General features: G+C 44.0%; 1 protein-coding gene and 1 long non-coding RNA gene across 3 annotated transcripts; both read left to right on the top strand.

Annotated features, from left to right (window-relative positions):
- The first annotated feature begins 51,786 nt into the window (after positions 1-51,786).
- Positions 51,787-58,813, top strand: LOC124649433 (serine carboxypeptidase 2-like). The gene is made up of 9 exons (XM_047189074.1): positions 51,787-52,157; positions 52,247-52,342; positions 52,437-52,529; positions 52,604-52,689; positions 52,756-53,028; positions 53,127-53,257; positions 53,519-53,614; positions 54,491-54,596; positions 58,566-58,813. Exons 1-9 carry the CDS (start codon positions 51,791-51,793, stop codon positions 58,728-58,730), a joined length of 1,413 nt encoding a protein of 470 aa, XP_047045030.1. The 5' UTR covers positions 51,787-51,790; the 3' UTR covers positions 58,731-58,813.
- A 3,284-nt stretch (positions 58,814-62,097) lies between these two features.
- Positions 62,098-63,660, top strand: LOC124708296. 2 transcript variants are annotated; one of them, XR_007005080.1, is made up of 3 exons: positions 62,098-62,618; positions 63,144-63,239; positions 63,326-63,660. It is a non-coding gene; the product is annotated as an uncharacterized LOC124708296 (long non-coding RNA). The 2 variants fall into 2 exon arrangements; XR_007005081.1 differs by lacking the exon at positions 62,098-62,618 and having other exon boundaries at positions 63,050-63,239.
- The last annotated feature ends 8,429 nt before the right edge of the window (positions 63,661-72,089 follow it).

Below are 72,089 nucleotides of genomic sequence, written 5' to 3'. Positions count from 1 at the left end.
TCCAGGAAGGATGTATCCGCCTCACTCCTCCGATGAATCCGTCCCGTATTGGAACGCCGGATGGTTCTACGTGAAGAACGTTCCAGTTCCGGGTGTCCACGATGGGCCCCAAGTTTGTGAATGCGCCTCCGGAGAATTGGACAGCTAGATGATATGGATATCCAGGCCTGGTACACTAGGACAGCCATTGATATGATAATTAGGTCTAAGGCTGTACCAGTATTTTATCATATAGTCTTGTTATTAGGAAATAATAATGTAGCCAGGTCATGTGGTGGGCCAAATTAGGGTCTTAAGTTGTGTCTATTTGACTTGGGCCTGTCCAAGTCGAATTAGGTTAGGCCCAATAAGGGCTGGCCGGCCACCCCACCCCTCATATAAGGTGGAGGGACAACTAGGGTTTAGGGGAACAAGTGTAGTCTAAAAGTTAGGTTATACCTAGTTGCGTGTGTTCACGTGTATCATCCCTCCGGGGGTACGGCGCTGCCGTTTATCTATATTATCCGCTGCGAAGGTTCTTGTGTTCATCAAGGATTATCTAGCTCAAGGTTTGAGGCGTATCGTTCGTTGATCCGTTTCTTGCTGGATCCGTTCTCTTTTCTCCAGGCTGCGTTCATCGCGTTGTTGGGAGATTCTATCTACCCGGGTTCTCGCTGTGAAAGATCGGGATCAACTTAGGTGGATCTGTTGGGATCCCCCTTATCATGTGGTATCAGATTTCTGGGTTGCTCACGGCGAGGTTTTGTTGATTGATCTCTTCAGATCGGTTTGCATCGAAGAAGATTGGCTCTAGATCGGAGGAGTTTTGGGTCTCGGTCGAAGGAGGTTGGTTGGAGGAAGTTTGGAGCTGTTTTGGTACAGTTTGCAGGTCATCCATGGCTGTTTTGGAGGTCAAAATCGCGAAAATTCGTGTCTGGAATCGGGAAGAAGACGGAGATTCGCGACCAGATCCGGTTTCCGGACCAGTCAACCGGACCCAGGACCGGCCGGGCCGGTCCCAGAACCGGCCAAACAAGGTCCCAGGCTGGGCACCCCAGCCCAGACCGGACCTCAGGCTGGTGCCAGCCGGGCCAGGTCCAGGGGAGTCGGCCGCTCCAGCGCGTCCAGGCCGGTCAGACCGGGCCCTTGACCGAACCAACCGGCGCCCAGGCCGGTCCAACTGGGCTCTGGACCGGTTCAGCCGGGTCCCAGGCCGGTCCAACCGGGATCTGGACTGGGCGAGCTACTGCTGCTTCTGTTGTTTCTCCCGCGAAGTTGGCTGTTGCCGCTGATGATGCTACTTCGTTTCCGGGCGATGTTCTGGGCATGAGGTGTACTCTTCCGACGAAATCTAGTAAGGTTTTTAATGACTATCTGGATACCTTGAAGGGAGAAGCGCGCCCGCCATCCAGTCTTCGTTGGTATCTACACCGTCTTGCGACAGTTCAGGAGTATGAAGATTGGGAGAGGAACATGGAGTTGGGTTTTGCGCGATGTCGCATATACAATCGGAAGTTCAATGGATCTTATGCATATTATCTTGCTCTACGGCGTGTGGACGAGGCATTAGAACATTGCTGGCATGATGCGGTGGACAGAGGTAAATTTGCTAAAACTTGGGAGGATTACAAAACTTTTCTTCGTAATGGTTTCGTGTTACCGTATATGGAGGAGAGTGAGCAGAAGTCCAGAGTTGTACATGCAATAGAGGAAGTGGACAAGTGCATAGTTCCTATTCAGGAGATTGTTCCACTACCAACAGTCACTAAGGACGAGGTTATGTCTTCAGAAGAGAGGAAACCTGGTTCTGATACCAAGAGCACTACTGTGATTGTTGAGGAAGATGTACCATTGAGCAGGCTGAATATGCAACTCAAGAAGGTACAAGATGATGCTTGCAAGACAGTTGACAAGGGTCAGCGATGGAGTTTGTTTCAGACTCAGTGCTTTATCAAGGGCAAGGCTTGCAAGTTGATGATTGATGGTGGTAGATGTACAAATGGCATTAGCAAGGCAATGGTGGCAGCATTGGGGTTGTCTACATGGCGTCTTCCTGAACCTAAGCATCTTGAGTGGTTGAATAGATGTGGTATGCTGAAGATTACTCATAAGGTGCGTGTGCCATTTACAGTTGATGATTATGTTGATGAGATAGAGTGCGATGTGTTGCCATTGGAGGTGTGTGGATTGCTACTTGGGCGTCCTTGGCAGCATGATCGTAATGTGACACATGCTAGGAGAGCAAATACATATTCTTTTCTGCATGGTGGAAAACAGCGGACTTTGAAGCCTATGGGTGATGATCATATCAAGTCCGATGTGGAGTTAGTGGTGCGTAAAGAGAAGTTGCACAAGCCTAAAGTGCAGCAAGAGGTGCATGATGTTCCGAGCATTGATGTTGGTGATGTTTCAACAATGCATGTAGATGACAAGCCAGTTCTTGTTGGTGACAAGCCGGATGAAGCTACACTTGTTGTTGTTGTGGATGTTGCAGCATGTGCTACAGTTCCAGTTTGTGTTGATTCTAGTATGCAGACTGATGATGTTTGTGCTGATGGTGTTTCAGTAGATAAGGCGCAGATGCGCCTGGGAGGAGTGGGAGGCGAGCGCGTCAGTGGAGACAGTGGGCAGCGGCACTACCGTGCTAGGAGTACTGCAGTCCAGTTTTCCACGACACCGCGGATGCATCGAGGCAAGGATGGACGTGTGAGACATCTATGTGGCCCAGGAATTACACATCTTGTGCAGGGTCATGTGCAGCGACACAAGGGTCCATCAAAACCTCGCAAGAAGAAGAATTGGCGCCGAAGTCCAAGCTCATGTGGAGAAGAAAGGAGGCGCCAAGTGCTGTATCAAGCCAAGAAGGCCGCGAGGGAGGATGTGGTGTGGAAGGAAAGCAAGACTTGAGGACGGCGAGGACGTGTCATGTTCATATCACGTCACCTTTTTCCAGAAGACGCGTTGGGGACAACGCTTCTTGAAGAAGGGGAGAGATGATATGGATATTCAGGCCTGGTACACTAGGACAACCATTCATATGATAATTAGGTCTAAGGCTGTACCAGTATTTTATCATAGTATTGTTATTAGGAAATAATAATGTAGTCAGGTCATGTGGTGGGCCAAATTAGTGTTTTAAGTTGTGTCTATTTGACTTGGGCCTGTCCATGTCGAATTAGGTTAGGCCCAATAAGGGCTGGCCGGCCACCCCACCCCTCATATAAGGTGGAGGGACGGCTAGGGTTTAGGGGAACAAGTTTAGACTAAATATTAGGGTTTACCCCATTGCGTGTGTTCACGTGTATCATCCCTCCGGGGGTACAGCGCTGCCGTTTATCTATTATATCCGCTGCGAAGGTTCTTGTGTTCATCAAGGATTGTCTAGCTCAAGGTTTGAGGCGTATTGTTCATCGATCCGTTACTTGCTGGATTCGTTCCCTCTTCTCCAGGCTGCGTTCATCGCGTTGTTGGGAGATTCTATCTACCCGGGTTCTCGCTGTGAAAGATCGGGCAAAACCTAGGAGGATCTGCTGGGATTCCCCCTTATCAAGCTTCGTCCCCACGCTTGCTCACTTCCCAATCTTGGAGAAGGCCGCGCAGAGGATTTCCTGGTTAGTCCACGATGGGCTAACCGGAACTGATCTTACACACAGCTGGTTCTCTCGCCGCATCCAGCCGCTCAGGTATAGCTCACGCCTGATCTGCGAGTACACCGGAGTGGAGGATCAACTCTGAGTCACCCGCGACAACTTGCCGGCGGATTCTCTCAAAAGGAGGATCAAGACGCTCGTGAAGATTGGCCGGGGCCAACTAGTCCCGAAGATAGGAAGAGACATCAACATCAACAACCAGTGCCCTCCGGTACGTATTCGTACCTTAGCATTTTAACTTCTCATATTTGAAGCGTTTGTTAACTTCTCAATTTTTACCTCTCAAGCTTAATAATTTTGCGGAGGAGGATTTCCAGAGCATACTCAGAGTCCCTGTCAGCGGCGACGCGGTGGAGGAGGATCCGGAGGACGACGATGAGGAGGAGGAGCAGGCACCCCAAGAAGGCTGCTCCCCGACCCACCAAGCGTCCCCGCGCCTAGGTTACCGGCTCCGAAGCCGGAGCCAGCGGCGAGGCCTCTGCCAAAAAAGCCAACGTCAAGCCACCTCCGCTCGATTCAAGGAAAGCAGAACGTGAACGTCTTAAACTGCTGGCAACAGCAGGAAAAGGATCGCGCCCGCTCATCCCCGGCGCCACGTAAGTTTCCGGGTCCGTACTTCTTTTTTAACTTGTGCAATTTGTTACTTACACATTTTCTTCACTTGTTTGTAGGAAGCCAACGACCACCACCACATGGACCAACATCCAAAATCCTATCACGAAATACATGAAGAAATCTCCGGCTGTTGGTCCTCTTACTCCAGCTCCGCCAAGTACTTCACATGCTGCTCCCCAACCGCCTCCGCCCAGAGCTCATCCTTCTCCCCCTCCCGCTACCGAGGCTCAAGTGGAAATAATTCCAGTGAGTAGCGAGAGGGCAGGCGGAGAAAGCTCCGGAACCAAGCGACCCGCTCCCGAAGAAGCTCAGGTACAGGGCCAGGAGGAAGCGGAAGTTAATTCTTCCGAAAGGCTGAAGCTGTGGCTAGTGATGCCGATGGATTTGCGAAGAACTTCGGCGACCCGACAGATCTTACCTCCACCCCCAAGGCATATGCTATCAATTTCTTCAACAAACTGACTGAGGCGGAGAAGTGGGATCTGGAACAAGATCTACTCAACGCCATGCTAAACAACGCCTGGGGGAAAGATGATGCTGAATCGTCGAAGATTCAGAACTTCAAGAAGGAGATCGGCCAGTTCTGCGACCAGCTCCTCTGCAAGCGCAAGGTACCTCCCAGTAGCCCCCAAGTATCTAGGTGGAAACTAATAGTTAGCACCTGGATACTTAGAAAGAACTTGAACTGAAGATTTTTTTATTTAAAGTAATGTAGTAGCCCCCAAGCGTTATGGCGGAAAAATTTCCGGCAATAATGCTCCGAAAGGATCCACTTTTTTATAGTGTAACCGGAATTTATTCCTGCTCTGTTTCTGTTATAGGAACAACAAGTGCTGCACTATGAGCTGCACAAGTACATTGTCTTGCAGCGCTGCGTGACCCTGAACAAGGCGGAAAAAATCCGAGCTGCCAAAGAAAAGAATGCGGAGCTGGAACAGCAACTGGTGGAAGCCCAAGGTTTGTTTCCGGCCAAGCTTGTTGTTAATCCAAATTCCGAAAATTGTTCTAATTTTGAACTTATCTTGAAAAGGTGCATCTTCTTCCCTCGCCACAGCCTCCTCGAGCTCGAGAACCTGCGCTCCTCTTACAAAGATCTAGAGACGAAGCTCGTGGAGGCGGAACAAAAACGGGAACGGGCGGAGAAGCAGCTGCCGGAAAAGAACTTCGATCTCGTCAAGAAGGAAGGCGAATTTGCCATGAAACGAAAGGTTGACAGCGACACTCTTCAAAAGCTGCAAAAGGAAAATAACGGGCTCCGGAAGTACATGGACACTGCGGAGAAGCACTGGGACTTACTCAACGCGGATGTCATGGGTACGTATCCGGAACTTCACCAAATAGAATTTATCCGTTGAACTCAATCTTATGCTTGCCTCCGATCATCTCATGCAGAGCCTCTTGGATATGATGAAGAGCGTCGGAACCAGTTTCCTCGTGATGACCTCCTTCAGCTTGCCGGAGACGAGTGCAAAGACCTCATCTCAACCTCCCGGAAGATTTGTCATAATCTGGCAATCAAGGACAGCCGCACTTGCGACGTCCACGAGCTTATTCAAAGAATGGACATGCTTCCGGAGCTAGTTGTGGATCTTCAAGCTTCATCCGCTCGAGGCACTGCTACAATGTCTTTGGCCATGTGCTTGGCTAAAAACACGGAGCTCGATATAGACAGAGTCACCTCCGATGTTCCTCCCTCTTCGGATGTCAATGCCCTTCTGAATGCAGTTAGCGGCTATGACACTCGGATCGCCCGGCGGATCCACCACGAAGAATTTTATGATAAGGTAGTGCTTCCCGCCGACGAGCCTCTAGAAGCAGAGCTTGACAAGGAACGCGAGGCAGAAGCTCGACCTGCCGAATCCGGGGACGGGAGCAGATACACCTGGACCAGCTCTAAGGAAGCCAAGAAGGGCAAGTCCAAGGCTAGCGCGGCGTCTCCGACGGAAGATGATGAAGAAAGTGATGATGATGACGCATCCTCTCCGCTTTAAGATGAGCCGGAAACAAGCAAGTGAAAAAACTTATTCCTACGAAAAGAAAACAATGCATCATTTTGACCCCATCGAGGGTTTGTAATAAAATTAAGTATTTTTAAGTAGCTAGGGACGAAACAACTGCATGTGGGCGGAAAACTTATCCTGCAATCCTTTATATTTTATGCATGTTTCGTTTGTTTGAAAAAGCAAGTGCTGTTTTCTAAGTTTTCCGGCTTGCTCACTTGACCATCCACGAGCTGGAAGACCTTTAGCCCGAAACGCTCGCCTGCGACGACGAAGCCCAATGGTGATCTGTCAATAACCGCGGAAACAAGCCCCCAGCCAAGGTGCCGGAAGTCGCTACCAGGAATCCATGAGTTCGCAACGAAAAAATTGTCCACCAGAAAACTTAAGCTTACGTCCTAAAGGACGATTTTGAAAATCACAACTTTCATACACGCCTAGGCGGAAATATCTAGCTCTGCGGTTTTAGTCGGAAAACATACACGATCCAAAAATGAACAACTAAAGGAGGTAAAAGACTCAAGGAGTGAACCATATGCTTTATTTCATTGATCATGTATAACTATTACAAATTATGTAATGCGAAAATTTCTAAGTGTGGAAAGGACGTAGCTGTGCTATATTCCAGGGACGGTCTGTCTCATCATAGATATCATCCAGATCCTCTCGCTTTCGTTTCCGGTACCAATTATCAGGTCTATCCTTTTTCTCGTAGAAATCAACGAGGTAGTAAGATCCGTTGTGTAGCACTTTGCTGATGACAAAAGGTCCTTCCCATGGAGATTGCAACTTATGTTCTTTCACCTGTCGAAGGCGGAGGACCAGGTCACCTACCCTAAACGAGCGGTTCTGAACTCGACGGCTGTGGTAGCGTCGGAGTTTCTGCTGGTAAATGGTGGAGAGTTGGTCAGCTAAATTCCGAGCTTCTTCGATCAGGTCCACAGGTAGCTGTCTAGCCTCGTCAGCTGTATCTTTATTGTAGGCGGAAACTCGCGGGGAGTCATGGATGATGTCGGTGGGAAGCACTGCTTCAGATCCGTATACTAGGAAAAAAGGGGTAAACCCTGTTGATCTGTTAGGGGTAGTTCGTAAACTCCACAGAACAGAGTCTAACTCTTCAGCCCAAGCTCCGGCTGCACGGCGCAGCGGTTCTTCAAGGCGAGGTTTGACTCCGGCTAGTATGAGGCCATTAGCTCGCTCGACCTGCCCATTGGATTGTGGATGTGCCATAGATGGTAGGTCAAGCCGGATTCCTACGTCATTGCAATAATCCTTCAATTCTCCCTGAGCAAAGTTCGTGCCATTATCTGTGATTATGCTGTGTGGGATGCCGTATCTCACTACGAGGCTTCAAACGAATTTTAGTGCCGTAGCACCATCGGCTTTTCTCACTGGCTTTGCCTCGATCCACTTACTGAATTTATCGATAGCGACCAAAAGGTACTCAAAACCGTCAGGAGATGATTTTTTCAGCTTCCCAACCATATCAAGCCCCCATACCATGAACGGCCATGTGATAGGTATGGTCTTGAGCACCTGAGCTGGAGCATTTGGTTGAGTAGCATAATACTGACAGCCTCGGCAGGTTTTCACTAATTTCTCAGCATCTTCTTTAGCTGTGAGCCAGTAAAATCCTTGCCGAAAAGCCTTTGCAACGAGGGACCTGGGAGCGGCGTGATGCCCGCAATCGCCAGCATGAATCTCTCTGAGGATTTCAATGCTGATGCGTGCAGTTAACACACGTCCGTTGGGAACCCCAAGAGGAAGGTGTGATGCGTACAGTAGCAAGTTTTCCCTCAGAAAGAAACCAAGGTTTATCTAACCAGTAGGAGCCAAGAAGCACGTTGAAGGTTGATGGCGGCGGAGTGTAGTGCGGCGCAACACCAGGGATTCCGGCGCCAACGTGGAACCTCCACAACACAATCAAAGTACTTTGCCCAACGTAACAGTGAGGTTGTCAATCTCACCGGCTTGCTGTAACAAAGGATTAAACGTATTGTGTGGAAGATGATGATTGTTTGCAAAGAACAGTAAAGAACAATTGCAGTAGATTGTATTTCAGATGTAAAGAATTGGACCGGGGTCCACAGTTCACTAGTGGTGTCTCTCCCATAAGATAAACAGATGTTGGGTGAACAAATTACAGTTGGGCAATTGACAAATAAAGAAGGCATAACAATGCACATGCATATATCATGATGAGTACTATGAGATTTAATCAGGGCATTACGACAAAGTACATAGACCGCTATCCAGCATGCATCTATGCCTAAAAAGTCCACCTTCAGGTTATCATCCGAACCCCTTCCAGTATTAAGTTGCAAACAACAGACAATTGCATTAATTACGGTGCGTCCTTAGACAAAGCATCGATGTTTTATCCCTAGTGGCAACAGCACATCCACAACCTTAGAACTTTCTGTCACTGTCCCAGATTTAATGGAGGCATGAACCCACTATCGAGCATAAATACTCCCTCTTGGAGTCACAAGTATCAACTTGGCCAGAGCCTCTACTAGCAACGGAGATCATGCAAGAACATAAACAACATATATGATAGATTGATAATCAACTTGACATAGTATTCAATATTCATCGGATCCCAACAAACACAACATGTAGGATTACAAATAGATGATCTTGATCATGATAGGCAGCTCACAAGATCTAACATGATAGCACAATGAGGAGAAGACAACCATCTAGCTACTGCTATGGACCCATAGTCCAGGGGTGGACTACTCACACATCGATCCGCAGGCGATCATGGCGATGAAGAGACCTCCAGGAGATGATTCCCCTCTCCAGCAGGGTGCCGGAGGCAATCTCCTGAATCCCCCGAGATGGGATTGGCGGTGGCGGCGTCTCTGGAAGGTTTTCCGTATCGTGGATCTCGGTACTGGGGGTTTCGCGACGAAGGCTTTAAGTAGGCGGAAGGGCAGGTCAGGAGGCATCACGGGAGCCCCACACGCTAGGGCCGCGCGGGCCCCCTCTAGGCCGCGCCGCCCTACTGTGTCGGCGCCCCGTGGCCCCACTTCGTGACTCCTTCGGTCTTCTGGAAGCTTCGTGTAAAAATAGGCCCCTGGGCGTTGATTTCGTCCAATTCCGAGAATATTTCCTTACTAGGATTTCTGAAACCAAAAACAGCAGAAAACAGGCAACTTGCTCTTCGGCATCTCGTCAATAGGTTAGTGCCGGAAAATGCATAATAATGACATATAATGTGTATAAAACATGTGAGTATCATCATAAAAGTAGCATGGAACATAAGAAATTATAGATACGTTTGGGACGTATCAAGCATCCCCAAGCTTAGTTCCTACTCGCCCTCGAGTAGGTAAACGATAACAAATATAATTTCTGACGTGACATGCTATCATAATCTTGATCATACTATTGTAAAGCATATGAGATGAATGCAGCGATTCGAAGCAATGATGAAGATAATGAGTAAACAAATGAATCATATAGCAAAGACTTTTCATGAATAATACTTTCAAGACAAGCATCAATAAGACTTGTATAAGAGTTACTCATAAAGCAATAGATTCTTAGTAAAAAGCTTTGAAGCAACACAAAGGAAGATATAAGTTTCAGCGGTTGCTTTCAACTTCAACATGTATATCTCATGGATAATTGTCAACACAAAGTAATATAACAAGTGCAATAGGTAAACATGTAAGAATCAATGCACACAGTTGACACAAGTGTTTGCTTCTGAGATAGAATGAATGGGTAAACTGACTCAACAATAAAGTAGAAGATAGGCCCTTCGCAGAGGGAAGCATGGATTACTATATTTGTGCTAGAGCTTTTCATTTTGAAAACAAGAAACAATTTTGTCAACGGTACTAATAAAGCATATGTGTTATGTATAAGATATCCTATAAGTTGCAAGCCTCATGCATAGTATACCAATAGTGCTCGCACCTTGTCCTAATTAGCTTGGATTAACATGGATTATCATTGCATAGCATATGTTTCAACCAAGTGTCACAAGGGGTACCTCTATGCCGCCTGTACAAAGGTCTAAGGAGAAAGCTCGCATTGGATTTCTCGCATTTGGTTATTCTCAACTTAGACATCCATACCGGGACAACATAGACAACAGATAATGGACTCCTCTTTTAATGCATAAGCATTCAACAACAGTTAAAATTCTCATAAGAGATTGAGGATTGATTGTCCACACTGAAACTTCCACCATGAATCATGGTTTTAGTTAGCGGCCCAATGTTCTTCTCTAACAATATGCATACTCAAACCATATGATCATGAAAATCTCCCTTACTTCAGACAAGACGAACATGCATAGCAACTCACATGATATTCAACAAAAGTAAAAGTTGATGGCGTCCCCAGAAACATGGTTACCGCTCAACAAGCAACTTATTAAGAAATAAGACACATAAGTACATATTCTTCACCACAATAGTTTTTAAGGCTATTTTTTCCATGAGCTATATATTGCAAAGACAAAGGATAGAATTTTAAAGGAAGCACTCAAGTAATTTACTTTGGAATGGCGGAGAAATACCATGTGGTAGGTAGGTATGGTGGACACAAATGGCATGGTTATTGGCTCAAGGATTGGGATGCATGAGAAGAATTCCTCTCAATACAAGGCTAGGCTAGCAAGGTTGTTTGAAGCAAACTCAAGTATAAAAGGTGCAGCAAAGCTCACATATGAACATATTGTAAGTATTATAAGACTTTACATCGTCTCCTTGTTGTTCAAACACCTTAACCGAGAAAATATCTAGACTCTAGAGACCAATCATGCAAACCAAATTTTAACAAGCTCTATGTAGTTTTTCATTAATGGGTGCAAAGTACATGATGCAAGAGCTTAAACATGATCTATATGAGCACAACAATTGCCAAGTATCAAATTATTCAAGACATTATACCATTTACCACATGCGGCATTTTCCGTTTCCAACCATATAACAATGAATGAAATAGTTCAACCTTCGCAATGAACATTAAGATAAAGCTAAGAACATATGTGTTCATACGAAACAACGGAGCGTGTCTCTCTCCCAAACAAAGAATGCTAGGATCCGATTTTATTCAAACAAAAACAAAAACAAAAACAAACAGACGCTCCCAGTAAAACCACATAAGATGTGATGGAATAAAAATATAGTTTCACTAGAGGAACCTGATAAGTTGTCGATGAAGAAGGGATGCCTTGGGCATCCCCAAGCTTAGATGCTTGAGTCTTCTTAAAATATGCAGGGATGAACCACGGGGGCATCCCCAAGCTTAGACTTTTCACTCTTCTTGATCATATTGTATCATCCTCCTCTCTTGACCCTTGAAAACTTCCTCCACACCAAACTCAAAACAAACTCATTAGATGGTCAGTGCATAATTCATATATTCAGAGGTGACATAATCATTCTTAACACTTCTGGAAATTGCACAAAGCTACTGAAAGTTAATGGAACAAAGAAATCCATCAAACATAGCAAAACAGGCAATGCGAAATAAAAGGCAGAATCAGTCAAAACAGAACAGTCCGTAAAGACGAATTTTTTAGAGGCACCAGACTTGCTCAGATGAAAATGCCCAAATTGAATGAAATTTGCGTACATATCTGAGGATCACGCACGTAAATTGGCAGATTTTTTTTAAATTTTCTACAGAGACTACTGCTCAAATTCGTGACAGCAAGAAATCTGTTCCTGCGCAGTAATCCAAATCTAGTATTGACTTTACTATAAAAGACTTTACTTGGCACAACAATGCAATAAAATAAAGATAAGGAGAGGTTGCTACAGTAATAACAACTTCCAAGACTCAAATATAAAATAAAGTGCAGAAGTAAAATAATGGGTTGTCTCCCATAAGCGCTTTTCTTTAACGCCTTTCAGCTAGGCGCAGAAAGTATGTATCAAGTATTATCAAGAGATGAAGCATCAACATCATAGTTTGTTAATAATAGAATCATAAGGTAACTTCATTCTCTTTCTAGGGAAGTGTTCCATACCTTTCTTGAGAGGAAATTGATATTTAATATTACCTTCCTTCATATCAATGGTAGCACCAACAGTTCGAAGAAAAGGTCTTCCCAATATAATGGGACAAGATGCATTGCATTCAATATCCAAGACAACAAAATCAACGGGGGCAAGGTTATTGTTAACCATAATACGAACATTATCAATCCTCCCCAAGGGTTTCTTTATAGCATTATCAGCAAGATTAACATCCAGATAACAATTTTTCAATGGTGGCAAGTCAAGCATATCATAAATTTTCTTAGGCATAATAGAAATACTTGCACCAAGATCACATAAAGCATTACAATCAAAATCATTGACCCTCATCTTAATTATGGGCTCCCAACCATCTTCTAACTTCCTAGGAATAGAAGTTTCAAGTTTTAGTTTCTCTTCTCTAGCTTTTATGAGAGCATTTGTAATATGTTTTGTAAAGGCCAAATTTATAGCACTAGCATTGGGACTTTTAGCAAGCTTTTGTAAGAACTTTATAACTTCAGAGATATGACAATCATCAAAATCTAAACCATTATGATCTACAGCAATGGGATCATTGTCCCCAATATTTTGAAAAATTTCAGCAGTTTTATCAGTTTCAGCAGTTTTAGCAGTTTCAGGCAATTTTGCACGCTTTGCACTAGGAGTAGAAACATTGCCAACACCAGGTTATTTTACCATTGATAGTAATAGGTGTAGCAACATGTGAAGCATTATCATTACTAGTGGTGGTAATAGTCCAAACTTTAGCTACATTATTCTCTTTAGCAAGTTTTTCGTTTTCTTCTCTTTCCCACCTAGCATGCAATTCAGCCATCAATCTAATATTCTCATTAATTCGAACTTGGATGGAATTTGCTATAGTAAAAATTTTATTATCAATATCCTTATTAGGAATAACTTTCAATTTTAAAAGATCAACATCAGAGGCAAGACTATCAACCTTAGAAGCAAGAATATCAATTTTATCAAGCTTTTCTTCAACAGATTTGTTAAAAGCAGTTTGTGTACTAATAAATTCTTTAAGCATGGCTTCAAGACCAGGTGGTACACTCCTATTATTGTTGTAAGAATTCCCATAAGAATTACCATAACCATTACCATTACCATTAGCAGAAGGATATGGTCTATAGTTGTTACCAGAATTATTCCTATAAGCATTGTTGTTGAAATTATTACTTCTAATGAAATTCACATCAACATGTTCTTCTTGGGCAACCAATGAAGCTAAAGGAACATTATTAGGATCAACATTGGATCTACCATTCACAAGCATAGACATAATAGCATCAATCTTATCACTCAAGGAGGAGGTTTCTTCAACAGAATTTACCTTCTTACCTTGTGGAGCTCTTTCCGTGTGCCATTTAGAGTAATTTGTCATCATATCATCAAGAAGCTTTGTTGCCGCCCCCAAACTAATGGACATAAAGGTACCTCCAGTAGCTGAATCCAATAGGTTCCGCGAAGAAAAATTCAATCCTGCATAAAAGGTTTGGATGATCATCCAAGTAGTTAGTCCATGGGTAGGGCAATTCTTAACCAAAGATTTCATTCTCTCCCATGCTTGAGCAACATGTTCATTATCTAATTGCTTAAAATTCATTATGCTACTTCTCAAAGATATAATTTTAGCGGGAGGATAATATCTACCAATAAAAGCATCCTTACATTTAGTCCATGAATCAATACTATTTCTAGGCAGTAGATAGCAACCAATCTTTAGCTCTTCCTCTTAAGGAGAAAGGAAACAATTTTAATTTTATAATGTCACCATCTACATCCTTATACTTTTGCATTTCACATAGTTCAACAAAATTATTAAGATAGGCAAGCAAGCATCATCGAACTAACACCAGAAAATTGCTCTCTCATAACAAGATTTAGTAAAGCAGGTTTAATTTCAAAGAATTCTGCTGTAGTAGCAGGTGGAGCAATAGGTGTGCATAAGAAATCATTATTATTTGTGCTAGTGAAGTCACACAACTTAGTATTCTCAACAGTACCCATATCGCGGCCTTGAATGAAGTTTTTTGTTCGGAGATCTGCTTCTTGCTGGTATGCATCTCTTTTGGATCCACTGCGGCTCTGTAGCCTTTCAGCTCCTCTCCGGATATCACGGATTCTGCGAAGGCGGCTTCGCCTAACTCGCACTCGTGAGCTTTCTTATAGTCTCCGGATTTGGTGATCATACCATTGGGACCCGAAATATTGAGCTTGTTGTAGATGTAACACGCTCTTGCGCGGAACTTGTGATAGGTGGGCCTGCCAAAGATGACGTGGTAGGAGCTTTTGAAGGGCACGACCTCAAATGTGATCATCTCTTCGCGGAAATTATTAACATCGCCGAAGGCCACGGGAAGTCTAATGCTGCCCAGAGAGTTTGTTTTTTTTTACCCGGAACCACTCCGTGGAACTCAGTGTTACTGTGTTTGAGCTGTTCCTTGGTAAGCTGCATTCTCTCCAGAGTCTCCAGGTACATGATGTTCAAGCTGGCTCCACCATCCATAAGGCACTTGGAGAAATCATACCCGTCGATGCGTGGACTTACAACCAAGGCATAGCACTCCTTCGGAATGATGGTGGGGTGATCCTCCCTATCATACGTACACGGAGTTTCCGACCACCTAACATACTGCGGCACAGCCGGAACTGTGGCGTTCAGGATCCGGAGAGCTGACTTGCTGGCGCGGACTATTGGAGTTCCAAGGTAGGTGTGATATGCACCAGCACTCTTTTTGATGAAGGGGTTAGATTTGTTAGCTGCGGAAGCCTCCTTGGGATCCGGCGAAGCGTCGTCCTCGTCCATCGCCTCAGAACTGTCTTCCTCCTTGTCCTTGTTCTTGCCCTTTCCACCTTTGCCGCGTGGGCGGTGCTTGCGGGCTCATTTGTATCCTACTTCCGGGTCAGTCTTAAGATCATTGACCCACTTGCAGTTGCGGTTGGTGTGAGAGGATTTGCCAGTAGCCGGATCTATGTGGGCTAAGCAAGGCATGTCTCTGTACTCTTCGTAAGTTTGGGGAGCGCGGGTTCCGGCAACGGTGACCTCGTCACCACGTTGCTGACCCCTGCCGGCTCCGCCTCCACGGCCGCGGCCTCTTTCGCCTCTTTGATATCCGCGTTGGAAAGCCATGGCGACCTTGTCGGATCTGCCGCTTCATTGGTCATCAGGGGGATTTTTCCGCTTGTTGCCGCTGATGCTGCCGCCGTTGTTGCGGTTTTTCTTCTACTGATGCAGGGGTATGGCTGTGGCTGCGAGGTCTCCGCCTGCGTCATCATCAGCTGGCAATGTTGATCATGTCATCCAAGGTCAGCTTATTTTCATTGACCAAGCAGGTAAGCTTATGCCGGAGCAGTCCTCCCCTCTGCAATCCACCTATGAAGGTGTGTATAGCTGTGCGATTGTCGACGTTTTCGCACTCATTTATTTTTGCCAACCACCGGGTGAGGAGGTTCCTTGATGTTTCACCTTTCTTCTGGATACATGCCTGTAGGTCGCTTGTCGTGGCAGGCCTTTTGTAGGTGCCTCTGGAGTGCTTCTCGAAGGCGTTCTTCAGGTCGAACAAGCAAAAGATGGAATTTTTCTCAAGGTCAATGAGCCAGATACGGGCTGGACCCACAAGGTACAACTGGAGCATGCGGCAGGCTATGTTGGGGGTTCCTCCGGCGAAGGTCACTGCATTGTAGTAATCCTCGATCCAGGTATCCGGCCTTTCACTACCATCATAATGCTTCAGGTTTCCGGGTAGCTTGAGGTTCAGACTCTTTGGCTTTGGTTCCTCTTGAATCATCCTGCCAAAGCATTTTGGGCCAATGTAGTCAGATTTATACTCGTTGAGGCGTTCCCTTGCGTCGCGTGAGCCGCTGCGAGGGGACTTCGAGGGGGAGCGAGATCTCCGACCTCCGCCTCCGCCTCTGATGTCTACGGGTGCTTCTATTCTTGTAGACAGTGTTGGGCCTCCAAGAGCAGAGGTTTGTAGAACAGCAGCAAGTTTCCCTTAAGTGGATCACCCAAGGTTTATCGAACTCAGGGAGGAAGAGGTCAAACATATCCCTCTCAAGCAACCCTGCAATCACGATACAAGAAGTCTCTTGTGTCCCCAACACACCTAATACACTTGTCAGATGTATAGGTGCACTAGTTCGGCGAAGAGATAGTGAAATACAAGTAGTATGGATGTATATGAGTGGTAATAGCAATCTGAATAAAATATGGCAGCGAGTAAACATGCAATAGAACAGTAAATAAACGGAGATTCGATGCTTAGAAATAAGGCCTAGGGATCATACTTTCACTAGTGGACACTCTCAACATTGATCACATAATAAAACCACTCTACACTCTCTTGTTGGATGATGAACACCACTAATTGCGTAGGGCTACAAGAGCACCTCAATGCCGGAGTTAACAAGCTCCACAACATTCAATGTTCATATTTAAATAACCTTAGAGTGCATGATAGATCATTGCAATTACACCAAGTACTAACATAGCATGCACACTGTCACCATCACACTATCAAGGAGGAATAGATCACATTGATACGTCTCCGACGTATCGATAATTTCTTATGTTCCATGCCACATTATTGATGATATCTACATGTTTTATACACATTATATGTCGTATTTATGCATTTTCCGGCACTAACCTATTAACGAGATGCCGAAGAGCCGCTTGCTGTTTTCTGCTGTTTTTGGTTTCGGAAATCCTAGTAAGGAAATATTCTCGGAATTGGACGAAATCAACGCCCAGTGGTCCTATTTTTGCACGAAGCTTCCGTAAGACCGAAGGGGAAAGGAAGTGGGGCCACGAGGCGCCGACACCACAGGGCGGCGCGGCCTGGCCCTTGGCCGCGCGGCCCTGGTGTGTGGGGCCCTCGTGTGGCCCCCCGTGTTGCCCTTCCGCCTACTTAAAGCCTTCGTCGCGAAACCCCCAGTACCGAGAGAGACGAAACCAGAGAAAACCTTCCAGAGCCGCCGCCATCGCGAAGCCAAGATCTGGGGGACAGGAGTCTCTGTTCCGGCACGCCGCCGGGACGGGGAAGTGCCCTCGGAAGGCTCCTCCATCGACACCACCACCATCTTCATCAACGCTGCTGTCTCCCATGAGGAGGGAGTAGTTCTCCATCGAGGCTAAGGGCTGTACCGGTAGCTATGTGGTTCATCTCTCTCCTATGTACTTCAATACAATAATCTCATGAGCTGCCTTACATGATTGAGATTCATATGATGATGCTTGTAATCTAGATGTCATTATGCTAGTCAAGTGGGTTTTACTTATGTGATCTCCGGAGACTCCTTGTCCCACGTGTGTAAAGGTGACAAGTGTGTGCACCGTGTGGGTCTCTTAGGCTATATTTCACAGAATACTTATTCACCGTTATGAATGGCATAGTGAAGTGCTTATTTATATCCCTTTATGATTGCAATGTGTTTTGTATCACAATTTATCTGTGTGCTACTCTAGTGATGTTATTAAAGTAGTTTATTCCTCCTGCACGGTGTAATGGTGACAGTGTGTGCATCGTGCAGTACTTGGCGTAGGCTATGATTGTGATCTCTTGTACATTATGAAGTTAACTATTGCTATGATGGTATTGATGTGATCTATGCCTCCTTTTGTAGCGTGAAGGTGACAGTGTGCATGCTATGTTAGTACTTGGTTTGGTTATGTTGACCTGTCATGCACTCTAAGGTTATTTAAACATGAACATCGAATATTGTGGAGCTTGTTAACTCCGGCATTGAGGGTTCGTGTAATCCTACACAGTTAGTGGTGTTCATCATCCAACAAGAGAGTGTAGAGTCTAGCATCTATCTATTTATTCTGTTATGTGATCAATGTTGAGAGTGTCCACTAGTGAAAGTATGATCCCTAGGCTTTGTTCCTAAATACTGCTACCGCTGCTTGTTTACTGTTTTACTGCATCTGTACTTCCTGCAATATTACCACCATCAACCACACGCCAGCAAGCACTTTTCTGGTGCCGTTACTACTGCTTATATTTATTCATACCACCTGTATTTCACTATCTCTTTGCCGAACTAGTGCACCTATACATCTGACAAGTGTATTAGGTGTGTTGGGGACACAAGAGACTTCTTGCTTTGTGGTTGCAGGGTTGCTTGAGAGGGATATCTTTGACCTCTTCCTCCCTGAGATCGATAAACCTTGGGTGATCCACTTAAGGGAAACTTGCTGCTGTTCTACAAACCTCTGCTCTTGGAGGCCCAACACTGTCTAGAAGAATAGAAGCACCCGTAGACATCAAGTACTTTTCTGGCGCCGTTGCCGGGGAACGAAGAAAAGTTACACCACAAAGATTTTCAACTCCCACGTCAACAACATATTTTCTGGTGCCGTTGCCGGGGAGATCAAGTCACGCTGCAAGGGGAGTCTCCACAATCCAATCTCTTTAATTTGTTTTTGTCTTGCTTTACTTTATTTACTTATTTGTTTGCTGCATTATATCAAAACACAAAAAAATTAGTTGCTAGTTTTACTTTATTTACTGTCTCGCACTCCATATCAAAAACACAAAAAAATTAGTTACTTGCATTTATTTTATCTAGTTTGCTTTATTTACTACTGCTAAAATGGCCACTCCTGAAAATACTAAGTTGTGTGACTTCACAACCACAAATAATAATGATTTCTTATGCACACCTATTGCTCCACTCCGCTACTACAGCGAGAATTCTTTGAAATTAAACTCGCTTTATCGAATCTTGTTATGCGAGAGCAATTTTCTGTTGTTAGTTGATGATGCTGCTGCCCATCTCAATAATTTTGTTGAATTGTGTGAAATGCAAAAGTATAAAGATGTAGATGGTGACATTATAAAATTAAAATTGTTTCCTTTCTCATTAAGAGGAAGAGCTAAATCTGTCGAAGAAACCTCTTCCTTGAGTGATAAGATTGATGCTATTATGTCTATGCTTGTGAATGATAGGACTAATGTTGATCCTAATAATGTTCCGTTAGCTTCATTGGTTTCCCAAGAAGAACATGTTGATGTAAACTTCATTAAAAATAATAATTTCAACAACAATGCTTATCGGAACAATTCTAGTAATAACTATAGGCCATATCCTTATAATAATGGTAACGGTTATGGTAATTCTTATGGGAATTCTTACAACAATAATAGGAACACACCCCTGGACTTGAAGCTATGCTTAAAGAATTTATTAGTACACAAACCGTTTTTAACAAATCTGTTGAGGAAAAGCTCAATAAAATTGATATTCTCGCTTCTAAGGTTGATAGTCTTGCCTCTGATGTTGATCTTTTGAAATCGAAAGTTATGCCTAATAAGGATATTGAAAATAAAATTGTTACTACAGCAAATGCCATCCAAGTTAGAATTAATGAGAATATAAGATTGATGGCTGAATTGCATGCTAGGTGGGAAAGAGAAGAAAATGAAAAACTAGCTAAAGAGAATAATGTAGCTAAAGTTTGGACTATTACCACCACTAGCAATGCTAATGCTTCACATGTTGCTGCACCTCCTACTATCAATGGTAAAATAAATGGTGTTGGCAATGTTACTACTCCTAGTGCAAAGCCTGCAAAATTGCCGGAAACTGCTAAAACTGCTGAAACCGCCTGTGATAAAACTGCTGAAATTTTTTCCAACATTGGGGATGATGATCCCATTGCTTTAGATTATAATGGTTTGGATTTTGATGATTGCCACATCTCTGAAGTTATAAAGTTCTTACAAAAACTTGCTAAAAGTCCTATTGCTAGTGCTATAAACTTGGCTTTCACAAAACATATTACAAATGCTCTCATAAAAGCTAGAGAAGAGAAACTAGAACGTGAAGCTTCTATTCCTAGGAAGCTAGAGGATGGTTGTGTGGTGACCCGGCGTACCACTGCATGGTGTAGTATGCAAGTCTGATATAACACCAATGAAACACCGTTTCACTCGTATTATATCTCTCAGAGTGGTACAACAGAAACATATGCGGGTCCAAGGCATGTCTATAGAATTACAACACAGACTCTTTACAAAAGATCAGCACAGCCTCCTACTTTACAATGAGGTAAAACTGCAAATAAACTCCAGGAGAACGACTCGTAGTCTAATCCTAACACGAACTCTATTTGTAGAGTATTTAACTAGCTACAGAGGCGATGAATAGATTCTAGCTAAATAGGAGCTAAGTTTAGGAAACTAGCTCCTTTCTATTGCTAATCTAGGTTTTTCCTTGTTGGATGTGGTATCTGACTCCTCTGATAGGTCCTGTTTCTTGAAGTACTTGTTGACTCCTCGGCCTTTGAGTTGCACTGTAGATCCTCCATCGTGGCCTCCATATCTAAGCAGGGGATTTAAGAGTGGGATGAGTACGAGCGTACTCAACAAGTTCATTATAGGAAAGAGGTGTTTAATGCTCTAACTACAGCATTAGACCAGAAAGTCTAATACCAGTGCAAGTTTTCATAATCATTTCTTTAAAAGGTTGCTTTTATTCAGAAGAACTATGTCCGTCAGCCTTCACCGGTTTACTAGAACTTCATGGAGCTCCTTTCCGGCCGCGTTCGCAGTTCCATATCCTGGAACAGGGAGTGACAGGTCACGGTTCTTTACACTCTGCAGAGGTGTGTTGCTTTACCCATAAGAGATCTTAACCTTGGTGCCAACCGGGCAATTTCCCCGTCCACACTTCCTATGGTGTGAGGCCCGGTATAAGGTCTAGCCAATCATGTTCCTCCGCTACCTCGAACACCCACCCGTTGTTGCATGCCCCGACCCTGGGTCCTCGTCGGTCCCATTATTCCCATAGATTTCAGGGTGGAACCCGACCACGACGACAGTCTGGGATCGAACCAAACTCCTTCGCCAGTAGCTGCAACCCATCATAGACCGCAATACCGTGGGGACTTAAGGCTTCCCCAGCCAACCGCTTGTTCTTCGAGCGACAAGTGTCTACGGACTATGCTGTGGGGACTTAAGGCTTCCCAGCCAACCGCTTGCCCCGACGGATACAAGTGTCTACGGTAAAGCGCATCCGTTGATGAACGAGAGGTGGAAACACTTTTGACTACTCCGTCCCACTCGGGATCTTATGGTTAACACGGGTATTACGGCACAAGAATCACTGGACGACATTTGTTGTTTAATCCTAGATGGATATAAACCCTTGCAATGGAACCTCCACCATATCAACGCAATCCATGGTTCCATTGCCCACCACATAGTCATATTCATAGTTATGAAAATAGTGGTTTTGGTTTTTATGCAATAGTGATAATCATAGTACTTTGCAAGTAATTTGATAAAGATACTCAAATGACATGAGCAAGTGATGAACTTGCCTTTCTTGACTGCAAGATTATGCGGGCAAGGTCTTCGATACGCAATAACTCCAAATTCTGAAATAGCATCATCGTCCGGTAAGGACGATGTTTAAAAGATTGGCAAGGATACAATAATGCATAAGAATGAGATGCAATCGCTCTAAGCGTGACCTAACCCCGATGATTTAGAATTAGTGAGTAGTAATGATTTGTTCAGGGTGTGTTGCACTTTTAGAGTGATTCACAAACAAGGTTCTTATTCAGGTTTGTGTTGCTTTAGAATCATAAGCAAGTGGTATAATGTAAAGTAACAGTCATACACACCAAAGATTAGTAGTAGTATAGTAAGTAAAGAGCAGTTGTCAGTTTTAATACTATATGGCATGGTTAATGATTACTTATTATATTCTTCAAAAGAATAACTTTTGAAGAACATGTTCTTTAATAAAGAACAAGTATGACAATTGGGTTTGTGGTCTGCTATAATTTATTCTGGTTCCAGGTAGTTTCTGGGTAAGTATAAGATGGATCACAACATAGTTGGATTCATCAGCAACTAGGCTTGATTGGTTTTACTTAAGCATGAGCAACTTAAGCAATTAATTATTCATGGTTGCTATCAAGGTTGTTTCATCTTGCTGGTGATTGCTAGCTAGGGTTTATAGGTCCTTATAAGCAGGGTTGATGAGAATTCCTTATTTTCTTCAAAAGAATAACTTTTGAAGAACATACTTCTTAGGTAATAAGAAGTATATCAATTAGGGTTGAGGTGGTCTAGGTTTTACTATTGGTTCTTATTAAGTAAGGAATAATTGGCTCCTAAATAGGATGGTTGATATGTATCCAACACTAGTAGGGTTTAGTGGAATATGGTTAGGTAATGTAAAATAGTAGGTATGGTTGCTATTAGGGTTCATCACATTGGTGTGATGCTAAATAGGGATAAATAAGGATGATGGCTTTGGTAATAGGATCTAGGGTTTTCACTTGGTTGACCCTACCTGATTAGTTAGGTCGGATGAGGATGAACACATGGGATACCCATATATTAGTGATAGGTCTTCTACATTTTATGTGGCCAAGACAAGTATTTAGTTGCTGCTATGGTTCTATGATTTGGAAGAAAGTAGGATGATCATATGGTATAATCTAGATTTTAGGTTTAGGAGCAATTTAGGGTTCATATGGATTAATAGAGCTAGGGTTCCTAATGGTATTAGGGTTTTAGTATCCCACCTAAAATTATGGGTTAGTGTTCTTAATTCAATATGGAACTTAGGGTTTACTAATTGTCAATTAGTTCTTGGATTAATAACTTCATTATGGATGAAGTTATTAATAGCTTTGCAAATAGAAATAAGATTGAATTTGCCATTTTGTTATTTTTGAACGATTAATAATTAAGGTAATTATTAATTAGGGTTTAAATTTCCACTAATAAAGATTTAACAAAATAACAAATAAAGAAAAATAGCTTTAATGTTTTCTTTATTTTTCTTACTGGTTTTTGTTTATTTTAGAAGGTTTTACTATTTATTGAATTTTAATTCAATTTAGGATTAAAGAAAAGGCTTAATTAACAAATATTAAATAATTAAATTTTTATTAAAAATAAAAATTTCATATTATATTTTTATTCGATAGGGTTTACTTTTCTAAGAATTTTGATATCTTATTTATCTTTTTCGGAGTTATAATGAATTTTCTGGATTTATTTAGAGTTGCAGGGATTATTGGATTCAAAATTTAAAAAGGAAAAGCTAAAGCTACCCGGTTGGTTTACCCACACGATCACCGACCGGGTGGGGTTAGACCACGTCATCAGCCACGGTGGCACGACGTGGCAACCATGGCCTTCACCGGCGGGCAGTGGCGAGGGTCGCCGGCGGTACGGTGCTTCCCCGGGCAAACAACCTACACCACAAGACTTAGCGCGTCGAGGCGAACCTGCAGGTGCCAACGCCGCCCCGAATTGGTCGCCGGAGCAAGCTCGACGGCGAGGCCGAGCGGAGGCGCTCGCAGGTATACGACGCGATAGCGATAGGAGGCGTGCGCGAACGAACTAAGAGGTCCTCGAGAAGCAGGGGCTCACCGCGATCACGAAGAAGGTGACGGCGAGGTCGGAGGGGGTCAGACGGCGACTCCATGGTCGACGGAGACCGTGGCCGGGAGCGGAGAAGAAGTGATTGGGGCTGACGATTCCGAGCTCCCGCGGACGATTCCTTGGTCGAGGACGATCACGGCATCGAGGCGAAGGCTGCAGAAACACTCGCCGGAGCTAGGGGTGGCGAGGAACGGTGAGACGAGGCGGATACCGGCGAGCTAGGGTTTCATGATTTTGGGCGATTGGAACGAAGAGGGTTCAAATTGAGAACGTCTACGCGTTTTATAGAGTCCCCGGCGTGTGCTGGCGGTCAATATCGGCGGCGAAGACCGCGGGACGTGGCCTCCCCGTCGCGGTGGCGAGCTCCTGGGCGTGCAGAGAAGGGGACGAAGACGAAGACGTCGTCTTTGCTCTTATCCGAGCGAATCGGTAAGTGGGCTGGCTGTTGGGCTGCGGCTTGGGCCGCGTTGGGCTGCTGCCGGGCTGGTTGCTGGGCTGATGCGGCCTGGTAAGCTCTTTTCCCTCTCTTTCTTTTATCTATTTTCTTTTTCTGTTTTATAATTCTGTTTAGAATTCAAATTTGAATTCTTTTCTATTTTGCAGGTCTTACTTATTTGAAACATATAAGGATTAGTTCAAGTTACTGCAAGGTCTTGAGTGGTGTGTTTGCGAATTTAATGTGGCACCATAACATTGGTTTAATTATTATGATTGGTATTTGGATTTCAATACCCCTTTGGACATGAATTTGAATATTATCTTTGGGAATATTCGAATTGTTTTCCAATTGGTAGTTTTCTTACTTAGTAATATTTTTTGTTTTATTTGGTATTGCTTTGCAAGAAATAAGTTGCCAAGTAAGGTTTTTTCATGGAGTTCTATTAAGTAAGTGACTAAATGGCATGATTTCATGTGCTAAAAATATCTCTAAGGACTTGATCTCCCATTTGAGATTGTTGGTCACTTACACATGAATTTATGTGAGCACTTGCTTGTTAAGGTCTTGTGAGGTTTATCTTAATTTCTATTTCAAGTTTAATACTTGTACTATTATTTTAATAACACCTTGAAATACTTAGAGTAGGTATTACTCTTATCAGGGCTTGGTTTTGATTCTAAGGATAAGTGGTTGATTATCACTTATGGGTTTGAATTATTAAATATAGCACAAGGTTAATCTTTGGTTCATAATTGAAACCAAAGATATAGTTTGTGAGCAATTTCTAAGGTTCTAATGAGATTCACCTAACTGCAATTGGTTTGAATCTCATCTATGGCCTGGTTTGTTTTAGGATCACTATAGTGATACATAAACTAGGGTTGAGGTTTAATTCTAGGTGGTGAGATGGGATGACACCATATTACATGTGCTAGGGTTTAATCTCCCCTAACCATGATAAGGTGGGTACTTGCTTAATATTTCTGGGATCATTTAATTACTAAGGATTTGAGAATTGGTTTTATCTTCTACCAATTAACTACAATTATTATCCTTAATTTAGCATTAAATTAACTACTTTGGTTATAGTTCTTTTTATAGTTAACTTTGGTCTTATGGATGAATGGTTTCTCACCATATTAAATATGGAGTTTTACTCTAAGGTTTTCTTAGGTTCTTTATTTTATGAAATATAGGTATGGTAGGATTCTACTTGTGATCACCAAATGGTTCACAAGTAATAGATAAGATATAATCCTAGGTTTGCTTACTATTGATCTCCCTATAATTTCATGTGGGGATGAGATCTACTTATTCTAGTAGGGATTAACTTATCCTCACATACTTCAAGAGCATGATCATGGTTAGACATGATCCACTTGTTCTTGATATCTCAACCTCAAGTTCTTAGGGTTTATGATCATCACTCAATTTATAATGATCAATGTTTGGATTCCTAATCTATCTCTCATTAGATAGGTTTCTCACTTCCATGATCAAGTATTGTCTTGATCAAATAGGGTATAATATCTCACTTATAGTTTCTTGGGTGGACATGGCTATGGTTGTCTCAATAGATTATATCCCAGGAGAATGCCTGAGATATTCTGTTAGGGTTCTACTTAATACTGTTAGTATTATCATTTGGGTATATGGATAGTTCTTTCCCTCAAATTCAAGTGTTGCCTCAACTAACTTGAGTGTAACACCATAGCTTGTGCTCTCTTATGTAAGAATGGATTATTCTAGGTTATGGTGTACTCCTAATACTATAGTTCAATGGTTGTCCTTTATTCTTAAATAGTTAAAGCTAGGTTTAGTATGAATGCTCACTCTCATTTGGGAATGACTTGAATAATACTCTAGGGTTCCTCTTGAAGATGATTATTTGAATACTTGGATGTATATCCAAGGTTTAGCTCCGGGTTTGTTATTGCTTCTCTAATAAATAATATAGAACCCTCACCTCTCTGGGTTTGATATATAATAATTTGGAATCGAGAAGGATTATATATTTCTAGAGTTGATCTCCTTGTCATGTTTCCAAGAATGAAGTAAATAGATTGAATACCATGAGGTTCATGGTAGGATCAAGGATTAGTTTAAGACATGGAAAAGATAAGTCAAGAATGTTTTCTCCATTTTATTGTTACTTGATTTGCAATTGAATTGGTGTTCATATGTTATGACAAGGATTACCATATTATGATCTTTAATAAGGTCAAGCAATTAATCATTGAGTAAGGTGTTGTTGTGTTGATTATTAGTTCCATTTGATCTAACCCCTTAGATCAAATCATCTCTTCCTAAAACAAGGTTTTAACAAAGTCACATTGAGGTTTGTAGCGCTTGACTTGATGAGCTACTTCAATTCCACCAAGGTCAAGTGAAACTTCAGTTACTGTGACTGTTTTACTTTAAAGCGCGAAAATTCCCCAGATTTTCTATGCATGAATGCAATGCACACATCTGTTTCCCCTATTTTTGTAACCCCATTACCTGGGATATTACAGGTTGGGAGCCCATCATTAAGATGAAGGTCAATGACTTTGATTGTAATGCTTTATGTGATCTTGGTGCAAGTATTTCCGTTATGCCTAAGAAAATCTATAATATGCTTGACTTGCGACCATTGAAAAATTGTTATTTGGATGTTAATCTTGTTGATAATGCTATAAAGAAACCTTTGGGGAGAGTTGATAATGTTCGCATTACCGTTAACAATAACCTTGTCCCCGTTGATTTTGTTGTCTTGGATATTGAATGCAATGCATCTTGTCCCATTATATTGGGAAGACCTTTTCTTCGAACTCGTTGGAGCCATCATTGATATGAAGGAAGGTAATATTAAATATCAATTTCCTCTCAATAAAGGTATGGAACACTTCCCTAGAAAGAGAATGAAGTTACCTTTTGATTCTATTATTAGAACAAGTTATGATGTTGATACTTCGTCTCTTGATAATACTTGATATACACTTTCTCGCCTAGCCGAAAGGCGTTAAAGAAAACGCTTATGGGAGACAACCCATGTTTTTACTACAGTACTTTTATTTTATATTTGAGTCTTGGAAGTTGTTTACTACTGTAGCAACCTCTCCTTATCTTAGTTTTGTGCATTGTTGTGCCAAGTAAAGTCGTTGATAGTAAGGTTCATACTAGATTTGGATTACCGCGCAGAAACAGATTTCTTTCTTCGTCACGAATTTCGACCTGCCTCTCTGTAGGTAGCTCAGAAAAATATGCCAATTTATGTGCGTGATCCTCAGATATGTATGCAACTTTCATTCAATTTGAGCATTTTCATTTGAGCAAGTCTGGTGCCTCAATAAAATCCATCTTTACGGACTGTTCTGTTTTGACAGATTCTGCCTTTTATTTCGCATTGCCTCTTTTGCTATGTTGGATGAATTTCTTTGTTCCATTAATGTCCAGTAGCTTTGTGCAATGTCTAGAAGTGTTAAGAATGATTGGGTCACCTCTGAACATGTGAATTTTTATTATGCACTAACCCTCTAATGAGTTGTTTCGAGTTTGGTGTGGAGGAAGTTTTCAAGGATCAAGAGAGGAGGATGATACAATATGATCAAGGAGAGTGAAAGCTCTAAGCTTGGGGATGCCCCGGTGGTTCACCCCTGCATATTCTAAGAAGACTCAAGCGTCTAAGCTTGGAGATGCCCAAGGCATCCCCTTCTTCATCGACAACATTATCAGGTTCCTCCCTGAAACTATATTTTTATTCCATCACATCTTATGTGCTTTGCTTGGAGCGTTGGTTTGTTTTTGTTTTATTTTGTTTGAATAAAATGGATCCTAGCATTCATTGTGTGGGAGAGAGACACGCTCCGCTGTTGCATATGGACAAATATGTCCTTAGGCTTTACTCATAGTATTCATGGCGAAGGTTGAATCTTCTTCGTTAAATTGTTATATGGTTGGAATCGGGAAATGCTACATGTAGTAATTCTAAAATGTCTTGAATAATTTGATACTTGGAAATTGTTGTGCTCATGTTTAAGCTCTTGCATCATATACTTTGCACCCATTAATGAAGAAATACATAGAGCTTGCTAAAATTTGGTTTGCATATTTGGTCTCTCTAAAGTCTAGATAATTTCTAGTATTGAGTTTTGAACAACAAGGAAGACGGTGTAGAGTCTTATAATGTTTACAATATGTCTTTTATGTGAGTTTTGCTGCACCGGTTCATCCTTGTGTTTGTTTCAAATAACCTTGCTAGCCTAAACCTTGTATCGAGAGGGAATACTTCTCATGCATCCATAATCCTTGAGCCAACCACTATGCCATTTGTGTCCACCATACCTACCTACTACATGGTATTTCTCCGCCATTCCAAAGTAAATTGCTTGAAGTGCTACCTTTAAAATTTCCATTCTTTACCTTTGCAATATATAGCTCATGGGACAAATAGCTTAAAAACTATTGTGGTATTGAATATGTACTTATGCACTTTATCTCTTATTAAGTTGCTTGTTGTGCGATAACCATGTTCCCGGGGACGCCATCAACTACTCTTTGTTGAATATCATGTGAGTTGCTATGCATGTCCGTCTTGTCTGAAGTAAGGGAGATTTACCACTCATTTAATGGTTAGAGCATGCATAATGTTAGAGAAGAACATTGGGCCGCTAACTAAAGCCATGAATCATGGTGGAAGTTTCAGTTTTGGACATATATCCTCAATCTCATATGAGAACATTAATTGTTGCTACATGCTTATGCATTAAAGAGGAGTCCATTATCTTGTTGTCTATGTTGTCCCGGTATGGATGTCTAAGTTGAGAATAATCAAAAGCGAGAAATCCAAATGCGAGCTTTCTCCTTAGACCTTTGTACAGGCGGCATAGAGGTACCCCTTTTTGACACTTGGTTAAAACATATGTATTGCGATGATAATCCAGGTAATCCGAGCTAATTAGGACAAGGTGCGGGCACTATTAGTATACTATGCATGAGGCTTGCAACTTGTAGGATATAATTTACATAATGCATATGCTTTATTACTACCGTTGACAAAATTGTTTCTTGTTTTCAAAACCAAAGCTCTAGCACAAATATAGCAATCAATGCTTCCTCTGCGAAGGGCCTTTCTTTTACTTTTATGTTGAGTCGGTTCACCTATCTCTCTCCACCTCAAGAAGCAAACACTTGTGTGAACTGTGCATTGATTCCTACATACTTGCATATTGCACTTGTTATATTACTTTACATTGACAATACCCATGAGATATACATGTTATAAGTTGAAAGCAACCGCTGAAACTTAATCTTCCTTTGTGTTGCTTCAATACCTTTACTTTGATTCATTGCTTTATAAGTTAACTCTTATGCAAGACTTATTGATGCTTGTCTTGAAGTGCTATTCATGAAAAGTCTTTGCTTTATGATTCAGTTGTTTACTCATGTCATTACCATTGTTTTGATCGCTGCATTCATTACATATGCTTACAATAGTATGATCAAGTTTATGATGGCATGTCACTCCAGAAATTATCTTTGTTATCGTTTACACTGCTCGGGACGAGCAGAACTAAGCTTGGGGATGCTGATACGTCTCCGACGTATCGATAATTTCTTATGTTCCATGCCACATTATTGATGATATCTACATGTTTTATACACATTATATGTCGTATTTATGCATTTTCCGGCACTAACCTATTAACGAGATGCTCGAAGAGCCGATTGTTGTTTTCTCGCTATTTTTGGTTTCAGAAATCCTAGTAAGGAAATATTCTCGGAATTGGACGAAATCAACGCCCGGGGTCCTATTTTTGCACGAAGCTTCCAGAAGACCGAAGGGGAAAGGAAGTGGAGCCACGAGGCGCCGACACCACAGGGCGGCGCGGCCTGGCCCTTGGCCGCGCGGCCCTGGTGTGTGGGGCCCTCGTGTGGCCCCCCGCGTTGCCCTTCCGCCTACTTAAAGCCTTCGTCGCGAAACCCCCAGTACCGAGAGCGACGAAACCAGAGAAAACCTTCTAGAGCCGCCGCCATCGCGAAGCCAAGATCTGGGTGACAGGAGTCTCTGTTCCGGCACGCCGCCGGGACGGGGAAGTGCCCCCGGAAGGCTCCTCCATCGACACCACCGCCATCTTCATCAACGCTGCTGTCTCCCATGAGGAGGGAGTAGTTCTCCATCGAGGCTAAGGGCTGTACCGGTAGCTATGTGGTTCATCTCTCTCCTATGTACTTCAATACAATAATCTCATGAGCTGCCTTACATGATTAAGATTCATATGATGATGCTTGTAATCTAGATGTCATTATGCTAGTCAAGTGGGTTTTACTTATGTGATCTCCGGAGACTCCTTGTCCCACGTGTGTAAAGGTGATAGTGTGTGCACCGTGTGGGTCTCTTAGGCTATATTTCACGAATACTTATTCACTATTATGAATGGCATAGTGAAGTGCTTATTTATATCCCTTTATGATTGCAATGTGTTTTGTATCACAATTTATCTGTGTGCTACTCTAGTGATGTTATTAAAGTAGTTTATTCCTCCTGCACGGTGTAATGGTGACAGAGTGTGTGCATCGTGCGAGTACTTGGCGTAGGCTATGATTGTGATCTCTTGTAGATTATGAAGTTAACTATTGCTATGATGGTATTGATGTGATCTATGCCTCCTTTCGTAGCGTGAAGGTGACAGTGTGCATGCTATGTTAGTACTTGATTTGGTTATGTTGATCTGTCATGCACTCTAAGGTTATTTAAACATGAACATCGAATATTGTGGAGCTTGTTAACTCCGGCACTGAGGTTTCGTGTAATCCTACACAGTTAGTGGTGTTCATCATCCAACAAGAGAGTGTAGAGTCTAGCATCTATCTATTTACTCTGTTATGTGATCAATGTTGAGAGTGTCCACTAGTGAAAGTATGATCCCTAGGCCTTGTTCCTAAATATCGCTACCGCTGCTTGTTTCATCGTTTCTATCGTATCCGTACTTCCTGCAATATTACCACCATCAACCACACGCCAGCAAGCACTTTTCTGGTGCTGTTACTACTGCTTATATTTATTCATACCACCTGTATTTCACTATCTCTTCGCCGAACTAGTGCACCTATACATCTGAAAAGTGTATTAGGTGTGTTGGGGACACAAGAGACTTCTTGCTTTGTGGTTGCAGGGTTGCTTGAGAGGGATATCTTTGACCTCTTCCTCCCTGAGATCGATAAACCTTGGGTGATCCACTTAAGGGAAACTTGCTGCTGTTCTACAAACCTCTGCTCTTGGAGTCCCAACACTGTCTACAAGAATAGAAGCACCCGTAGACATCACACATCAATACTATCATAGCAATAATTAACTTCATAATCTACAAGAGATTACAATCATAACCTACGCCAAGTACTACATGATGCACACACTGTCACCATTACACCATGGAGGAGGAATAGACTACTTTAATAACATCACCATAGTAACACATAGATGAATAGTGATACAAAACTCATATGAATCTCAATCATGTAAGGCAGCTCATGAGATCATTGTATTGAAGTACATAGGAGAGAGATTAACCACATAGCTACCGGTACAGCCCCGAGCCTCGATGGAGAACTACTCCCTCCTCATGGGAGACGAGCAGCGTTGATGAAGATGGCGGTGGTGTCGATGGAGATGCCTTTCGGGGCACTTCCCCGTCCCGGCGGTGTGCCGGAACGAGACTCATGTCCCCCGGATCTTGGCTTCGCGATGGCGGCGGCTCCGGAAGGTTTCTCGTACCGTGGCTTTTCCGTATCGAGGTTTTAGGTCGGGGACCTTTAAATAGGCGAAGAGGCGGAGTCGGAGGGCCGACGAGGCGGTGACACAATAGGGGGCGCGGCCTGGCCCCGGCCGCGCCACCCTGTCATCCGGTGGCCCCTGTGGCCCCCCTCTGGTGGCTCTCGGGTGTTCTGGAAGCTCCGTGGAATTCTAAGATGCTGGGCATTGATTTCGTCCAATTCCGAGAATATTTCCTTACTAGGATTTCTGAAACCAAAAACAGCAGAAAACAGCAACTGGTCCTTCGGCATCTCGTCAATAGGTTAGTTCCGGAAAATGCATAAATATGACATATAATTTGTATAAAACATGTGAGTATCATCATAAAAGTAGCATGGAACATAAGATCAAGCATCCCCAAGCTTAGTTCCTACTCGCCCTCGAGTAGGTAAACGATAACAAGGATAATTTCTGAAGTGACATGCTATCATAATCTTGATCAATACTATTGTAAAGAATATGAGATGAATGCAGTGATTCGAAGCAATGGTAAAGACAATGAGTAAACAAATGAACCATATAACAAAGACTTTTCATGAATAATACTTTCAAGACAAGCAACAATAAGTCTTGCATAAGAGTTAACTCATAAAGCAATAGATTCTTAGTAAAGGCATTGAAGCAACACAAAGGAAGATATAAGGTTCAGCGGATGCTTTCAACTTCAACATATTTATCTCATGGATAATTGTCAACACAAAGTAATATAACAAATGCAATAGGTAAACATGTAAGAATCAATGCACACAGTTGATACAAGTGTTTGCTTCTAAGATAGAAAGAATGGGTAAACTGACTCAACAATAAAGTAGAAGAATGGCCCTTCGCAGAGGGAAGCAGGGATTAAATCATGTGCTAGAGCTTTTTAAGTTTTGAAATCATATAGAGAGCATGCAAATAAAGTTTTGAGAGGTGTTTGTTGTTGTCAACGAATGGTAATGGGTACTCTAACTACCTTATCAACCAGACTTTCAAGAGCGGCTCCCATGAAGGACGTTATCTCTACCAGCGAAGGTAGATCATCCCTCTTCTCTTTTGTTTACACATGTATTTTAGTTTCATTATTTATAGATGACACTCCTCCCAACCTTTTGCTTACACAAGCCATGGCTAACCGAATCCTCGGGTGCCTTCCAACATTCACATACCATGAAGGAGTGTCTATTTGCAAAATTAAGGTGCTTACTGATGAATCAGAGCAAAACATGTGAAGAGAATTATTAATGAAGGTTGATTAATTGGGGGCCGGGAACCCCGCGCCAGCTCTTTTTGCAAAATTATTGGATAAGCGGATGAAGCCACTAGTCCATTGGTGAAAGCTGCCCAACAAGATTGAAAGATAAAACACCACATACTTCCTCATGAGCTATAAAACATTGACACAAATAAGAAGTAATGAAGTTTTGAATTGTTTAAAGGTAGCACATGAAGTAATTTACTTTGGAATGGCAGAGAAATACCATGTGGTAGGTAGGTATGGTGGACACAAATGGCATAGTATTTGGCTCAAGGATTTGAATGCACGAGAAGAATTCCTCTCAATACAAGGCTAGGCTAGCAAGGTTGTTTGAAGCAAACTCAAGTATAAAACGGTGCAGCAAGACTCACATATGAACATATTGTAAGCATTATAGGACTTTACATCGTCTTCCTTGTTGTTCAAACACCTTAACTAGAAAATATCTAGACTCTAGAGAAACTAATCATGCAAACCAAATTTTAACAACCTCTATGTAGTTCTTCATTAATGGGTACAAGGTACATGATGCAAGAGCTTAAACATGATCCATATGAGCACAACAATTGCCAAGTATCAAATTATTCAAGACATTATACCATTTACCACATGCAGCATTTTCTGTTTCCAACCATATAACAATGAACGAAGCAGTTTCAACCTTCGCAATGAACATTAAAAGTAAAGCTAAGAACACATGTGTTCATATGCAACAGCGGAGCGTGTCTTTCTCTCACACAAGCATGAATTATTCAGAGAATGTAAATAACAAAACGAAAATAAAAGCACACAGACGCTCCAAGTAAAGTACATAAGATGTGACCGAATAAAAATATAGTTTCAAGAGAAGTGACCTGATAAGTTGTCGATGAAGAAGGGGATGTCTTGGGCATACCCAAGCTTAGATGCTTGAGTCTTCTTAAAATATGCAGGGATGAACCACGGGGGCATCCCCAAGCTTAGACTCTTCACTCTTCTTGATCATAGTATATCATCCTCCTCTCTTGACCCTTGAAAACTTCCTCCACACCAAACTTAAAACAAACTCATTAGAGGGTTAGTGCATAATTGAAAATTCACATGTTCAGAGGTGAAACAATCATTCTTAATACTTCTGGACATTGCACAAAGCTAGAGGTTAATGGAACAAAGAAATCCATCCAACACAGCAAAAGAGGCAATGCGAAATAAAAGGCAGAATCTGTCAAATCAGAACAGTCCGTAAAGACGAATTTTTAAGAGGCACCAGACTTGCTCAGATGAAAATGCTCAAATTTAATGAAAGTTGCGTACATATCTGAGGATCACGCACGTAAATTGGCAGATTTTTCTGAGTTACCTACAGAGAATCATACCCAAATTCGTGACAAGCAAGAAATCTGTTTCTGCGCAGTAATCCAAATCTAGTATTCACTTTACTATCAAAGACTTTACTTGGCACAACAATGCAATAAAATAAAGATAAGGAGAGGTTGCTACAGTAATAACAACTTCCAAGACACAACAAAACAGTAGCAAAATAAAACATGGGTTATCTCCCAAGAAGTGCTTTCTTTATAGCCATTAAGATGGGCTCAGCAGTTTTAATGATGCACTCGCAAGAAATAGTAGTTGAAGCAAAAGAGAGCATCAAGAGGCAAATTCAAAACAAATTTAAGCCTAACATGCTTCCTATGCATAGGAATCTTGTAAATAAACAAGTCATGTAGGCATAATGCAACAAGCATAGGAAAACTAGACAAGCGCAACTTCAAAAATTTCAGCATATAGAGAGGTGTTTTAGTAACATCAAAATTTCTACAGCCATATTTTCCTCTCTCATAATAAATTTCAGTAGCATCATCAGCAAACTCAACAATATAACTATCACATAAAGCATTCTTATCATGAGTCTCATGCATAAATTTATTACTACTCCCAACATAAGCATAATCAGTTTTACTAGTTGTAGTGGGAGCAAATTCAACAAGGTAGCTATCATTATTATTCTCATCATCAAATATAGGAGGCATAATATCATCATAATAAACTTTATCCTTCATAGTAGGCGGCACCAAAAGACCACTATCATTATAATCATCATAAATAGGAGGCAAAGTATCATCAAAGAAAATTTTCTCCTCAATGCTTGGGGGACTAAAAAGATCATGAAAATCAGCTTCCCCAAGCTTAGAACTTTCTATATCATTATCAACAATGGTGTTCAAAGCGTTCATACTAATATTACTACCAGCATGCAAATAAGATTCCAGAGGTTTTTTAATTTTTGCATTAAACCATTCATGTCTTGACTCAGGAAATAGTACAAAAAGCTCACAGATGTTTTCCATTATGCCTTACTAGTGTTTAACAAGAAACAAAAAGATGCAATTGCAGGATCTAAATGAAATAGCTTCGAACACACACACAACGGCAACAGAAAAGTACTTAGTTACCTGGGACCGGAGTATGAGTGCATTTTACCTTTCCTCCCCGGCAACGGCGCCAGAAAAGTGCTTGATGTCTACGGGTGCTTCTATTCTTGTAGACAGTGTTGGGCCTCCAAGAGCAGAGGTTTGTAGAACAGCAGCAAAGTTTCCCTTAAGTGGATCACCCAAGGTTTATCGAACTCGGGGAGGAAGAGGTCAAAGATATCCCTCTCAAGCAACCCCGCAATCACGATACAAGAAGTCTCTTGTGTCCCCAACACACCTAATACACTTGTCAGATGTATAGGTGCACTAGTTCGGCGAAGAGATAGTGAAATACAAGTAGTATGGATGTATATGAGTGTTAATAGCAATCTGAATAAAATATGGCAGCGAGTAAACATGCAACAGAACGTAAATAAACGGAGATTCGATGCTTAGAAATAAGGCCTAGGGATCATACTTTCACTAGTGGACACTCTCAACATTGATAACATAATAAAACCACTCTACACTCTCTTGTTGGATGATGAACACCACTAATTGCGTAGGGCTACAAGAGCACCTCAATGCCGGAGTTAACAAGCTCCACAACATTCAATGTTCATATTTAAATAACCTTAAAGTGCATGATAGATCATTGCAATTACACCAAGTACTAACATAGCATGCACACTATCACCATCACACTATGAAGGAGGAATAGATCACATCAATACTATCATAGCAATAATTAACTTCATAATCTACAAGAGATTACAATCATAACCTACGCTAAGTACTACATGATGCACACACTGTCACCATTACACCATGGAGGAGGAATAGACTACTTTAATAACATCACCAGAGTAACACATAGATGAATAGTGATACAAAACTCATATGAATCTCAATCATGTAAGGCAGCTCATGAGATCATTGTATTGAAGTACATAGGAGAGAGATTAACCACATAGCTACCGGTACAGCCCCGAGCCTCGATGGAGAACTACTCCCTCCTCATGGGAGACAAGCAGCGTTGATGAAGATGGCGGTGGTGTCGATGGAGATGCCTTCCGGGGCACTTCCCCGTCCCGGCGGCGTGCCGGAACAGAGACTCCTGTCCCCCAGATCTTGGCTTCGCGATGGCGGCGGCTCTGGAAGGTTTCTCGTACCGTGTCTTTTCCGTATCGAGGTTTTAGGTCAGGGACCTTTAAATAGGCAAAGAGACGGAGTCGGAGGGCTGACGAGGCGGTGACACAATAGGGGGGCGCGGCCCAGGCCCTGGCCGCGCCACCCTGTCATCTGGTGGCCCTGTGGCCCCCCTCTGGTGGCTCTCGGGTGTTCTGGAAGCTCCGTGGAATTCTAAGATGATGGGCATTGATTTTGTCCAATTCCGAGAATATTTCCTTACTAGGATTTCTGAAACCAAAAACAGCAGAAAACAGTAACTGGCCCTTCGGCATCTCGTCAATAGGTTAGTTCCGGAAAATGCATAAATATGACATATAATGTGTATAAAACATGTGAGTATCATCATAAAAGTAGCATGGAACATAAGAAATTATAGATACGTTTGGGACGTATCAGCCTCCGCCTCCACATCCGCAACTGGGTGGTGGAGAGGGAGATCTACGAGGGGGTCTATGTGATCTTTTGCTTCCACCCTCAGATTCTCCGCGTTCTCCGTGCTGCTGACTCCGGCTTCGATGGCTACCTTCACCTTGGTGATGGTCGCCTCCGTCGTTCCAACTTCTGCGAGGCTCCGGCGTGCGCTCCATGTTCATGTTCCTCTGAGGTGCCACGTTGTCGCGGATGTTGATTCCACCAGGCCCGTGGGGCCTATTGTTTCCAGCTGGACTATAACGACGAGGTGGGGGAGGACGCGGGTACCCGTTGGGTGGAGGTGACGGGTTCCGATACTTGTCTCTTCAAGTATACATTGGATCCTTTCCCTTTCCAGGGTCCGTCGGAGGTGTTTTCGAGGGAACCGTGATTGGATTTGGATGTTCTCTGGTTCTTCTTCTTCTGCGCTCCGTCGATCCGGTGCGTGATTCGCCATCACGGTGATGCCTTCCGGAGGCGTCCTTCTGCGCAGTGGACACACAGTGTTCCGGGTTGGATTCCAACCGGCGCGAAGTATCTGCCTTGCTATGTTGCTTCATTGCTGAAGCTACCAGTGTGCAGAGGTGTGTGATGTCGATTTCGTCGTCTTTTTTCGCCAAGATTTCCGCAGCCTTCTTCATATTGTCCTTGGGGGTGGCAAGTGGCTTCTGGTCTGAGGGGGTTGCGAAGTTGATCTTTTGGGTGCCGATGGCTTCCCTGCGGATCCTGTCAACCTCCTTACCAGCGTCCTCCATCATGGTTTCCCATTTAGCCCAGAGTTTTTTAGCCTCTGCCAGACATGTTGAGGCTTCGCGTTCTCTTTTGAGGAAATTTTCCATTACTTCGCTAGCTTCTTGCCTTTCCTCCAGCATTGCTGCTGCAGTGTTGGCAATTACCTTGGCGGTGCTTAGCATTGATACGTCTCCAACGTACCTATAATTTCTGATGTTCCATGCTTGTTTTATGCAATACTTACATGTTTTGCTCGCACTTTATAATGTTTTTATGCGTTTTCCGGAACTAACCTATTAACAAGATGCCGAAGTGCCGGTTCTCGTTTTCTGTTGTTTTTGGTTCCAGAAAGGCTGTTCGGGCAATATTCTCGGAATCGGACGAAATCAACGCCCAGAACCTTATTTTTCCCGGAAGCTTCCAGAGAGTCAGAGAGGGACCAGAGGGGAGCCCTGGGGGCCCCACACGTGGTGGCGGCGCGGCCCAAGGGGGGCGCCCCCTAGTGTGTGGGACCCCCGTGGCCCCTCCGACTCCGCCTCTTCGCCTATTTAAGCCGTCCTGACCTAAATCTTCGATACGAATTGACGAAACTCCAGAAAGACTCCAGGGGCGCCGCCGCCATCGCGAAACTCCGTTTCGGGGGACGAAGTCTCTGTTCCGGCACCCTGCCGGACGGGGAAGTGCCCCGGAATTCATCTCCATCAACGCCACCGCCTCCATCATGCTCCGTGAGTAGTTCCCCCATGGACTACGGGTTCTAGCTGTAGCTAGTTGGTATTCTCTCCCCCATGTACTTCAATACAATGATCTCATGAGCTTCCTTACATGATTGAGATTCATCTGATGTAATCGGTGTTGTGTTTGTTGGGATCCGATGGATTGATACATTATGATTAGTCTATCTATAAAGTTTGTGAAGTTATTGTTGTTGCACTTGTTGTGTTTAATGCTTGTCACTAGGGCCCGAGTGGCATGATCTTAGATTTAAGCTCTATACTTATTGCTTAGATTGTATCTACAAGTTGTTTGCACATGTCTATGTCCGGAACCCGAGGCCCCAGAGTGACAGCAACTGGGATAATTGGAGGGGAAGGCGTAGGTATGAGGATCACACGTTTTCACCAAGTGTTAATGCTTTGCTCCGGTGCTCTATTAAAAGGAGTACCTTAATTTCTAGTAGATTCCCTAGAGGCCCGGCTGCCACCGGCTGGTAGGACAAAAGATGTTGTACAAGTTTCTCATTGCGAGCACGTATGACTATATATGGAAAACATGCCTACATGATTAATAATCTTGATGTTCTGTCTTAATTCTATTTCAATCCTATCAATTGCCCAACTGTAATTTGTTCACCCAACACTTGTTATTGGAGAGTTACCACTAGTGAAGATAGCTGGGAACCCCGGTCCATCTCTCATCATCATATACTCGTTATATATGTCATTGGAAGTAGTATCAACTATTTTCTGGTGCCATTGCTCTCATATTACTGCTACTGCTGCTGTGTTACTTTTACTACTGCTCTCATATTACTGCTGCTTTCACATCACCCCTGTTACTAGTGCTTTTCCAGGTGCAGCTGAATTGACAACTCAGTTGTTAAGGCTTTTAACTATTCTTTACCTCCCCTTGTGTCGAATCAATAAATTTGGGTTTTACTTCCCTCGAAGACTGTTGCGATCCCCTATACTTGTGGGTTATCAAGACTATTTTCTGGTGCCGTTGCCGGGGAGGCATAGCTCTACTCATAAGTTCACGTGGGGAGTACACTCTACCTCTCTCTCTGTTTTATTTTATTTTGTTTTGCTTAGTTTACTTTTGTCTAGCTTATTTGTGCTTAGTTTATTTCTGTCTAGTATTATTTTGCTTAGTTTACTTTTGCCTAGTTTATTTTTGTCTTGTTTTATTTTCCCTATAAACCCGAAAATCCATAAAAATTTGAAAAACCTAAAAATTAAAAACGGTTGCTATGGGAGAACCTACAACCTATTTGGAGCTTATTGAATTATATAATAATTATAGAGAATCAAGAACGGGTAAAGTTATGAGTGCTGTGATAGAAAAATTGAATGCAATTGCTAAAATCTTGCTTAAACGCCATGATATAAACTGTTGTTCTCAACAGGATACTAAACATCTTAAATTTCAATGTGGCTTTAGTGAGGATGTTTTAATTAAGAACTATAATTGGAATAGCTATATTCATTTTGGGTTCGAAGAAGTAGAACAATTTGTTTTGTTTATGGGAGCCTCTGAGATAGAATCCTTCATGGCTAAAAATTATGAAACTTGTGTTGTTTGTAAGGACCTTAATGATTATGTCTCTTCTATCCTTAATTTTTGCATAGAAAGCTACAGTGATAATCCTTATATCATTGATTATAAAGAGAGACTCATTAATGCACAAGAATGCACTCACAATTTGCAGGAACCGATGGAAGAAGAAATTGATGAACCTGAAAGCTCATTGGATGAAAAAGAGGAGGAAATTGATGAACCTGAAAGCTCATTGGATGAAAAAGAAGAGGAGAGTGATGAACAAAAGGAGGAAGAATGGATTAGCTACCCATGCCAACCTTCTAATGAGAGTAACTCTTTATCTCTTACACTATTTGATTGTCCTCCATGCTTACCAAAGGCGGATGAATGTTATGTTCCTGTGGATTCTCTTGAAATATTCCCTATGAGTAAAACTTGTGAGAATAATTATGCTACTGTTATCAATGATAATCCATGCTACTTTGATAAATTTTATGATAATGCTTTGCTTGTGCCTGATGTCGAAATGCATGGTACTAAAGAGTTTTGTTTAGCAAATGTTTATGATAAATCTCTAGATGATGGTCCTATGTTACTTGATAATATTATTTGTACTACTAATGAAAATGGGATTGGAGAGTTCTTGACTTTATCTATGAGTCCCATATCTTTTGAGATTGATCAATCATCTTGTTATATTGTTGATAAAAGTGGGTTTGAAAGTTCTAATCCAACTATTTTTGAGCTAAATAAAAATTATTTGTTTGGAAATCATGAAAATAATGCTGTATGTGATAGTTATATTGTTGAGTTTGCTCATGAAGCTACTGAAAATTATTATGAGAGAGGAAAATATGGTTGTAGAAATTTTCATGGTACTAAAACACCTCTCTACATGTTGAAATTTTTGAAGTTACTCTTGTTTTATCTTCCTATGCTTGTCACTTTGTTCTTCATGAATTTATTTGTGTACAAGATCCCTATGCATAGGAAGTGGGTTAGACTTAAATGTGTTTTGAATTTTCTTCTTGATGCCCTCTTTTGCTTCAACTCTTATTTCTTGCGAGTGCATCATTAAAACTGCTGAGCCCATCTTAATGGCTATAAAGAAAGCACTTCTTGGGAGATAACCCATGTCTTTATTTTGCTACTGTTTTGTTGTGTTTGGAAGTTGATACTACTGTAGCAACCTCTCCTTATCTTTATTTTATTGCAATGTTGTGCCAAGTGAAGTCTCTAATAGAAGGGTGATGCTAGATTTGGATTACTGCGCAGAAACAGATTTCTCGCTGTCACGAATCTGGGTGTGATTCTCTGTAGGTAACTCAGAAACATCTGCCAATTTACGTGAGTGATCCTCAGATATGTACGCAACTTTCATTAGTATTGAGTTTTCTGATTTGAGCAACGGAAGTACCTCTTAAAAATTCGTGTTTACTGGCTGTTCTGTTTTGACAGATTTTGTCTCTGTTTTTTGCATTGTCTCTTGTGGACTTTAAGTGAGGCTTTCTAGACGTGGAGAGCTGTAGCTAATGTTTTATTGAGTTCTTGCAATGTGTCACTACAGGGCCAAGGTGGATTAAAGTTTTTTTTTGAGTACTAACCCCTCTAATGAAGTTTATGAGAAGTTTGGTGTGAAGGAAGTTTTCAAGGGTCAAGAGAGGAGGATGATATATGATCAAGAAGAGTGAAAAGTCTAAGCTTGGGGATGTCCCCGTGGTTCATCCCTGCATATTTCAAGAAGACTCAAGCGTCTAAGCTTGGGAATGCCCAAGGCATCTCCTTCTTCATCAACTTATCAGGTTTCTTCTATTGAAACTATATTTTTATTCGGTCACATCTTATGTGCTTTACTTGGAGCGTATGTGTGTTTTTATTTTTGTTTATGTTTAAATAAGATCGGACCCTAGCAATCCTTGTGTGGGAGAGAGACATGCTCCACTTTTTCATATGAACACTCGTGTTCTTCGCTCTTACTTTTAATGTTCAATGACAAAAGTTGGAAGCTATTGCACTTATTATTATTTGGTTGGAAACAAGAAAATGCCTCATCTTGTCTTGGATAATTTGATACTTGGCAATTGTTTTGAGCTCTCAAGTAGATCATGATTAAGCTCTTGCATCATGTAGTTTAAATCTATTAGTGGAGAAATACCGTAGAGCTTGTTGAAACTGGTTTGCATGATTGGTCTCTCTAAGGTCTAGATATTTTCTGGTAAAAGTATTTGAGCAACAAGGAAGACAGTGTAGAGTTTTATAATGCTTGCAATATGTTCTTATGTAAGTATTGATGTACCGGTTCATACTTGTGTTTGCTTCATACAACCTTGCTAGCCAAAGCCTTGTACTGAGAGGAAATGCTTCTCGTGCATCTAAAACCTTGAGCCAAAACCTATGCCATTTGTGTCCACCATACCTACCTACTATGTGGTATTTTCTGCCATTCCAAGTAAATATTTCATGTGCTACCTTTAAACAATTCAAAACTTTATTATCTCTTATTTGTGTCAATGTTTTATAGCTCATGAGGAAATATGTGGTGTTTTATCTTTCAATCTTGTTGGGCAGCTTTCACCAATGGACTAGTGGCTTCATCCGCTTATCCAATAATTTTGCAAAAAAAGCTGGCGCGGGGTTCCCAGCCCCAATTAATTAACCTTCACTAATAATTCTCTTCACGTGTTTTGCCCTGATTCATCAGTAAGCAACTTAATTTTGCAAATAGACACTCCTTCATGGTATGTGAATGTTGGAAGGCACCCGAGGATTCGGTTAGCCATGGCTTGTGTAAGCAAAAGGTTGGGAGGAGTGTCAACCATAAATAAAACTAAAATACATGTGTAAACAAAAGAGAAGAGGGATGATCTACCTTGCTGGTAGAGATAACGTCCTTCATGGGAGCCGCTCTTTGAAAGACTGTTTGGCAAGGGGGTTAGAGTGCCCACTACCATTCGTTGACAACAACAAACACCTCTTAAAACTTTACTTTTATGCTCTCTATATGATATCAAAACTTAAAAAGCTCGAGCACATGATTTAATCCTCGCTTCCTCTCGCGAAGGGCCTTTCTTTTACTTTATGTTGAGTCAGTTTACCTACTTCCTTCCATCCTAGAAGCAAACACTTGTGTCAACTGTGCATTGATTCTTACATACTTGCTTATTTGCAATCATCATATTTCTCTGTATTAACAATTATCCATGAGATATGCATGTTGAAAGTTGAAAGCAATTGCTGAAACTTAATCTTCCTTTGTGTTGCTTCGATGCCTTTACTTTGAATTTATTGCTTTATGAGTTAACTCTTATGCAAGACTTTTGATGCTTGTCTTGAAAGTACTATTCATGAAAAGTTTTGCTATATGTTATCTATTTGTTATAGCAACTATAGATCATTGCCTTGAGTCACTGCATTCATCTCATATGCTTCATAATAGTATGATCAAGATTATGTAAGTAGCATGTCACTACAGAAATTATTCTTTTTATCGTTTACCTACTCGAGGGCGAGCAGGAACTAAGCTTGGGGATGCTGATACGTCTCCAACGTACCTATAATTTCGATGTTCCATGCTTGTTTTATGACAATACTTACATGTTTTGCTCGCACTTTATAATGTTTTTATGCGTTTTCCGGAACTAACCTATTAACAAGATGCCGAAGTGCCAGTTCCTGTTTTCTGTTGTTTTTGGTTTCAGAAAGGCTGTTCGGGCAATATTCTCGGAATCGGACGAAATCAACGCCCAGAACCTTATTTTTCCCGGAAGCTTCCAGAGAGTCAGAGAGGGACCAATAGGGAGCCCTGGGGGCCCCACACGTGGTGGCGGCGCGGCCCAGGGGGGCGCGCCCCCCTAGTGTGTGGGACCCCCGTGGCCCCTCCGACTCCGCCTCTTCGCCTATTTAAGCCGTCCTGACCTAAATCTTCGATACGAATTGACGAAACTCCAGAAAGACTCCAGGGGCGCCGCCGCCATCGCAAAACTCCGTTTCGGGGGACAGAAGTCTTTGTTCCGGCACCCTGCCGGGACGGGGAAGTGCCCCCGGAAGCCATCTCCATCAACGCCACTGCCTCCATCATGCTCCGTGAGTAGTTCCCCCATGGACTACGGGTTCTAGCTGTAGCTAGTTGGTATTCTCTCCCCATGTACTTCAATACAATGATCTCATGAGCTGCCTTACATGATTGAGATTCATCTGATGTAATCGGTGTTGTGTTTGTTGGGATCCGATGGATTGTTACATTATGATTAGTCTATCTATAAAGTTTGTGAAGTTATTGTTGCTGCAATCTTGTTGTGTTTAATGCTTGTCACTAGGGCCCGAGTGGCATGATCTTAGATTTAAGCTCTATACTTATTGCTTAGATTGTATCTACAAGTTGTTTGCACATGTCTATGTTCGGAACCCGAGGCCCCGTAGTGACAAGCAATCGGGATAACTGGAGGGGAAGGCGTAGGTATGAGGATCACATGTTTTCACCAAGTGTTAATGCTTTGCTCCGGTGCTCTATTAAAAGGAGTACCTTAATTTCCAAGTAGATTCCCTAGAGGCCCGGCTGCCACCGTGCTGGTAGGACAAAAGATGTTGTACAAGTTTCTCATTGCGAGCACGTATGACTATATATGGAAAACATGCCTACATGATGAATAATCTTGATGTTCTGTCTTAATGCTATTTCAATCCTATCAATTGCCCAATCGTAATTTGTTCACCCAACACTTGTTATTGGAGAGTTACCACTAGTGAAGATAGCTGAGAACCCCGGTCCATCTCTCATCATCATATACTCGTTCTATATGTCATTGGAAGTAGTATCAACTATTTTCTGGTGCCATTGCTCTCATATTACTGCTACTGCTGCTGTGTTACATTTACTATTGCTCTCATATTACTGCTGCTTTCACATCACCCTCGTTACTAGTGCTTTTCCAGTGCAGCTGAATTGACAACTCAGTTGTTAAGGCTTATAAGTATTCTTTACCTCCCCTTGTGTCGAATCAATAAATTTGGGTTTTACTTCCCTCGAAGACTGTTGCGATCCCCTATACTTGTGGGTTATCAAGCATCTCCTTTCTTGTCACTTCTTGGGCTTCAGGATCTGCGGCATCGTCCGGAGTTATTGGCTTGTTGAGGATTTCCGAGTGTGCGATGGCACCCCGGCCTGCCAGTTCGACGAGCTCCTCCGCGGATAGGTACTCCTGGCTCCCGGAGACGAGTCCTTCTATGGAATCCGGCATGATGCGTCGGCGAGGGCACGTGGGCGGAGTCTCCGAGGTGGACGGTCCTAGGAGCCCGATGTCAGTCGGAGTTTCTTCGTCCTCAGCGTCCTGCTCCAGCCCAACTATGGTCGCTAAGACCTCCTTAGGCAGAGCGGATTCCGCTTTGGCTGCCTCCTCATCTTCCAATTCCTTCAGAGCTTTGTTGTATTCCTCAGTGTTCATGGTTGAAACATCGTCTGAGGTTGGGCTAAGATTGCCCAAGATTGATTCCTCTTTTTTCTCCGGCATCTTCTTGTTGATCTGGGGCTTCGCTGTCTCCGGCAACCTCTTGCTGATTCGGGGCGTGATGACCCACAAGTATAGGGGATCGCAACAGTCTTCGAGGGAAGTAAAACCCAAATTTATTGATTCGACACAAGGGGAGGTAAAGAATACTTATAAGCCTTAACAACTGAGTTGTCAATTCAGCTGCACTCGGAAAAGCACTAGCAACGGGGGTGATGTGAAAGTAGCGATAATATGGGAGCAATAGTAAAAGTAACACGAGCAAGTGAATAGTAATATGAGAGCAATGGCACCAGAAGATAGTTGATACTACTTCCAATGACATGTAGAACAAGTATATGATGATGAAATATGGACCGGGGTTCCCAGCTATCTACACTAGTGGTAACTCTCCAATAACAAGTGTTGGGTGAACAAATTACGATCGGGCAATTGATAGGATTGAAATAGCATTAAGACAGAATATCAAGATCATTAATCATGTAGGCATGTTTTCCAATAATAGTCGTACGTGCTCGCAATGAGAAACTTGCACAACATCTTTTGTCCTACCAGCCGGTGGCAGCCGGGCCTCAAGGGAAACTACTCGGATATTAAGATACTCCTTTTAATAGAGTACCGGAGCAAAGCATTAACACTCCGTGAAAACATGTGTCCCTCACATCACCGCCATCCCCTCCGGTTGTCCCGATTTCCGTCACTTCGGGGCCTTTGGTTCCGGACGGTGACATGTGCATACAACTTGTAGATACAATCTAAGCAATAATATAAAGCTCAAATCTAAGATCATGCCACTCGGGCCCTAGTGACAAGCATTAAGCATAACAAGATTGCAGCAACAATAACTTCATAAACTTTGTAGATAGACAATCATAATGTAACAATCCATCGGATCCCGACAAACACAACACCGATTACATCAGATGAATCTCAATCATGTAAGGCAGCTCATGAGATCATTGTATTTAAGTACATGGGGGAGAGAATACCACCTAGCTACAGCTAGAACCCGTAGTCCATGGGGGAACTACTCACGGAGCATGATGGAGGCGATGGCGTTGATGGAGATGGCTTCCGGGGCACTTCCCCGTCCCGGCAGGGTGCCGGGACAGAGACTTCTGTCCCCCGAATTGGAGTTTCGCGATGGTGGCGGCGCCCCTGGAGTCTTTCTGGAGTTTCGTCAAGAGTTACGGTGTTTTTAGGTCGAAAGGGGTTTTATAGGCGAAGAGGCGGCGCAGGGGGGCACCGGGGCGCCACACCACAGGCCGGCGCGGGCCCAGGCCAGGCCGCGCCGCCCTATGGTGTGGTGGCCCTCTGGCCCCTCTCCGACTCTTCTTCGGTGTTCTGGATGCTTCCGGGAAAAATAGGAGGTTTGGTCTTCGTTTCGTCGAATTCCGAGAATATTGCCCGAACAGCCTTTCTGGAACAAAAAACAGCAGAAAACAGGAACTGGCTCTTCGGCATCTTGTTAATAGGTTAGTTCCAGAAAATGCATGAAATCATCATAAAGTGCAAGCAAAACATGTAAGTATTGTCATAAAACAAGCATGGAACGACAGAAATTATGGATACGTCGGGGACGTATCAGGGCGTCGCTGTCTTTGATCGCTTCAACCTGCATGGGTCCAGCTCCTTCCTGAGGAGGGGCGGTCCCTGCGGTATGGGCGAGGAAGTGCACGAAGTGGCACCTTTGCTTCGCTAACACCTGGGAGACCCAACCGGATCTGCATTGGTCGTCCACCGTAGTTTCTTGCTCAGGGGCGGATTGGGTGGGCTTTGAAATTTCCAGATCTAAGGCGGAATCTTCCTTAGGAAGCTCCTGCATCTCAGATCGGATTTTCGCGATTGCGTCCTGCTCAGCGGCGGTCGCGTCAGCGTTACTTACCAGGACGTTTCCGTCGGAATCGACGGTCTCGCCGATGAAGATGTGAATGCCGCCAATTGGGGCGATGGAGAGCTTGACGGGGTCGGTCCTAGCCGGAATCCAGCACTCGTCTTGGGGGACGATCGGAAAGTTTCTGGCGTAAAGAACATGCCCCAGAGTGATGGATTCGTCTTAGCTTCTCATGGCGGAACCCTCCCGGTTCCGGCCTCCAGATGCCGCAGGCCCCACGGTGGGCGCCAACTGTCGTTGTCTATTCGACGGTACCTCGGAGGAGGGATCCTCATGAGGGGAGAAGAAGTAGGGGCCATAGGGCGGAGAGTCCTCGGGACGGTGGTACTCGATTTACCCAGCTTCGGAACACCTGCTCGAAGACAGGGCCTACTGCTTGTCTGGAATTATCTGGGCGCTTTCGCGTTGTTACAATGAGTTGTGGTTGTGCCTCTAAGGCTCCCAGGATCCGGCTTATAAAGGCGCACGGATCTAGGATTTACATGGAGAGTCCTAGCCGGAATACAAGTTTCCTAACTACGGTCAATATCTTGCCGTGAACGTCAAGGATCCGCCTTCCTCCAACGCCGTACTGGATCCGGATACTTCATGGGCCTTCACGGATCCGGCCTCCTTCGTAGGTCGGTTGAGATCCGGCTCCTTGCTCCTTGGATGGACTTCATCCATCATGATCTACAGCAACTGGGCCGCCCGATGGGCCACATGCCACATCACCACCTGTGGGCCACCCGGGCTTGCTGGATCTAGGCCATGCCATTGATATACCCATAAAGTATACCCACAACACCTCCGCTGGAACCTCATCGCCAGTGATGACAACACGATCAATAGGAGTCGGACTTGGCATGAGGTCCTCATTAACTGCAGAGTCAAGGAAAGCAATGAAGTAAGTCTCCAGGAGACCGGTACCACACACAAACACAAACGGTCTAGGCATCTTCAGCGCAGGGCAACATGCTGTAGGGTGGGCTTGCTTGTCATATATATAATAGTAATGTTTAACTTTGCAATCTTTAGCCGCATGAGAACTAACAGAGCACTTCCAACACCAAGTTCCTTTCTTCGGTCTACCTCCAACCTTGGAAGCCCCTGCCCCCTCTCCCAAAACAGGTACGGACAGCTGACCCTGAGGCTGAACCAGCATAGGCACCCCGGTCATCTAAAGATCGGACTACAAGGGCACCGCAACTGTTGAAACTGAGGCTGAGACTGGAACTGAGGCTGCTGAGGGTTGCTCAACGAAACATAAGGGAACTGATACATTTGGGTCTGACTCTGCATCTGCAACATTTGTCCCTACGACACCATCCCCTGCTGCTGGCTAGACTAAGCATACCCCTGAAATCCATGACCATGCGACGACCCTCCCTGAACTCCGGGAGCTGGGGCAGCCTTCTTCTTCTTCGGCCTTGGGGCTGGGCCAGTTGCATCATACCCCTACTGATGAACCTGGAGCTGTTGGCCAGCACCAACCTCCTGCTACAAAGGCGGTGGACGGAAGGGGGCACAAGGATTGGCTGAACCCTGAAAACCTCTACCTTGTCCGTAGGCGTACGGAGGTGGGTGCGGACGTGGCGCTTGAGCCGGCACGTTGAACTGCACGAAAGGAGGCCTGACCGGCGCCATCGCCCCCCACTCCCTGAGCCCCGGCCAGACCGGGAACAAAGCCGGGCGGAGGAGGCTGCCCGTGGGGGACCTGCTGCCCGGCCATCACAGCCGTGGGATGCGCTGCGACCTCGGCGAAGGAGGGGCTCCACACCGGCCTCCACCCGCGGTGAAGAAGCTGCGAAGACAACGACCTTGACGAAGAGTATCCCGATGGCGACATTGACGACGACGACAGCCTTGGCGACAGGAGAAAACTTGCAGAAGGAAGAGGCGGTGAACCTGACCCCGCGCGAGGAGGGGCAGACGCTGACGAGAAAGAAGCGGGGGTTGGCGAGGGAGACGACGGCGACGATGATGCAGTGGAGGGTATCGAAGAAGCGGTCGAGGGTGAGGCGGCGTTTGTGGAGATCGAAACAGAGACGATCCGCTGATCGGATTTCCTCCAGAAGAACCACATGACCGGGCCCAAGGCAGCCCACGAGAATTCTCTCTCGGGCCCACCACCATGAAGCGTCGATCTCGCCTGCATCGACGTAGGCTTCGCTTGACGTAGCAACAGCCGAACGACCGGAGGCTCCACATGTACCGCCTTCCTCCGCCCCGGCGACCTCGAAGCCGTCGCCAAAAAATGTCCTAGCACCACCGGTGGGGATTTCCTCCACGGCGGACAAGGACCTCGCCAAGAACCCACCCAGAGCGGACGGTGAACATCCACGTCACGGGCCACAACCGGCTTTCCCTTCCCCGCAACGACACCGGCCGCATTCCTTGCCGGCGTAGCGCGCTCCGACGACAACCCTCCTTCCCTACACAAAGAAAGTAAACAAGACGCACCTGCGTCCGACGGCGGCAAGGTGTGTTCCCAGAACCTACACGCCGAGGTTGGGAAGCCAATCTCCGACCAGAACGCCGCAACTACCTCCTCGTAAGATTGTGACTCCCTCTGCGCTACAGGAGAAAGAAGGGGCCTTCCCTCGTGACGCGGCAGGGACGGTGGCCAGGGAGTTTATCACGCGCGGCGGCGGCCCTCCCGCCTCCCGCATGGATGGACGGGGATGGTGGCCAGAGCCTGTGCTGCGGCCTCCCCGCCTCCCATCGGCGGCACGCCGGTGGTGGCGGACAGCGCCATTCCCTCCCCCTCTCGCCGGTGAGGGGCGATGATCTTGGGCTTCTCCTGCGGTACGAGGTCGCCCGGGGCAGCAGCCTTGGGTTCGACGGTGGAGGCGGCCTTCTTCTTCGCCGGAGGAGGTCGGCTGGTAGCTAGGGTGGCGGATCACGAGATCCCTCTACCCCGGTGATGAAGATCTAGTCGACGACGAGCTAGCGGCGAAGGGGCTACCGGTGAACACCGAGCCTTGACTTCGTTCTTGGCGGATGATGGCAGTGACTATTGGCGTCGTTCCCCTACGAAGGCATCATCTTTGCTGGCCTCTCCGTTTGCTCTCGCCGAGTTGGGGACTCGCGGATATCGGTGAAAACCGTGTTAAGATTGGCGGGCGATGGCGGCGTTAAGCGTCGCTTCCTTCTTGAAGGCATCATCGTCGCAGTCCGCGGGAACTCACTCGTGCTGCTCTGGGGAAACCCTAGATCCAGCTAGGATCGGACGATGACGGCGCTTCCTGCGTCGTGCTAACTCTTGGGGCATCGTTTTTGGAGCAGCGGCTGGATGGAGGTGGTTTTTGGTGGAGTGGTGTTCATCTACCACGTTGTCGTCGATGATTCTCAGTGGCGTGGAGCTGCGGGGTATCGAAGATGGGCGAGGATTGCTGGACGCGGGCAGGATGGTGGAGCTCTTTGGTGTTATGGTGACATCGACGGCAGGCCTAGCACGGTCAATACGTTGATCTCGCTTCGAGATGGGTTCGAGATAGATGGCGGTTGCGAACTCTGCGACATGTGCAATGGCACACCCTCAGGGTTTTGCTTTTTGGATGATGTGCGTTGGTGTACCGTCAGGGAGTATGCCCTTGTTCATGGTCCCCCTTCATCGTAGGTATAACGAGTTGTCGCTAGGAAGGAGGCTTCGAGATTGATCTTTGTAATCCTCTTATAAGGCATTGCGAATAATTTAATAAAGAAAAAAGTTGTGTGCATACTTTGAATATAGAGGCTGGGGTTGATCGGAAATAATTACCGCCTCGAATGGAACATCCGAGTCACATGGTTCATCGGACGAGGAATCGGTCGCATCCTCCAGTAGTACCTCGAATGTATTCAGATTCCTGGCAGGAGACCGGCGATCGCAGCCTAGCAGCTAACCCGGGGCCAGTGTCTTGCGGCGGCGCCGCCCAGCCGCCGGTTCCACCGCGGCCGCGGCCTCCGCACTCGGATCGCCCTCAACGGTCATGAGCGACAACTCAAAATGGCATCAGGGCATGTAGCCTTATCTGGCTAAAATGGCTTCCAAGCAATCGCCGCAGTTTCTTATCTTCCATGTACCTTCCTCTCAGCGTCCTGTAACCGAAGTGACAATGTCGCAATCTGTCTCTCAATTTGTTTTTCATGTCGTAATCATTTTCCTCAATAAACTGAAATATGTATAGGGAAAAAAAGAAGATAACATCAGGACAGCGTGCGGTCCAAACCAACAATGACGTCAATCTTCTCCCTATTTATGCACAATGTACCAGTTCCAGCAGTTGCATCTGTGTAATCATTAGTACAATGATCGGCCGTAGGCCCCTGGTAGCTCTATTAGCGGTGTTGACGCTCCTTCTCCGGCAAGCAGCTGCGACGGCGGCGGCCGCGAGTGGCTATGCCGCGGACCGCATCGACCGTCTGCCGGGACAGCCGGCGGTGGACTTCGACATGTATTCCGGGTACATCACGGTGGAGCACAGCGCCGGACGGTCTCTATTCTACCTGCTGCAGGAAGCGCCCGAGGAATCCCAGCCGGCGCCGCTGGTGCTCTGGCTCAACGGTGGGCCCGGCTGCTCCTCCATAGCCTACGGCGCCTCCGAGGAGCTTGGTGCATTTCGCGTCAGGCCGCATGGCGCGGGGCTGTTTTTGAACGACTACCGGTGGAACAAAGGTAAGAGTGCCTAACTTGCTTGATCCACGGGTTTATGCTTTGTTGCCTGTCATGCTTCTTGCGTTGGATAATAAAGTGTGAACTTGCAGTGGCGAACATCCTGTTCTTGGACTCGCCGGCCGGCGTCGGGTTCTCGTACACCAACACCACCTCCGACCTCTACACCTCCGGCGATAACAGAACAGGCAGCTTATCCAAATGTTTACTTACCTTGTAATTGCATGATACTCTGCTCTATGGCATCAAAAGGTTTTTAACCGGGACATGATTTTTTTGTAGCTCATGACTCCTACACTTTTCTATTGAAATGGTTCGAGAAGTTCCCACATTACAAGTACCGCGATTTCTACATTGCTGGCGAGAGCTATGCAGGCATAAATTCTTCCCACCTTGGCTAATTAATCTACTCAATTTCCTGTTAATAATTTGGTAACCCAAAACTTCAGGGCACTATGTCCCGGAGTTATCCCAGCTCGTCCACCGGAATAACAAAGGCATCGAGAAACCCACTATCAACTTCAAAGGTTTCATGGTACGGCTAGATTTGCCAATCCTTGCGCCGTGATCGTTGCAACCTGAAACCTAATTTATTATACAGGTTGGGAATGGTCTGATCGACAACTACCACGACTACCGTGGCACGTTCCAGTTCTGGTGGAACCACGGGCTGGTCTCCGACGATACCTACCACCTCCTCAACCGCTCCTGCCTCCACGACTCCTTCATCCACCCATCGCCGGCGTGCGACGCCGCGCTCAACATCTCAACGGAAGAGCAGGGCAACATCGACTTGTACAGCATCTACACGCCCACCTGCAATGTGACGGCGACCAACTCGTCGGCGAGCCGACGGCGGCCGAGGGGACACTACGTGAGTATCAATTTTCCAGCGTTGTTATTATTCGGTAAAGAAAGCCTACTTTTCGAAGCTGATATTCCCTACTTGGTTGCTGTTGCATGCTTATGCAGCCATGGATGACCGGATCGTATGACCCGTGCACGGAACGATACTCCACGACGTACTACAACCGGCCGGACGTGCAGAGGGCCCTCCACGCAAACGTCACCGGCGCTATAAACTACACATGGGCGACCTGCAGGTCCGTGCTCCTTCGCTTTCCACTAATATAAAACTTTTCAGATATTTTAAAATAGATTAGACATAAATTAAAATGAGTGAATCTTCAAATTAAAATGTGCATACATTTACGAAAAGTTCTAAAAAAACATGCATTTGTGAATGGAGGGAGTACTATAATTGTAAAAACTTACACTTTAGTGTTTACATAGCACAAAAAGGACGGCGCTCTACGGTAAATGTCCATCGTTTTAGCTTCACATATTATGTAAATGAATTGCAGTGACACCATCAATAGCAACTGGCGTGATGCTCCGAGCTCCATGCTTCCTATTTATAAAGAGCTTATTGAAGCTGGTCTAAGGATATGGGTCTTCAGGTAAGTTTATTCCTTTTTGGAAATAAAATTATTTTATTAAATGCATCATCATTTCTTAACTTATTCAGAACACCAACGCCACGAAGCTACTACGATAATCTCTTAGGAATGTCTTACTGCAGTAATTTAGAAGGAATATATTGGCTGCTATCAGATAGAATATACAATGTTTGTTGAGAAAACGCAAAAGCGTTTATTCTGGATGTATTTTTAAATTCTCCCTGATAACATCACATGCTAAGATAACAGTAGTCTGATCATACCCATATTGATTCATACATGATGCATCTCAATGGTTAGATTTAATGTTTTTCAGTTGCTAACATTTTCTTATACAAAATTCCTAATAGAAGTACATGCTAAGATAACAGTACTCTTGTCCACTCTGCTGTTCATTATGCAAGCTGCTGCCAGGAACTCATGAGACATCAGCAAGCAGTTCATATTTGTTAACCAGAAGTACTGCAGATAATGCAGATAATTCATTGCTTTGACTGGATAAAATCATTGAGAAGTCGCTGTTTCGAGTTAACAATTAGATATGAATAATCTGTTTATATGCATAATATTCCTCTGTTGACCGCCTGTCAGCCTAATAGCAACGGGCTATAACTGGACAATGGGATGTCTCTTTTCCTCATATAATTGTTTTCCTTAGCTGCTATCAAGGTTGCTGTTGGGATGGTGACATGCAAGAAAATATCCATGGGTAGAGATTTATATGTAAAAAAGTTATTGCTATTCCTTGAGTGTTCTCATTTGGAACACAAGGGCGCAGATCGTTGGTGTGTTGATCTATCAGCTCCGGCATGCCTTAAAACTCAGTTACCGTGTCCGAACATCTACATAATGTTTGTTATGTTTATTTATTTTCAGTGGAGACACAGACGCAGTAGTCCCCTTGACAGCAACAAGATACTCCATCAACGCTTTGGGTCTTCCAACTACTATTAGTTGGCACCCTTGGTATGACGTCCAAGAGGTCAGTGTCATTCCACTCTATATATATATATATATATATATATATATATATATATATATATATATATATATAGAATCATTTGAGATGCTTTGATGGCCAGGGAGATACACTAGATCAATTCGAGCAATATAGTGGGTTCTCTAAAGTCATCAAATTAATTCACATCATTTAAATTATTATGATATTTGAATTAATAATTAGTTGTAAGATTTAATGATATATTATTAATTACGAAACATGTAGTTTTCTTTTGACATGTTCATGTCTATAGAGATTATGCGTAGTTTGTCTAGAGTTTAAACGCATGCATGAAGTCTTTTTGGTTGGGCATATAGCTGAGTCGGTTAAGAAAAACCTTTTAGGCGTGAAGTCCAGCAAGTGATTAAACGAATTGCCAAGTCCATTTAGAAATTAGCTTAGACATGCTAGCTAGCCATGTCCGTTCTAGAAGAAAAATCGTACACATCTGTTTTTCATTTTTGCAATCAAAAAACGTAGACATACCCTAGCTGAGTCTGTTCGGGAAAAAAACGTAAACTAGCTAGCTAACTCGGTAGGAATAGCAGACTCTGTATGCCAAAATTTAAAAATCTACACAAGCATCGCAATGATTTAGTAGCATAAGAAACTATAAATGACAAATACATAGTTGAGTGAATGCCTGAGTATAAAAAAATAATTAAAAGACATCTATATGTCAAATTTGGAAGCAAAACATAAAAGTAGATATGAAATGGTAAAAAAAAAGCTTTACATAAACATTCTCCTAAGGCTGCAATGTAATAATTTTAGAATCTAGCGTGCAAACATTTATTATGTTTAGTTTAAGCATCTTAATTATAGATCTCAAAATTATTATTTTTTAAGCAAGATAATATCACATCAATGTGGGAGAGCACCGTAACCCTAGCCTTGCTTTGGCTTTTACCTATTTTATCCTCCAACATAGTATGAGCGGTGGAAATATCTCTCTCTATATTGTCTACTTATATAGTTCTGTAAATAAACCCTATTTGATTTGTATTAATATATGGCGGATTCTCTAAATGACACTATACATTTCACTTTGGATGTTTGCATTGAGAGGCTTGGCATTGTATTGTCATGAATGTCAATATCCCAAGATATCAATATTGAGACTGAATGCCAATATTTATGTTTGGATGTTTAGTTATTTAGAACCTAAACTTCATATTGAGGTTGAATGCCAAATCCTGTTTGGATGGTCGAAGCGATGAAATGCAATATTGCAACATTCCTCAGTTTTCTGTGAGCCAAAAAATGGACACATATGAATCAATATTCCTCAATACTATACAGTGGCGGAGCGTGACCAAAAGTAAAGAGGGGGCAAAATTCAACTCTTGGTCTAAAATTTTGCTAATTTCAAAGCTATTCAGGCAGCCAATGATTTCCATGCTTGAAAATACACTTAATAAATACTCATGCCCGTTCCAATGAATAAAACATATAAATTTAGTTAAAAGTTGACATCCCCAGAATTTGATCAATGTTATAAAAAAAACTAATTTGACCATTAGTTTGATCAATAAAAATGAAATATATGTCACAAAAATATATCATGGAAAACCTTTTTTGGATACGAATCTAATGGCATATATTTTTTATACATATAATTTATATTATGTTCACTAAATTAATGGTCAAAATTTGTCTTAAACCGATCGGAAGGGAGTAGTACATTCACTGTAAAACATATTTTATTTTACAATATGTTTGTTTCATTTTGTAGATATTTATATTTGGTCTAACTTTATAAGTTTTAACTTTTGACTAAATTTATAAAGGTTATTCATTGAAACGAGTGTAGTATCATAATTACATAGGAATTGATATATCGTGGAAGAGAGCAAACGAAAGAAAAAATGCCGCTGATGGCTCTGTAGATACTATACAAAATGTTCACATCGCTCATGGCTCTGTAGATGCAAATAACTAAAATTGTTATATACGCACTCTATTCCAGTCAACCTATGGGCAGTTCCGTCTGAACAAATGCATCTTAGCAGCAACAATTAGCAGCAACAAGAGGTATGGGAGGACGCAGGCAGCAGGCTCGTGGGGTCAACCACCACGAATAGCTCGGGCAGGCGACAACCGGATAGAGATCAGATGACATGCAAATGTCACCGTGTGACATGCGGCCTAAATTAAAATTTAAACATAGCGAAAAAAATTTAAAAAAATCATGCATGTTCACAGCACATATTAAGATAACCCCTAAAAATTTCAGATCAAAATTCGAAACACACATCGAGAAATAAAAAAGAGAAATCTGTCATGAATAGTTCCCGAATTCAAATCTGAGTTTCTCTGTAGACTATTCACATCTGAGTTTCTCTTTTTTGTTTCTCGATGTATGTTTCGAATTTTGATCTGAAATTTTAAGAGGTCATCTTAATATGTTCTGTGAACATGCATGATTTTTTTTAAATTTTTTCGCAATGTTTAAATTTGGATTTAGGCCGCATGTCACACGGTGACATGCAAAGGGTGCATGTCACCTGATCTCTATCCGCGACAACCAGGGGCGCACGGGGTGCTGCAGTCAGCGGGCGGAGGTCGGGGATCTGGCTAGGGCCAACTGCTAGAGATCGTGGATCCGGTGGCACACGGTGTGCTCCTGGAGACCGGCGAACCGGCCGAGGAGCGGCCACACCGGCGTTGGGCGCAGCTTCAGCGGCAAGATCGACCGTCGACGGGCCGTACCTGTCCACGAAGAAATTGGGGGCGGCAGGGATGGACGGGATGAGCGGGGGGGGGGGGGGGAAGAGAGAGCCAGAGATTACGTGGGAGGCGGCGGTGTGCCGCCTTGCCTGAGCTGGAGGAGGAGGGTGCGGGAGTGTACATCCACTCTCCCATTCGGACGCAATCTCCCTCCAGTTCTCCCTATTCATATCCTACCGAGAGAGGCGGGGGTGGGCAGGGAGCTCGCGGGCGACCGGGTACGGACGCGGGGGTTGAGAGGGAGCTCGCCGTTAACTGGGGAGCAACCCCTACATGGAACTAACTCGCCCGGGATTAGGGTGATCCCCACTCCATCACCCTAATCCCTTCCAAGATCTTTTCTTTTGGAAAAACGGTTCGGGAATTGGTCCACGGGTGGTGAGACGATTTTATTTTCCCCCGTGGAATGGCCGGGTTCGGGCGGGTTTGGGCTGGGTTGGAATCCTCACGGGGTGTAACCGAACGCACGAATTTAGCTGGACGTGGATTAATCCCTGTCCGGGCCGATCCACGAGAGTTGACCGGGATTAGGACATGATCCCCCCGGGGGAGGGGCTAACCGAACGAGCCCTAACCGGGAACAGGCACGGGGGTTGGCAGGGAAACCGGGAACGGGCGCGGGGATTGCAAGGAACTCGCCGGTGTCCGGGTACAGACGCGAGGATGGGGATCGACCTGAAGCGGTGGTAGGAGCAGTGTCGATGCGTTTGTGCGGGCCTAGCTTGACTTCCGCACGAGCGTTTTCTTTCCGGACTACCGAAACATTATTTCACTTTGCGGTGGCAATTTTTGTAGTTTCAACTGATAACCAGGGGTAATTCAAAACCGAACGTTACTTCCTTTATTAGTACGTATAGGTATAGATTGACTTATCTATTATTATACAATTATAATTAGCATACGACCGGGAAAAAAAATATGTACTATAAATTTGTATAAAACATTTCTAACCATACAATACGATATCCACGAAACCATAACTTTATTTCTCAGAAACTCTCAGCCACTAAAGATGGTGCCGCTAGTTTGTATAATTACCTTGTTATATCGGTAAATTTCACGTGGCCAGATGGACATTGCACTCTGCATGCGACATGCCACGCGAATTTCGGGACATTAATTTTTGTTAACTACTATATCTCACGAGCATAGTATTTTTTTTTTTTTGCGAAATCATGAGCATAATTAACCAATGCTTGTGTGATGCATTTTTTTGATCAGGTCGGCGGTTGGAGCCAGGTATACGAGGGCCTCACGTTGGTGACTGTCCGAGGCGCGGGTCATGAGGTTCCCCTGCACCGCCCGCGGCAAGCTCTAGTAATGTTTCAGCAGTTCCTGCAGGGCAAGCCCATGCCAGGACACAACACAAATGGAACTTTGTCTTAACAACAATAAGACGAAAATCATACTTTAATCTGGATTCGAAAGCAATCATCAATAAAGTAATATGTGTGGCTCAAATAGTTTTACAGTACATCTCCATCTGATCTGGTTTATTGGGCGCCTTAAATTTTTGTGTGCTTGGGATGTGTGCTAGCAGTGCCAAAAAAAGTTAAGTTGTCGCGACATGTGCGGGAACAAAATCATTATTCACAAGTATTAATTGATGCAAAGACTGTGCACACACATCTAAGAGCAATTCCAATAGTATAGCCAACTGTTGGCTATAACAAGATGTTATATCATTTGTAGTCATCATATAGCTAACATGTACAATAGTTGGCTATAAGAATGTAGTACTTTACTAATATATGGCCCACCTTTCACTCTCACAAGGTGTCTAGGAGCGCGTGCAAGAGCTGGCTATTGCATAGTAGCCCACCTCCCTTCTCTCTCCTTTTCTCTCTCCTCCAACTCATCTAAAATATATTATTTAATGTCTTATAGTCAGCTGACTGGACTCTATTGTACTTGCTCTAAGGTGAAATTTTCGTGTGCTGTCATCGTCGTGAAAATTCTGTGGAGGACCATGACATAGTTGTACCCAACAATGAGGAGCGAGACGGCCTAGGGCAAGGCGTCCTTGTTTTACGTGTTTTTTAAGTTCATCAAGAATTAATTTAAATAGATAAACATTGTTTGTATGAAATTAGTATCATTGAAAAGTTCTTTTCAGTACGAATCTAATGATAATAATTACATATAATACAATCAAGATTTTGTTGCTTAATTTTTATGATCAAATTTCTTCTTGACATACGCGTGTGTCTTATTCTTTGAAACGGAGATAGTAATGGCCTAGAGAAAGTGTTGGGGGCCGTAATTTTATGTCCTATGGTGAACAATGGCCGAGATAAAATATGTTCGTAACTATATACTCCCTCTGTTCCATTCTATAGTGCCTATAGTTTTTTGGCATGAAAATTAGCGCAAGAGTATTTTTTACACAGTATGTATCTTTTATATAATCATCATTCAATATATGTCTTTGGCGAAATCTAATTTATGTTTACTTATATTGGCCAAGTTATTTTGTCTTGAATATTCATGGACACTATACATAGAGATTGCAAGTGCGTATTTAAAAGTTTTTTTCGAAAGATGTGTAGTTCCAAACAGAGAAAATAGATGAGTGAACAAGGAAGAAAGATGAAGAGGTTATCTCTGCCACGACAGATAAAATAGAAGAAAATTATGTCGGGGCAGTGTTCTCTCTGCCTCGGCAGAGATTTTCTCTGTTTTGTCTGCCGTTGTAGGACTTATGTTCTTAATATTTAGGGTAACATAAATACAAATATAATTAAACAATAGCATATGACCGCATAACAAACCATAGAAGACATAGTATTGAGAATTTAAGATCACGAAGCTTACAATAATCTCGGCGATGGCGTCTGAGGAGACTTGGCGCACACCGGTGCGGAAGCCACGGAGATGGCTGGTCCTACCGCCGATCCGCCCAGTGCTGTCGCCGGTGGTGTCTTCCCCGCGCTCAGGATCTCGCTTCGACCCCCTGGAAGATTCTTCAGATGTGGACGAGGAGATCTCGGTGGCGAAGGAGGTGGCCTGGAGAGGTTTGGAGGACGAGCCGCGGGCGCTACCGCTCGAGCGCGACGGTGGTCAAGGCAGCGCGGCGCTCCTAGCGGATTTCTGGACCGAGATCGGCTTCCCTACCGAGGAATCCAGGTCATGGGAGCGACATTCGGGGCACGCTTCGTTGGCGGAGCCGGGAGTGCCAAGGGCGAGATCAGAGTCTCCGCCGCGGAAGGAGAGGCCGAAGGTTCAAGGTAGGACGTTGTCGACCTTGCCGCCGGGGCTGAGGTTGCCCAGACCTCTGCTACGCATGAAGGCGTGGAAGGGACCTCTCCAGTCCAAGCGGGATCACGCCGCCGGCGATACTAGCTGATTTCTTCCTGAAGGCCAAGGAGGGAGAAGGTGTTCGGGGCATTCTTCGTACGCCGGAGACCTTGGTGGTGCCGGAGGTTGCAGTGGAGAAGTCGGATGCGGAGGCCGGTGGCCGTTCCTCGCTGGAGACGAAGACCATTCGGCCGCGATTCGAATCAGGAGAGGCGGGATTGACGGATGCTGGACCGCAGCCGAGATGGGCCGGTTTCGGCCGGGCGCTGATGGGCCTGCAGCGGGCGCCACCACTCTAGGAAAAGGCTTATAGCCGCACTCCTTACCGCCGGCGAGTACGATTTGAAGATGCCAGCGGTAAGGCCTTCCAGGGTCACCTCACGTTACCGCCGGCGAGTTGCTTTTGAATGTGCCGGGGCTAGCCCACTTATCGCTGGCGAAGGGAGCAAGAAAGCGCCGGGAATGTGTTGGGCCGCAAGGCCCCGGATGAGCCTCGCATTACCGCCGGCGAAATGGATTAGAAAACGCCGGGGATAAGCTTAGTTACCGCCGGCGAAGCCGCGTCGAACATGCCAGAGGTAATGTGTGCTTGTATGTGCCACCCAGGCCAAAATTACACCCGGCGCCTATGCAAATTCGCCAGCAGTATTCGCCCACGACCCCCGCGTGCCACCTACCACCACGCCCACGTCAGGCACACACGCGCCCACCCACCCATCATTGACACGCACACAGCCACACAGCCACACCCCACCCACCCTCCCCTCCCACCTCGACCGCCGCCGCCGCCTCCCCCTCCCACCCTCCTCCCCCTCCGCCGCCGCCCTCGCTTCCTCTGACCGCCGCCTCGCTGTCATCACCCCCAGGATCCTCTTCCCAACCCCAAGCCGCCCCATCTGCCTGAGAGAGTCCTCCTACGTTTCCGCGCAAGGTAAAGCCTCCAATCATCTCGTCTCCGACCGGCCGTGCGATTCTTTCTGCTTCGGGCAAGGACTGCTGCGGATCTTGACTTTCCTCTGTGTGAATTGGTGGTTTCTGTAGGTGGTGGGGAATTTTCGATTTGATTGGATTGGAGATGGCGGAGAAGGACGTTGGCCGGATCTTCGTGGGCGGGCTGTCGTGGGAAACCACGGAGCGCACGCTTGAGCGAGCCTTCAGCGATTTCGGCAAGGTCATCGAGACGCAGGTATAATACCCATATTCCTGTATTCGTTTCGTTCGAATGTACTGTGCACGGTCGTGTCAGGATTTCTGTTATACGGATTAATTTGGTGGGGATTGGTCGTTTAGTTTGTCTTGGTGACGATTTGTCCAATAATTACTTTCATCTGTAAGTTGGTTTGTCCTATTTCTGCGCAGAGATTGTTCGTTTAACTGATGTTCGCTGCTAATCCCCTTTGTTATATACCTCAGAACTTGGTGGCCGGATGCGTTAGTTGAAAACATAATCTTTAATTAAAGAGCCATATGGTAGCAATCAAAGCATTTTCCATTAATAAGCCGAAAAGTTAAACCTTTGTGATATGAGTTATAACATAAAAACTGTGGTTGTTTTAACGATGGTGAATCTGCTCTTTGGTTATTTGCGATGGTGTGGTGTGTTCCTGGTTCTGAAGGTGAGGAATTTACATGCATTTGGTTGTGGCTGCACTTAGTTTAGAATTACTGTGCAGTTTTGATTTTGAGAGTTCATTCACTGAAAAGTAGAAGCTGCAGTTCATTCTCTGATCATAGAAACTGCTTCATCATTCATCACACTGGACTGGGATAAATGTGGATTATATTGTTGTCTATAATTATTTTGGTGTCATATGGCTAAGTGCGGGATTGCCTTGTGTAAAACTAACAGTAGATAACTTGACGCATGGTTATTGCAGTCTGCCATCGAGGGAGACATGAAGCTGAGGGTGGTCATCATGGACAGCGAGGCTGCAGTGGTGACGGCGACGGAGAGGAGCACCGCCAAGGAGAAGCTCTGTGAGTACACCCTGGACGACTCCGTCTGTTTGTGGATAATATAATATACCTCCAAGATTATGTTTTTTTTCTTTTCTAACTAAAGAATAATCATATGGTTTGTGGCTATATTGTTTATTATCTTCTTAGTATACATTGGTAATTAACCTAGCTTCCTAGGCATTATGTTCTTGAAGCGGCACTTAAGCTGCCCAAGCATGCCGAGAAACTAAATTTCAGCCAAGGATTAACTATCAGGCTGCTAGTTACAGTTTATAATCCCATTCTAAGTATTATTTATCTTGTCTTTTAATTAGTTGGAGGAGGGTTGGCATCACAAGTTCATTTGGCTTTCAGATTATGTCTAGAGTTTGGACTGCAGTTCTAAATTTTCAACTGAATTTCAAATACTCCCTGTAGTTCTTCCGTTCCAGATTGTTGTGTGCCACCTGTAGTGCAGTTTTGCCTTTTGGTAGAGCTCCTTTACTGAACATGTACAGCTACCATGGTCCCGAGGTCAAGTTAACTTGAAATTAATTGGTGCAGAGGAACCTTGAAGAAAATAAACTAGCAACTTAGGGAACAGATATTCCTTAGGATCTTGTTCCCCACCAGAAGTTGCTTCAAGAATCCCTAAAGAAGGTTAGCATCTCTTATCCGACCTTTGTGTGTTTCTTCATTGTCTATCCCTTGTTTCATGTGCTGAAGCTAGGTTCCCTTTTCCTTAGGAGCACCAGCTAAGATGCGGAACACCTGCGGCCAGCGTCGATGTGTTCGTGTTCGAAGACCTAACAGCGGCAGAGTGGAAGCGGTTAACGGAGGGAGCAGCGGCGGACGAAAAGGGAGCTGCGGTGGCGGACGCTCTCTCCGAGGAGCGGCGGCGCGCGGTCATCCGGATGGGAAGATGTTGTCTTGAATCAGACGTATTTTGGAAAGTTGTAAAATTGAACAGAGTATCTGTAAAACGTGGCTTTATCTGACCCCACCCTTATAATATTGCTTAATTAATGTAATAGCAACTATATGGTGAAGGTGGACGTTTGGTGGGTAGTTTTTTTTTTAATCCTGTACACACATACCGCTGGCGGACATGGCATGTGCCAGGGGTAAACCTCACTATTGCTGGCGTTTTTGGCATGTGCCGGGGGTAACAAATACCACTGGCAAATATGGGAAGACGCCGGGGATAACGACACGTTACCGCCGGCGAAATGGAAGATGCCAGCGGTAAGGCCTTACCACCGGCGAGGTTATCGCCGGCGAACAGCAATGTGCCGGCGGTAGGCCAATCCAGTGTGCCAGCGGTAAGGTAATTCCTAGTAGTGCACGTCGACGCCTTCTTCGCCCTAGCGAGCCGATGCATGCGATCATCAGATCGTTTTCGTCTGGCTCCAACGTCGACCACGCCAACGCTCCTGCGCTCACGCCACCCGATCCTCGGCTTCCGCTCGTCAACCGAGTCGCCATCCCTTGTTCTTCGTCGCCGCCCGATCCGTTGAAGGGAGCTACCTGATCAGGTCCTTCGCGGAGGTGGTAGCCCGGGGTTTCGCGACCGCCGCGATGGTCGGGCCTCCCCGCCCGCCTGTGCCGCCAGGTCTGGCGGGGCCGGCACCTGCATCGACAACGCCGGTGCCTATATGGCCAGCGGATGCGTCGGGGGCTACCTCTTCCCAGTATTTGGGCCCCCCCAGGCTTTCAAGGTTGGCCGGCGGGCACCCCCATGCCGCCGGCAGCACCTCCATCTAGGAGGCCACAAGCTGGGTACCGCCCTCTGCCGCGGATTCCGTCTCCTCAGATGCATTACATGCCACAACAACAAACGTTCCATCATTACCAGGACAGTATTTCCAATATCCTCAGCCAGTGCATCATACTATTGTGCAGCCGCAGTTGCAGCATGCGGCGCAACAACAACCGCCGCCACAAACTGGACAGCTGAAGAAGAGGAGGAAGAAGAATACTGTCACTGCTGTGGGGGCGGTGCCAGGGGGGCTGCAGTTCCAGCGCCCACTCTGGGGTAACCAGCTCCGGTGCCTACGGGTATGCCGGCTATGGGTATGGTGTAGCCCGCGGCGGTGCTTACGGGTATGCCGGCTATAATGTCATTTGTGGAGCCTACCCCGTTACCTGTGCAGTTGCCTCCGTCTGGGCTCGTGCCTGTTGCACCAGTTGCGAAGCCAAAGAAGGTAGGGCGATGCTGGAAATGCGCTATCAATACTCATGCTACTAAGGACTGCAAGGTGATACACTATTGTCTAGTTTGTGATTCTGGGGCGCACCCGACCATTCGGTGCCCAATTCTGAAGCTTCCGAAGCCCATGAGCTTTTTGGTCGGTTGTGAAAAAGATGCCACTCTAGATCTTCAGCTTCCGGACTCGGTATATAAGCCTCAGTTGATACCTTCTGGAGCACCTACATCATTGGTACAGGTGTCAGGAGAGGGGACTGTCACAGCGGCCGATATTCAGAATCTTATGGCTCGCATATGTCCTGGAAATCCCACTTGGAAGTGGGAGGCGGTGGCTCATGGTGCTAATGCTTTCCTGATTGGGATCCCTACAGGAGAGGACTTGTCGAGGATTGATGGGATGCAGATGAGTGTGCCCAAAATAAATGCACATGCGCTAGTTTCCTCATGGGCACATCGAGATGTCACCCCGGAGTTTCCTATGGAGTCAGTGTAGGTGCATGTCGATGGTGTACCCGACTCTGTGCGACACTTCTTAGGCCTTTGGGTTGTGGGTACTGATGTCTACGCACACTCCTTTTCCTGTAGACAGTGTTGGGCCTCCAAGAGCAGAGGTTTGTAGAACAGCAGCAAGTTTTCCCTTAAGTGGATCACCCAAGGTTTATCGAACTCGGGGAGGAAGAGGTCAAAGATATCCCTCTCAAGCAACCCTGCAATCACGATACAAGAAGTCTCTTGTGTCCCCAACACACCTAATACACTTGTCAGATGTATAGGTGCACTAGTTCGGCGAAGAGATAGTGAAATACAAGTGATACGAATGAATATGAGCAGTAGTAACGGCGCCAGAAAATAGCTTGCTGGCGTGCAGTTGATGGTAGTAATATTGCAGGAAGTAAAGATGCGGTAGAACGATAAATAAGCGATGATTGCAGTATTTGGAAACAAGGCCTAGGGATCATACTTTCACTAGTGGACACTCTCAACATTGATCACATAATAAAACCACTCTACACTCTCTTGTTGGATGATGAACACCATTAATTGTGTAGAGCTACAAGAGCACCTCAATGCCGGAGTTAACAAGCTCCACAACATTCGATATTCATATTTAAATAACCTTAGAGTGCATGATAGACCAACGCAATTACACCGAGTACTAACATAGCATGCACACTGTCACCGACAGACTATGAAAGGGGGAATAGATCACATCAATACTATCATAGTAATAGTTAACTTCATAATCTACAAGAGATCACAATCATAAACTACGCCAAGTACTACATGATGCACACACTGTCACCATTACATCATGGAGGAGGAATAGACTACTTTAATAACATCACCAGAGTAGCACATAGATGAATAGTGATACAAAGCTCATATGAATCTCAATCATGTAAGGCAGCTCATGAGATCATTGTATTGAAGTACATAGGAGAGAGATTAACCACATAGCTACCGGTACAACCCTTAGCCTCGATGGAGAACTACTCCCTCCTCATGGGAGACAACAGCGTTGATGGAGATGGCGGTGGTGTCGATGGAGATGCCTTCCGGGGGCACTTCCCCGTCCCGGCGGCGTGCCGGAACAGAGACTCCTGTCCCCCAGATCTTGGCTTCGCGATGGCGGCGGCTCTGGAAGGTTTCTCGTACCGTGGCTTTTCCGTCTCGAAGATTTAGGTCAGGGACCTTTAAATAGGCGAAGAGGCGGAGTCGGAGGGGGTACGGAGCCGCCACACAATAGGGGGGCGCCCCCCCCTTGGGCCGCGCCAGCCCCATGTGTGGGCCCCCTGTGGCTCTCCTCTGGTCCCTCCCGGGTGTTCTGGAAGCTTCGTGGATTTCTAAGATGCTGGGCGTTGATTTCGTCCGATTCCGAGAATATTTCCTTACTAGGATTTCTGAAACCAAAAACAGCAGAAAACAGCAACTGGCCCTTCGGCATCTCGTCAATAGGTTAGTTCCGGAAAACGCATAATAATGACATATAATGTGTATAAAACATGTGAGTATCATCATAAAAGTAGCATGGAACATAAGAAATTATAGATACGTTTGGGACGTATCAAGCATCCCCAAGCTTAGTTCCTACTCGCCCTCGAGTAGGTAAACGATAACAAGGATAATTTCTGAAGTGACATGCTATCATAATCTTGAGCATACTATTGTAAAGCATATGAGATGAATGCAGCGATTCAAAGCAATGGTAAAGACAGTGAGTAAACAACTGAACCATATAACAAAGACCTTTCATGAATAGTACTTCAAGACAAGCATCAATAAGTCTTGCATAAGAGTTAACTCATAAAGCAATAGATTCTTAGTAAAGGCATTGAAGCAACACAAAGGAAGATATAAGTTTCAGCAGTTGCTTTCAACTTTCAACATGCATATCTCATGGATAATTGTCAACATAAAGCAATATAACAAGTGCAATAAGTAAACATGTAAGAATCAATGCACACAGTTGACACAAGTGTTTGCTTCTAAGATAGAAAGAATGGGTAAACTGACTCAACAATAAAGTAGAAGATAGGCCCTTCGCAGAGGGAAGCAGGGATTAAATCATGTGCTAGAGCTTTTTAAGTTTTGAAATCATATAGAGAGCATAAAAGTAAAGTTTTGAGAGGTGTTTGTCGTTGTCAACGAATGGTAGTGGGCACTCTAACCCCCTTGCCAAACAGACTTTCAAAGAGCGGCTCCCATGAAGGACGTTATCTCTACCAGCAAGGTAGATCATCCCTCTTCTCTTTTGTTTACACATGTACTTTAGTTTTATTTATGGTTGACACTCCTCCCAACCTTTTGCTTACACAAGCCATGGCTAACCGAATCCTCGGGTGCCTTCCAACATTCACATACCATGAAGGAGTGTCTATTTGCAAAATTAAGTTGCTTACTGATGAATCAGAGCAAAACACGTGAAGAGAATTATTAATGAAGGTTGATTAATTGGGGGCTGGGAACCCCGCGCCAGCTCTTTTTGCAAAATTATTGGATAAGCGGATGAAGCCACTAATCCATTTGTGAAAGCTGCCCAACAAGATTGAAAGATAAAACACCACATACTTCCTCATGAGCTATAAAATATTGAAACAAATAAGAGATAATAATTTTTGAATTGTTTAAAGGTAGCACATGAAGTATTTACTTGGAATGGCAGAAAATACCACATAGTAGGTAGGTATGGTGGACACACATGGCATAGGTTTTGGCTCAAGGTTTTGGATGCACGAGAAGTATTTCCTATCAGTACAAGGCTTTGGCTAGCAAGGTTGTTTGAAGCAAACTCAAGTATAAAACGGTGCAGCAAGACTCACATATGAACATATTGTAAGCATTATAAGACTTTACATTGTCTCCTTGTTGTTCAAACACCTCAACCAGAAAATATCTAGACTCTAGAGAAACTAATCATGCAAACCAAATTTTAACAAGCTCTATGTAGTTCTTCATTAATAGGTACAAAGTACATGATGCAAGAGCTTAAACATGATCTACTTGAGAGCTCAAAACAATTGCCAATTATCAAATTACCCAAGACAATATGAAGCATTTTCTGTTTCCAACCAAATAACAATAAGTGCAATAGCTTCCAACTTTTGTCATTGAACATTAAAAGTAAGAGCGAAGAACACAAGTGTTCATATGAAAAAGCGGAGCGTGTCTCTCTCCCAAACAAGGATTTCTAGGATCCGAATTTATTCAAACATAAACAAAAATAAAAACACACAGACGCTCCAAGTAAAGCACATATGATGTGACCGAATAAAAATATAGTTTCAATAGAAGAAACCTGATAAGTTGATGAAGAAGGGGATGCCTTGGGCATCCCCAAGCTTAGACGCTTGAGTCTTCTTGAAATATGCAGGGATGAACCACGGGGGCATCCCCAAGCTTAGACTTTTCACTCTTCTTGATCATATATCATCCTCCGCTCTTGACCCTTTAAAACTTCCTTCACACCAAACTTCTCATAAACTTCATTAGAGGGGTTAGTACTCAAAAAACTTTAATCCACCTTGGTCCTGTAGTGACACATTGCAAGAACTCAATAAAACATTAGCTACAGCCAGTAAACACGAATTTTTAAGAGGTACTTCCGTTGCTCAAATCAGAAAACTCAAAACTAATGAAAGTTGCGTATATATCTGAGGATCACTCACGTAAATTGGCAGATTTTTCTGAGTTACCTACAGAGAAGCATACCCAGATTCGTGACAGCAAGAAATCTGTTTCTGCGCAGAAATCCAAATCTAGCATCACCCTTCTATTAGAGACTTCACTTGGCACAACATTGCAATAAAATAAAGATAAGGAGAGGTTGCTACAGTAGTAACAACTTCCAAAACACAACAAAATAGTAGCAAAATAAAGACATGGGTTATCTCCCAAGAAGTGCTTTCTTTATAGCCATTAAGATGGGCTCAGCAGTTTTAATGATGCACTCTCAAGAAATAGTAGTTGAAGCAAAAGAGAGCATCAAGAAGCAAATTCAAAAGAAATTTAAGCCTAACCCACTTCCTATGAAAAGGAATCTTGTAAATAAACAAGTCATGTAGGCATAATGCAACAAGCATAGAAAGATAAAACAAGTGTAACTTCAAAAATTTCAGCATATAGAGAGGTGTTTTAGTAACATGAAAATTTCTACAACCATATTTTCCTCTCTCATAATAATATCCAGTAGCATCATGAGCAAACTCAACAATATAACTATCAAATGAAACATTCTTATCATGAGTCTCATGCATAAAAGTATCATTACTCTCCACATAAGCATAATCAATTTTATTAGTAATAGTGGGAGCAAATTCAACAAAGTAGCTATCATTATTATTCTCATCATCAAATATAGGAGGCATAGTATAATCATAATAAAATTTACTCTCCATAGTAGGTGGCACCAAAAGACCACTATCATTATAATCATCATATATGGGAGGCATATCATAATCAACATAAACTTTCTCCTCAATACCCGGAGGGCTAAAGAGATCATTCTCATCAAAACCGACCTCCCCAAGCTTAGAACTTTCTATATCATTATCAACAAGTGTTCAAAGCGTTCATACTAATATCATTGCTACTAGCATGCAAATAAGGTTCCATAGGTTTTTTAATTTTCGCATTAAACCATTCATGTCTTGACTCAGGAAATAGTTTAAAAAGCTCACAGATGTTTTCCATTATGCCTAACTAGTGTAAACAAGAAACAAAAAGATGCAATTGCAGGATCTAAAGGAAATAGCTTCGAGCACTTACAACAGCGCCGGAAGATAGCTTAGTTGCCGAGATCCGGAGTGTGAGTGCCTTTTACCTTTCCTCCCCGGCAACGGCGCCAGAAAATAGCTTGATGTCTACGCACACTCCTTTTCCTGTAGACATTGTTGGGCCTCCAAGAGCAGAGGTTTGTAGAACAGCAGCAAGTTTTCCCTTAAGTGGATCAACCAAGGTTTATCGAACTCAGGGAGGAAGAGGTCAAAGATATCCCTCTCAAGCAACCCTGCAATCACGATACAAGAAGTCTCTTGTGTCCCCAACACACCTAATACACTTGTCAGATGTATAGGTGCACTAGTTCGGCGAAGAGATAGTGAAATACAAGTGGTACGAAATACAAGTGGTACGAATGAAGAGATAGTGAAAGATGCAGTAGAACAGTAAATAAGCGATGATTGCAGTATTTGGAAACAAGGCCTAGGGATCATACTTTCACTAGTGGACACTCTCAACATTGATCACATAATAAAACCACTCTACACTCTCTGGTTGGATGATGAACACCATTAATTGTGTAGGGCTACAAGAGCACCTCAATGCCGGAGTTAACAAGCTCCACAACATTCGATATTCATATTTAAATAACCTTAGAGTGCATGATAGACCAACGCAATTACACCGAGTACTAACATAGCATGCACACTGTCACCGACAGACTATGAAAGGGGGAATAGATCACATCAATACTATCATAGTAATAGTTAACTTCATAATCTACAAGAGATCACAATCATAAACTACGCCAAGTACTACATGATGCACACATGATACGTCTCCAACGTATCGATAATTTCTTATGTTCCATGCCATATTATTGATGATACCTACATGTTTTATGCACACTTTATGTCATATTCGTACATTTTCTGGAACTAATCTATTAACAAGATGCCGAAGAGCCGATTGCTTTGTTTTCTGCTGTTTTTGGTTTCAGAAATCCTAGTAACGAAATATTCTCGGAATTGGACGAAATCAAGACCCGGGGTCCTATTTTGCCACGAACCTTCCAGAAGACCGAAAGGGATACGAAGTGGGGCGACGAGGCGCCGCCACCATAGGGCCGCGCGGCCAAGGGGGGGCCCGCGCTGCCCTATGGTGTGGGCCCCTCGTCAGCCCTCCGACTCTGCCCTTCCGCCTACTTAAAGCCTCCGTCGCGAAACCCCTGATGCGAAAAACCACGATACGGAAAACCTTACCGAGACGCCGCCGCCGCCAATCCCATCTCGGGGGATTCCGGAGATCTCCTCCGGCACCCTGCCGGAGAGGGGATTCATCTCCCGGAGGACTCTACACCGCCATGGTCGCCTCCGGAGTGATGAGTGAGTAGTTCACCCCTGGACTATGGGTCCATAGCGGTAGCTAGATGGTTGTCTTCTCCTCATTGTGCTTCATTGTTGGATCTTGTGAGCTGCCTAACATGATCAAGATCATCTATCCGTAATACTCTATGTTGTGTTTGTCGGGATCCGATGGATAGAGAATACCATGTTATGTTAATTATCAAGTTATTACATATGTGTTGTTTATGATCTTGCATGCTCTCCGTTATTAGTAGAGGCTCTGGCCAAGTTTTTGCTCTTAACTCCAAGAGGGAGTATTTATGCTCGATAGTGGGTTCATGCTCGCATTGACACTGGGACAGTGACGAGAAAGTTCTAAGGTTGTGTTGTGCTGTTGCCACTAGGGATAAAACATTGATGCTATGTCTAAGGATGTAGTTGTTGATTACATTACGCACCATACTTAATGCAATTGTCTAATGCTTTGCAACTTAATACTGGAAGGGGTTCGGATGATAACCTGAAGGTGGACTTTTTAGGCATAGATGCAGTTGGATGGCGGTCTATGTACTTTGTCATAATGCCCAATTAAATCTCACTATACTTATCATGACATGTATGTGCATTGTTATGCCCTCTCTATTTGTCAATTGCCCGACTGTAATTTGTTCACCCAACATGCTTTTATCTTATGGGAGAGACACCTCTAGTGAACTGTGGACCCCGGTCCATTCTTTA

Source organism: Lolium rigidum, chromosome 4, assembly GCF_022539505.1.
Source record: "Lolium rigidum isolate FL_2022 chromosome 4, APGP_CSIRO_Lrig_0.1, whole genome shotgun sequence".
NCBI classification, from domain to species: Eukaryota; Viridiplantae; Streptophyta; class Magnoliopsida; order Poales; family Poaceae; genus Lolium; species Lolium rigidum.
Note: the sequence above shows the minus strand (reverse complement) of the source record. Positions and strands in the feature narration are given on the sequence as shown.

What these genes read in the sequence shown, in the direction of transcription:
- LOC124649433 (XM_047189074.1), top strand. Translation starts at nt 51,791, where the DNA reads ATGATCGGCCGTAGGCCCCTGGTAGCTCTATTAGCGGTGTTGACGCTC. An exon ending in TCAACTTCAAAGGTTTCATG is followed by an intron (nt 52,690 to 52,755) that starts GTACGGCTAGAT and finishes TTTATTATACAG; the next exon opens with GTTGGGAATGGTCTGATCGA. An exon ending in GGCGGCCGAGGGGACACTAC is followed by an intron (nt 53,029 to 53,126) that starts GTGAGTATCAAT and finishes ATGCTTATGCAG; the next exon opens with CCATGGATGACCGGATCGTA.